Genomic DNA, 65,136 nt, shown 5'->3' on the forward strand with positions numbered 1-65,136 from the left:
AAGTGAGTCAGTCAGTCAGTGAGACTGAGTGGGAGAGTCAGTCAGTGAGAGAGTGGGAGAGTCAGTCAGTGAGAGTCTGTCAGTGAGAGGGAGTCAGTGAGAGGGAGTCAGTGAGAGAGTCAGAGAGAGTCTGTCAGTGAGAGTCTGTAAGTGAGAGTGAGTTAGTCAGAGTGAGACAGTCAGTGAGACAGTCAGAGTGAGTCAGTCAGTGAGAGAGAGAGTGGGAGAGTCAGTCAGTGAGAGTGAGTCAGAGAGAGTGATCATAGAGTGAGTCAGAGTCAGAGAGAGTGAGTCAGTGAGAGTCTGTCAGTAAGAGTCTGTCAGTGAGAATGAGTGAGTAGGTCAGACAGTGAGCGAGAGTGGGAGAGTCAATCAGTGATAGTGAGTGAATCAGTCAGTGGGAGAGTCAGTCAGTCAGTGAGAGTGAGTGGGAGAGTCTGTCAGTGAGAGTCTGTCAGTGAGAGTGAGTCAGTCAGTGAGAGTCTGTTAGTGAGAGAGAGGGTGTTAGTGAGAGTGAATCAGTCAGTCAGTGAGAGAGAGTGGAAGCCAGTGAAAGTCTGTCAGTGAGAGTGAGTGAGTCAGTCAGTCAGTGAGAGAGTGGGATAGTCAGTCAGTGAAAGAGTCACCCAGTGAGAGTCTGTCAGTGAAAGTGGGCCAGTGAGAGTGAGTCAGTGAGTGAGTCAGAGAGAGTCTGTCAGTGAGAGTCTGTCAGAGAGTCTGTCAGTGAGAGTCTGTCAGTGAGAGTGAGTTAGTCAGAGTGAGTCAGTCAGTGAGAGAGAGTGGGAGAGTCATTCAGTGAGAGTTTGTCAGTGATAGTCTGTCAGTGAGAGTGAGTCAGTGAGAGTGAGTCAGTGAGAGTGAGTCAGAGAGAGTGAGTCAGAGAGAGTGAGTCAGAGTCAGAGAGAGGGAGTCAGTGAGAGTCAGTAAGAGTCTGTCAGTGAGAATGAGTGAGTCAGTCAGTCAGTGAAAGAGAGTGGGAGAGTCAGTCAGTGAGAGTGAGTGAATCAGTCAGTGGGAGAGTCAGTCAGTCAGTGAGAGAGTGGGAGAGTTTGTGAGTGAGAGTCTGTTAGTCAGAGAGAGAATCTGTTAGTGAAAGTGAGTCAGTCAGTCAGTGAGAGAGAGTGAGAGTCAATGAAAGTCTGTCAGTGAGACAGTGAGAGTGAGTCAATCAGTGGGAGTGAGTCTGTCAGTGAGTGAGAGTGAGTCAGTCAGTCAGTCAGTGAGAGAGAGTGAGTGTCAGTGAAAGTCTGTCAGTGAGAGTGAGTGAGTCAGTGATAGTGAGTAAATCAGTGGGAGTGAGTCTGTCAGTGAGTGAGAGTGAGTCAGTCAGTCAGTGAGAGAGAGAGAGTGTCAGTGAAAGTCTGTCAGTGAGAGTGAGTTAGTCAGTGAGAGTGAGTAAATCAGTGAGAGTGAGTCTGTCAGTGAGTGAGAGTGAGTCTGTTAGTCAGTGAGAGTGAGTCTGTCAGTCAGTGAAATTGAGTGAGTCAGTCAGTGAGAGAGAGTGGGAGAGTCTGTCAGTGAGAGTCTGTCAGTCAGTGAGAGTGAGTCAGTCAGTTAGTGGAGAGATTATGTCATTCAGTGAGTGAGTGAGTGATTCAGTCAGTGACAGAGAGTGGGTGAGTCTGTCAGTGAGAGTCTGTCAGTGAGAGTGAGTCAGTGAGAGTAAGTCAGTGAGATTCAGTCAGTCCGTCAGTCAGTGAGAGAGTGTGAGGATCAGTCAGTGAGAGAGTCTGTCAGTGTGAGTGAGTCAATCAATGAGAGTCTGTTAGTGAGAGTGAGTCAGTCAGTCAGTGAGAGTGAGTCTGTCAGTCAGTGAGAGTGAGTCTGTCAGTTAGTGAGAGTGGGCGAGTCAGTCAGTGAGAGAGAGAGTGGAAGAGTCTGTCAGTCAGTGAGAGTCTGTCAGTGAGAGTCTGTCAGTGAGAGTGAGTGAGTCAGTCAGTCAGTGAGAGAGTGGGAGAGTCAGTCAGTGAGAGAGTCTGTCAGTGAAAGTGAGTCAATCAGTGAGAGTCTGTTAGTGAGAGTCAGTCAGTCAGTGAGAGAGTTAGTCAGTGAGAGAGTGAGAGAGTGTCAGTGAGAGTGAGTCAGTGAGAGTGACTAAGTGAGAGTCAGTGAGAGTGAGTGAGTCAGTGAGACTAAGTGATCAGTCAGTCAGTGAGATTGAGTGAGTCAGTCCGTCAGTGAGTGAGAGAGAGTCAGTGAGTGAGAGTCTGTCAGTGAGAGTGAGTCAGTGAGAGTGTCAGAGAGAGCCTGTCAGTGAGAGTCAGTCAGTGAGAGTCTGTCAGTGGGAGTGAGTCAGTGAGAGTGAGTCAGAGAGATTGAGTCAGTGAGAGTCTGTCAGTAAGAGTCTATCAATGAGAGTGAGTGAGTGAGTGAGTGAGTAAGTCAGTCAGTCAGTGAGAGAGAGTGGGAGATTGAGTCAGTGAGAGTGAGTGAATCAATCAGTGAGAGAGAGTGGGAGGGTCAGTCAGTCAGTGAGAGAGAGTGTGAGAGTCTGTCAGTGAGAGTCTGTCAGTCAGTGAGAGTGAGTCAGTCAGTTAGAGGAGATATTATGTCATTCAGTGAGTGAGTGAGTGAGTCAGTCAGTGACAGAGAGTGGGTGAGTCTGTCAGTGAGAGTCTGTCAGTGAGAGTGAGTCAGTCAGTAAGAGTCAGTCAGTGAGATTCAGTCAGTCTGTCAGTCAGTGAGAGAGTGGGAGGATCAGTCAGTGAGAGAGTCTGTCAGTGTGAGTGAGTCAATCAATGAGAGTCTGTTAGTGAGAGTGAGTCAGTCAGTCAGTGAGAGTGAGTCTGTCAGTCAGTGAGAGTGAGTCTGTCAGTCAGTGAGAGTGGGCGAGTCAGTCAGTGAGAGAGAGTGGGAGAGTCTGTCAGTGAGAGTCAGTGAGTGAGTCAGTGAGTGAGTCTGTCAGTTAGTGGAGAGATTTATGTCAGTGAGTGAGTGAGTGAGTCCGTGAGTCAGTCAGTGAGAGAGAGTGGGTGAGTCTGTCAGTCAGTGAGTCTGTCAGTGAGAGTCTGTCAGTGAGAGTGAGTGAGTCAGTCAGTCAGTGAGAGAGTGGGAGAGTCAGTCAGTGAGAGAGTCTGTCAGTGAAAGTGAGTCAATCAGTGAGAGTCTGTTAGTGAGAGTGAGTCAGTCAGTCAGTGAGAGAGTCAGTCAGTGAGAGAGTGAGAGAGTGTCAGTGAGAGTGAGTCAGTGAGAGTGACTAAGTGAGAGTCAGTGAGAGTGAGTGAGTCAGTGAGACTAAGTGAGTCAGTCAGTCAGTGAGACTGAGTGAGTCAGTCAGTGAGAGAGAGAGAGTGGGAGAGTCAGTGAGTGAGAGTCTGTCAGTGAGAGTGAGTCAGTGAGAGTGTCAGAGAGAGTCTGTCAGTGAGAGTCAGTCAGTGAGAGTCTGTCAGTGGGAGTGAGTCAGTGAGAGTGAGTCAGAGAGATTGAGTCAGTGAGAGTCTGTCAGTAAGAGTCTATCAATGAGAGTGAGTGAGTGAGTGAGTCAGTCAGTCAGTCAGTCAGTCAGTGAGAGAGAGTGGGAGATTGAGTCAGTGAGAGTGAGTGAATCAATCAGTGAGAGAGAGTGGGAGGGTCAGTCAGTCAGTGAGAGAGAGTGTGAGAGTCTGTCAGTGAGAGTCTGTCAGTGAGAGTCTGTCAGTGAGAGTGAGTCAGTCAGTGAGAGTCTGTCAGTGAGAGTCAGTCAGTGAGAGAGTGGGAGAGTCAGTCAGTGAGACAGTCTGTCAGTGAGAGTGAGTTAGTCAGTGAGAGTCTGTTAGTGAGAGAGAGTCTGTTAGTGAGAGTGAGTCAGTCAGTCAGTGAGAGTGAGAGTCTGTGAAAGTCTGTCAGTGAGAGTGAGTGAGTCAGTGAGAGTGAGTCAATCAGTGAGAGTGAGTCTGTCAGTGAGTGAGAGTGAGTCTGTAAGTCAGTGAAAGTGAGTGAGTCAGTCAGTGAGAGAGAGTGGGAGAGTCTGTCAGTGAGAGTCTGTCAGTCAGTCAGTGAGTCAGTGAGATTGAGTCAGTCAGTTAGTGGAGAGATTCTGTCATTCAGTGAGTGAGTGAGTGAGTCAGTCAGTGAGAGAGAGTGGGTGAGTCTGTCAGTGAGAGTCTGTCAGTGAGTCAGGAGAGTGGGAGAGTCTGTCAGTGAGAGTCTGTCAGTCAGTCAGTGAGTCAGTGAGAGTGAGTCAGTCAGTTAGTGGAGAGATTATGTCATTCAGTGAGTGAGCGAGTGAGTCAGTCAGTGAGAGAGAGTGGATGAGTCTGTCAGTGAGAGTCTGTCAGTGAGAGTGAGTCAGTCAGTGAAAGTCTGTCAGTGAGATTGAGTCAGTCAGTCAGTCAGTGAGAGAGTGGGAGGATCAGTCAGTGAGAGAGTCTGTCAGTGAGAGTGAGTCAATCAATGGGAGTCTGTTAGTGAGAGTGAGTCAGTCAGTCAGTGAGAGTGAGTCTGTCAGTCAGTGAGAGAGTGAGAGAGTGTCAGTGAGAGTGAGTCAATGAGAGTGAGTGAGTCAGTGAGACTAAGTGAGTCAGTCAGTCAGTGAGAGAGTGGGAGGATCAGTCAGTAAGAGAGTCAGTCAGTGAGAGTGAGTCAATCAATGAGAGTCTGTAAGTGAGAGTGAGTCAGTCAGTCAGTGAGAGTGAGTCTGTCAGTCAGTGAGAGTGAGTCTGTCAGTCAGTGAGAGTGGGCGAGTCAGTCAGTGAGAGAGAGTGGGAGAGTCTGTCAGTGAGAGTCAGTGAGTGAGTCAGTGAGTGAGTCTGTCAGTTAGTGGAGAGATTATGTCAGTGAGTGAGTGAGTCAGTGAGTGAGTCAGTCAGTCAGTCAGTGAGAGAGAGTGGGTGAGTCTGTCAGTCAGTGAGAGTCTGTCAGTGAGAGTCTGTCAGTGAGAGTGAGTCAGTCACTGAGAGTCTGTCAGTGAGAATGAGTCAGTCAGTCAGTCAGTGAGAGAGTGGGAGGATCAGTCAGTGAGAGAGTCTGTCAGTGAGTCAGGAGAGTGGGAGAGTCTGTCAGTGAGAGTCTGTTAGTGAGAGTCTGTCAGTCAGTCAGTGAGTCAGTGAGAGTGAGTCAGTCAGTTAGTGGAGAGATTATGTCATTCAGTGAGTGAGCGAGTGAGTCAGTCAGTGAGAGAGTGGGAGAGTCAGTCAGTGAGAGAGTCTGTCAGTGAAAGCGAGTCAATCAGTGAGAGTCTGTTAGTGAGAGTGAGTCAGTCAGTCAGTGAGAGAGTCAGTCAGTGAGAGAGTGAGAGAGTGTCAGTGAGAGTGAGTCAGTGAGAGTGACTAAGTGAGAGTGAGTCAGTGAGAGTGAGTGAGTCAGTGAGACTAAGTGAGTCAGTCAGTCAGTGAGACTGAGTGAGTCAGTCAGTCAGTGAGTGAGAGAGAGTGGGAGAGTCTGTCCGTAAGAGTCTATCAGTGAGAGTTTGTCAGTGAGAGTGAGTGAGTCAGTCAGTGAGAGAGTTTTGATAGTCAGTTAGTGTGAGAGTGGGAGAGTCTGTCAGTGAGAGTCTGTCAGTGAGAGTCAGTCAGTGAGAGTGAGTGTCTGTCAGTGAGAGTCTGTCAGTAAGAGTGAGTCACTGAGAGTGAGTCAGTGAGTCTGTCAGTGAGAGTGATTCAGTCAGTGAGAGAGTCAGTCAGTGAGAGTCTGTCAGTGAGAGTGAGTTAGTGAGAGTGAGTCAGTGAGTGAGTCAGAGAGAATCTGTCAGTGAGAGTCTGTGAGTGAGAGTCTGTCAGTGAGAGTCTGTCAGTGAGAGTGAGTCAGTCAGTGAAAGTCTGTCAGTGAGATTGAGTCAGTCCGTCAGTCAGTGAGAGAGTGGGAGGATCAGTCAGTAAGAGAGTCAGTCAGTGAGAGTGAGTCAATCAATGAGAGTCTGTTAGTGAGAGTGAGTCAGTCAGTCAGTGAGAGTGAGTCTGTCAGTCAGTGAGAGAGTGAGAGAGTGTCAGTGAGAGTGAGTCAGTGAGAGTGAGTCAGTCAGTGAGACTAAGCGAGTCAGTCAGTCAGTGAGACTGAGTGAGTCAGTCAGTCAGTGAGTGAGAGAGTGGGAGAGTCAGTGATTGAGAGTGAGTGGGAGAGTCTGTCAGTAAGAGTCTATCATTGAGAGATTGTCAGTGAGAGTGAGTGAGTCAGTCAGTCAGTGAGAATCAGTCAGTGAGAGTGAGAGTCTGTCAGTGAGAGTGAGTGTCTCTCAGTGAGTCTGTCAGTGAGAGTGAGTCAGTCAGTGAGAGAGTCAGCCAGTGAGAGTCTGTCAGTGAAAGTGGGCCAGTGAGAGTGAGTCAGTGAGTGAGTCAGAGAGAGTCTGTCAGTGAGAGTCTGTCAGTGAGAGTATGTCAGTGAGAGTCTGTCAGTGAGAGTGAGTTAGTCAGAGTGAGTCAGTCAGTGAGAGAGAGTGGGAGAGTCAGTCAGTGAGAGTTTGTCAGTGATAGTCTGTCAGTGAGAGGGAGTCAGTGAGAGTGAGTCAGAGAGAGTGAGTCAGAGAGAGTGAGTCAGAGTCAGAGAGAGTGAGTCAGTGAGAGTCTGTCAGTAAGAGTCTGTCAGTGAGAATGAGTGAGTCAGTCAGTCAGTGAAAGAGAGTGGGAGAGTAAGTCAGTGAGAGTGAGTGAATCAGTCAGTGGGAGAGCCAGTCAGTCAGTGAGAGAGAGTGGGAGAGTTTGTCAGTGAGAATCTGTTAGTCAGAGAGAGAATCTGTTAGTGAGAGTGAGTCAATCAGTGGGATTGAGTCTGTCAGTGAGTGAGAGTGAGCCAGTCAGTCAGTGAGAGTGAGTATGTTAGTCAGTGAGAGTGAGTCTGTCAGTCAGTCAGTGAAATTGAGTGAGTCAGTCAGTGAGAGAGAGTGGGAGAGTCTGTCAGTGAGAGTCTGTCAGTCAGTGAGAGTGAGTCAGTCAGTTAGTGGAGAGATTATGTCATTCAGTGAGTGAGTGAGTGAGTCAGTCAGTCATTGACAGAGAGTGGGTGAGTCTGTCAGTGAGAGTCTGTCAGTGAGAGTGAGTCAGTCAGTGAGAGTCAGTCAGTGAGATTCAGTCAGTCTGTCAGTCAGTGAGAGAGTGGGAGGATCAGTCAGTGAAAGAATCTGTCAGTGTGAGTGAGTCAATCAATGAGAGTCTGTAAGTGAGAGTGAGTCAGTCAGTCAGTGAGAGTGAGTCTGTCAGTCAGTGAGAGTGAGTCTGTCAGTCAGTGAGAGTGGGCGAGTCAGTCAGTGAGAGAGAGTGGGAGAGTCTGTCAGTGAGAGTCAGTGAGTGAGTCAGTGAGTGAGTCTGTCAGTTAGTGGAGAGATTATGTCAGTGAGTGAGTGAGTCAGTGAGTGAGTCAGTCAGTCAGTCAGTGAGAGAGAGTGGGTGAGTCTGTCAGTCAGTGAGAGTCTGTCAGTGAGAGTCTGTCAGTGAGAGTGAGTCAGTCACTGAGAGTCTGTCAGTGAGAATGAGTCAGTCAGTCAGTCAGTGAGAGAGTGGGAGGATCAGTCAGTGAGAGAGTCTGTCAGTGAGTCAGGAGAGTGGGAGAGTCTGTCAGTGAGAGTCTGTCAGTGAGAGTCTGTCAGTCAGTCAGTGAGTCAGTGAGAGTGAGTCAGTCAGTTAGTGGAGAGATTATGTCATTCAGTGAGTGAGCGAGTGAGTCAGTCAGTGAGAGAGAGTGGGTGAGTCTGTCAGTGAGAGTCTGTCAGTGAGAGTGAGTCAGTCAGTGAAAGTCTGTCAGTGAGATTGAGTCAGTCCGTCAGTCAGTGAGAGAGTGGGAGGATCAGTCAGTAAGAGAGTCAGTCAGTGAGAGTGAGTCAATCAATGAGAGTCTGTTAGTGAGAGTGAGTCAGTCAGTCAGTGAGAGTGAGTCTGTCAGTCAGTGAGAGAGTGAGAGAGTGTCAGTGAGAGTGAGTCAGTGAGAGTGAGTCAGTCAGTGAGACTAAGCGAGTCAGTCAGTCAGTGAGACTGAGTGAGTCAGTCAGTCAGTGAGTGAGAGAGTGGGAGAGTCAGTGATTGAGAGTGAGTGGGAGAGTCTGTCAGTAAGAGTCTATCATTGAGAGATTGTCAGTGAGAGTGAGTGAGTGAGTCAGTCAGTGAGAGTCAGTCAGTGAGAGTGAGAGTCTGTCAGTGAGAGTGAGTGTCTGTCAGTGAGTCTGTCAGTGAGAGTGAGTCAGTCAGTGAGAGAGTCAGCCAGTGAGAGTCTGTCAGTGAAAGTGGGCCAGTGAGAGTGAGTCAGTGAGTGAGTCAGAGAGTCTGTCAGTGAGAGTCTGTCAGTGAGAGTATGTCAGTGAGAGTCTGTCAGTGAGAGTGAGTTAGTCAGAGTGAGTCAGTCAGTGAGAGAGAGTGGGAGAGTCAGTCAGTGAGAGTTTGTCAGTGATAGTCTGTCAGTGAGAGTGAGTCAGTGAGAGTGAGTCAGAGAGAGTGAGTCAGAGAGAGTGAGTCAGTGAGAATCTGTCAGTAAGAGTCTGTCAGTGAGAATGAGTGAGTCAGTCAGTCAGTGAAAGAGAGTGGGAGAGTAAGTCAGTGAGAGTGAGTGAATCAGTCAGTGGGAGAGTCAGTCAGTCAGTGAGAGAGAGTGGGAGAGTTTGTCAGTGAGAGTCTGTTAGTCAGAGAGAGAATCTGTTAGTGAGAGTGAGTCAATCAGTGGGATTGAGTCTGTCAGTGAGTGAGAGTGAGCCAGTCAGTCAGTGAGAGTGAGTATGTTAGTCAGTGAGAGTGAGTCAGTCAGTGAGAGAGAGTGGGAGAGTCTGTCAGTGAGAGTCTGTCAGTCAGTGAGAGTGAGTCAGTCAGTTAGTGGAGAGATTATGTCATTCAGTGAGTGAGTGAGTGAGTCAGTCAGTCAGTGACAGAGAGTGGGTGAGTCTGTCAGTGAGAGTCTGTCAGTGAGAGTGAGTCAGTCAGTGAGAGTCAGTCAGTGAGATTCAGTCAGTCAGTGAGAGAGTGGGAGGATCAGTCAGTGAAAGAATCTGTCAGTGTGAGTGAGTCAATCAATGAGAGTCTGTAAGTGAGAGTGAGTCAGTCAGTCAGTGAGAGTGAGTCTGTCAGTCAGTGAGAGTGAGTCTGTCAGTCAGTGAGAGTGGGCGAGTCAGTCAGTGAGAGAGAGTGGGAGAGTCTGTCAGTGAGAGTCAGTGAGTGAGTCAGTGAGTGAGTCTGTCAGTTAGTGGAGAGATTATGTCAGTCAGTGAGTGAGTCAGTGAGTGAGTCAGTCAGTCAGTCAGTGAGAGAGAGTGGGTGAGTCTGTCAGTCAGTGAGCGTCTGTCAGTGAGAGTCTGTCAGTGAGAGTGAGTGAGTCAGTCAGTCAGTGAGAGAGTGGGAGAGTCAGTCAGTGAGAGAGTCTGTCAGTGAAAGCGAGTCAATCAGTGAGAGTCTGTTAGTGAGAGTGAGTCAGTCAGTCAGTGAGAGAGTCAGTCAGTGAGAGAGTGAGAGAGTGTCAGTGAGAGTGAGTCAGTGAGAGTGACTAAGTGAGAGTGAGTCAGTGAGAGTAAGTGAGTGAGTCAGTCAGTGAGACTGAGTGAGTCAGTCAGTCAGTGAGTGAGAGAGAGTGGGAGAGTCAGTGAGTGAGAGTGAGTGGGAGAGTCTGTCAGTAAGAGTCTATCAGTGAGAGTTTGTCAGTGAGAGTGAGTGAGTCAGTCAGTGAGAGAGTTTTGATAGTCAGTTAGTGTGAGAGTGGGAGAGTCTGTCAGTGAGAGTCTGTCAGTGAGAGTCAGTCAGTGAGAGTGAGTGTCTGTCAGTGAGAGTCTGTCAGTAAGAGTGAGTCACTGAGAGTGAGTCAGTGAGTCTGTCACTGAGAGTGATTCAGTCAGTGAGAGAGTCAGTCAGTGAGAGTCTGTCAGTGAGAGTGAGTTAGTGAGAGTGAGTCAGTGAGTGAGTCAGAGAGAGTCTGTCAGTGAGAGTCTGTGAGTGAGAGTATGTCAGTGAGAGTCTGTCAGTGAGAGTGAGTCAGTCAGAGTGAGTCAGTCAGTGAGAGAGAGTGGGAGAGTCAGTCAGTGAGAGTTTGTCAGTGATAGTCTGTCAGTGAGAGTGAGTCAGTGAGAGTGAGTCAGAGAGAGCAATAATAGAGTGAGTCAGAGTCAGAGAGAGTGAGTCAGTGAGAGTCTGTCAGTTAGAGTCTGTCAGTGAGAATGAGTGAGTAGGTCAGACAGTGAGCGAGAGTGGGAGAGTCAGTCAGTGAGAGTGAGTGAATCAGTCAGTGGGAGAGTCAGTCAGTCAGTGAGAGTGAGTGGGAGAGTCTGTCAGTGAGAGTCTGTCAGTGAGAGTGAGTCAGTCAGTGAGAGTCTGTTAGTGAGAGAGAGGGTGTTAGTGAGAATGAATCAGTCAGTCAGTGAGAGAGAGTGAGAGTCAGTGAAAGTCTTTCAGTGAGAGTGAGTGAGTCAGTCAGTCAGTGAGAGTGAGTCAGTCAGTGAGAGTCTGTTAGTGAGAGAGAGTCTGTTAGTGAGAGTGAGTGAGTCAGTCAGTGAGAGAGAGTGAGAGTCAGTGAAAGTCTGTCAGTGAGAGTGAGTGAGTTAGTGAGAGTCAGTCAGTCAGTGAGAGTGAGTCTATGAGTGAGTGAGAGTGAGTCAGTCAGTCAGTGAGACTGAGTCTGTCAGTCAGTGAGAGAGAGTCTGTCAGTCAGTGAGAGTCAGTCAGTCAGTCAGTGAGAGAGAGTGGGAGAGTCTGTCAGTGAGAGTATGTCAGTGAGAGTGTGTCAGTCGGAGTGAGTCAGTCAGTCAGTGAGAGTGAGTCTGTCAGTCAGTGAGAGAGAGTCTGTCAGTCAGTGAGAGTCTGTCAGTCAGTCAGTGAGAGAGAGTGGGAGAGTCTGTCAGTGAGAGTCTGTCAGTGAGAGTGAGTCAGTAAGAGTGAGTCAGTGAGAGAGAGTCAGTCATTGAGAGAGTCAGTCAGTGAGAGAGAGAGAGTGGGAGAGTCTATCAGTGAGAGTGAGTGAGTGAATCAGTCAGTGGGAGAGTCAGTCAGTCAGTGAGAGAGAGTGGGAGAGTCTGTCATTGAGAGTCTGTCAGTGAGAGCGAGGCAGTGAGAGTCTGTCAGTAAGAGTCTGACAATGAGAGTGAGTGAGTGAGTCAGTCAGTTAGTCAGTGAGAGGGAGTGGGAGAGGGAGTCAGTGAGAGTGAGTGAATCAATCAATGAGAGAGAGTGGCAGGGTCAGTCAGTCAGTGAGAGAGAGTGTGAGAGTCAGTCATTGAGAGTCTGTCAGTGATAGTGAGCGAGTCAGTCAGTCAGTGAGAGAGTGCGAGAGTCAGTCAGTGAGAGTCTGTCATTGAGAGTGTGTCAGTCAGACAGTGAGAGAGAGTGAGAGTCAGTGAAAGTCTATCAGTGAGAGTGAGTGAGTCAGTGTGGGTGAGTCAATCAGTGAGAGTGAGTCTGTCAGAGAGTGAGTCAGTCAGTGAGAGTGAGTTTGTCAGTCAGTGAGAGTGAGTCTGTCAGTCAGTGAGAGTGAGTGAGTCAGTCAGTCAGTGAGAGAGTGGGAGAGTCAGTCAGTGAGAGTCTGTCAGTGAGAGTGGGTCAGTGAGAGTGAGTCAATGAGAGGGAGTCAGTGAGAGAGTCAGAGAGAGTCTGTCAGTGAGACTCTGTAAGTGAGAGTTTGTTTGTCAGAGTGTGACAGTCAGTGAGACAGTCAGAGTGAGTCAGTCAGTGAGAGAGTCAATCAGTGAGAGAGAGTGGGAGAGTCATTCAGTGACAGTCTGTCAGTGAGAGCGAGTCAGTGAGAGTGAATCAGAGAGAGTGAGTCAGTGAGAGTGAGTGAGTCAGTGAGACTAAGTGAGTCAGTCAGTCAGTGAGACTGAGTGGGAGAGTCAGTCAGTGAGAGAGATGGAGAGTCAGTCAGTGAGAGTCTGTCAGTGAGAGTCAGTCAGTGAGAGCGAGTCAGTGAGAGTGAATCAGAGAGAGTGAGTCAGTGAGAGTGAGTGAGTCAGTGAGACTAAGTGAGTCAGACAGTCAGTGAGACTGAGTGGGAGAGTCAGTCAGTGAGAGAGTGGGAGAGTCAGTCAGTGAGAGTCTGTCAATGAGAGTCTGTCAGTGAGAGGGTGTCATTGAGAGGGAGTCAGTGAGAGAGTCAGAGAGAGTCTGTCAGTGAGAGTCTGTAAGTGAGAGTGAGTTAGTCAGAGTGAGACAGTCAGTGAGACAGTCAGAGTGAGTCAGTCAGTGAGAGAGTCAATCAGTGAGAGAGAGTGGGAGAGTCTGTCAGTGAGAGTCTGTCAGTGAGAGCGAGTCCGTGAGAGTGAATCAGAGAGAGTGAGTCAGTGAGAGTCTGTCAGTGAGAGTCTGTCAGTGAGAGTCTGTCAGTGAGAGTGGGTCAGTGAGAGTGAGTCAATGAGTCTGTCAGTGAGAGTGAGTCATTCAGTGAGAAAGAGTGGGAGAATCAGTCAGTGAGAGAGTGGGGGAGTCAGTGAGAGTCTGTCAGTGAGAGTCTGTCAGTGAGAGTCTGTCAGTGAGAGGGAGTCAGTGAGAGAGTCAGAGAGAGTCTGTCAGTGAGAGTCTGTAAGTGAGAGTGAGTTAGTCAGAGTGAGACAGTCAGTGAGACAGTCAGAGTGAGTCAGTCAGTGAGAGAGTCAGTCAGTGAGAGAGAGTCAGTCAGTGAGAGTCTGTCAGTGAGAGTCTGTCAGTGAGAGGGAGTCAATGAGTCTGTCAGTGAGAGTGAGTCATTCAGTGAGAAAGAGTGGGAGAATCAGTCAGTGAGAGAGTGGGGGAGTCAGTGAGAGTCTGTCAGTGAGAGTCTGTCAGTGAGAGTCTGTCAGTGAGAGGGAGTCAGTGAGAGAGTCAGAGAGAGTCTGTCAGTGAGAGCCTGTAAGTGAGAGTGAGTTAGTCAGAGTGAGACAGTCAGTGAGACAGTCAGAGTGAGTCAGTCAGTGAGAGAGTCAATCAGTGAGAGAGAGTGGGAGAGTCAGTCAGTGAGAGTCTGTCAGTGAGAGCGAGTCAGTGAAAGTGAATCAGAGAGAGTGAGTCAGTGAGAGTCTGTAAGTGAGAGTCTGTCAGTGAGAGTATGTCAGTGAGAGTCTGTCAGTGAGAGTCTGTCAGTGAGAGTGAGTGAGTGAGTGAGTCACTCAGTGAAAGAGAGTGGGAGAGTCAGTCAGTGAGACTGTGTGAATCAATCAGTGAGAGAGAGTGGGAGAGTCAGTCAGTCAGTGAAAGAGAGAGTGGGAGAGTCTGTCAGTGAGAGTCTGTCAGTGAGAGTGAGTAAGTGAGTGAGTGAGTGAGTCACTCAGTGAAAGAGAGTGGGAGAGTCAGTCAGTGCGAGTCTGTCAGTGAGAGCGAGTCAGTGAGAGTGAATCAGAGAGAGTGAGTCAGTGAGAGTCTGTCAGTGAGAGTCTGTCAGTGAGAGTCTGTCAGTGAGAGTGGGTCAGTGAGAGTGAGTCAATGAGTCTGTCAGTGAGAGTGAGTCAGTCAGTGAGAAAGAGTGGGAGAGTCAGTCAGTGAGAGAGTGGGAGAGTCAGTGAGAGTCTGTCAGTGAGAGTCTTTCAGTGAGAGGGAGTCAGTGAGAGGGAGTCAGTGAGAGAGTCAGAGAGAGTCTGTCAGTGAGAGTCTGTAAGTGAGAGTGAGTTAGTCAGAGTGAGACAGTCAGTGAGACAGTCAGAGTGAGTCAGTCAGTGAGAGAGTCAATCAGTGAGAGAGAGTCAGTCAGTGAGAGTCTGTCAGTGAGAGTCTGTCAGTGAGAGGGAGTCAGTGAGAGGGAGTCAGTGAGAGAGTCTGTCAGTGAGAGCCTGTAAGTGAGAGTGAGTTAGTCAGAGTGAGACAGTCAGTGAGACAGTCAGAGTGAGTCAGTCAGTGAGAGAGTCAATCAGTGAGAGAGAGTGGGAGAGTCAGTCAGTGAGAGTCTGTCAGTGAGAGCGAGTCAGTGAAAGTGAATCAGAGAGAGTGAGTCAGTGAGAGTCTGTAAGTGAGAGTCTGTCAGTGAGAGTCTGTCAGTGAGAGTCTGTCAGTGAGAGTCTGTCAGTGAGAGTGAGTGAGTGAGTGAGTCACTCAGTGAAAGAGAGTGGGAGAGTCAGTCAGTGAGACTGTGTGAATCAATCAGTGAGAGAGAGTGGGAGAGTCAGTCAGTCAGTGAAAGAGAGAGTGGGAGAGTCTGTCAGTGAGAGTCTGTCAGTGAGAGTGAGTAAGTGAGTGAGTGAGTGAGTCACTCAGTGAAAGAGAGTGGGAGAGTCAGTCAGTGCGAGTCTGTCAGTGAGAGCGAGTCAGTGAGAGTGAATCAGAGAGAGTGAGTCAGTGAGAGTCTGTCAGTGAGAGTCTGTCAGTGAGAGTCTGTCAGTGAGAGTGGGTCAGTGAGAGTGAGTCAATGAGTCTGTCAGTGAGAGTGAGTCAGTCAGTGAGAAAGAGTGGGAGAGTCAGTCAGTGAGAGAGTGGGAGAGTCAGTGAGAGTCTGTCAGTGAGAGTCTGTCAGTGAGAGGGAGTCAGTGAGAGGGAGTCAGTGAGAGAGTCAGAGAGAGTCTGTCAGTGAGAGTCTGTAAGTGAGAGTGAGTTAGTCAGAGTGAGACAGTCAGTGAGACAGTCAGAGTGAGTCAGTCAGTGAGAGAGTCAATCAGTGAGAGAGAGTGGGAGAGTCATTCAGTGAGAGTCTGTCAGTGAGAACGAGTCAGTGAGAGTGAATCAGAGAGAGTGAGTCAGTGAGAGTGAGTGAGTCAGTGAGACTAAGTGAGTCAGTCAGTCAGTGAGACTGAGTGGGAGAGTCAGTCAGTGAGAGAGTGGGAGAGTCAGTCAGTGAGAGTCTGTCAGTGAGAGTCTGTCAGTGAGAGGGAGTCAGTGAGAGGGAGTCAGTGAGAGAGTCAGAGAGAGTCTGTCAGTGAGAGTCTGTAAGTGAGAGTGAGTTAGTCAGAGTGAGACAGTCAGTGAGACAGTCAGAGTGAGTCAGTCAGTGAGAGAGTCAATCAGTGAGAGAGAGTCAGTCAGTGAGAGTCTGTCAGTGAGAGTCTGTCAGTGAGAGGGAGTCAGTGAGAGGGAGTCAGTGAGAGAGTCAGAGAGAGTCTGTCAGTGAGAGCCTGTAAGTGAGAGTGAGTTAGTCAGAGTGAGACAGTCAGTGAGACAGTCAGAGTGAGTCAGTCAGTGAGAGAGTCAATCAGTGAGAGAGAGTGGGAGAGTCAGTCAGTGAGAGTCTGTCAGTGAGAGTGAGTGAGTGAGTGAGTCACTCAGTGAAAGAGAGTGGGAGAGTCAGTCAGTGAGACTGTGTGAATCAATCAGTGAGAGAGAGTGGGAGAGTCAGTCAGTCAGTGAAAGAGAGAGTGGGAGAGTCTGTCAGTGAGAGTCTGTCAGTGAGAGTGAGTAAGTGAGTGAGTGAGTGAGTCACTCAGTGAAAGAGAGTGGGAGAGTCAGTCAGTGCGAGTCTGTCAGTGAGAGCGAGTCAGTGAGAGTGAATCAGAGAGAGTGAGTCAGTGAGAGTCTGTCAGTGAGAGTCTGTCAGTGAGAGTCTGTCAGTGAGAGTGGGTCAGTGAGAGTGAGTCAATGAGTCTATCAGTGAGAGTGAGTCAGTCAGTGAGAAAGAGTGGGAGAGTCAGTCAGTGAGAGAGTGGGAGAGTCAGTGAGAGTCTGTCAGTGAGAGTCTGTCAGTGAGAGGGAGTCAGTGAGAGGGAGTCAGTGAGAGAGTCAGAGAGAGTCTGTCAGTGAGAGTCTGTAAGTGAGAGTGAGTTAGTCAGAGTGAGACAGTCAGTGAGACAGTCAGAGTGAGTCAGTCAGTGAGAGAGTCAATCAGTGAGAGAGAGTCAGTCAGTGAGAGTCTGTCAGTGAGAGTCTGTCAGTGAGAGGGAGTCAGTGAGAGGGAGTCAGTGAGAGAGTCAGAGAGAGTCTGTCAGTGAGAGCCTGTAAGTGAGAGTGAGTTAGTCAGAGTGAGACAGTCAGTGAGACAGTCAGAGTGAGTCAGTCAGTGAGAGAGTCAATCAGTGAGAGAGAGTGGGAGAGTCAGTCAGTGAGAGTCTGTCAGTGAGAGCGAGTCAGTGAAAGTGAATCAGAGAGAGTGAGTCAGTGAGAGTCTGTAAGTGAGAGTCTGTCAGTGAGAGTCTGTCAGTGAGAGTCTGTCAGTGAGAGTCTGTCAGTGAGAGTGAGTGAGTGAGTGAGTCACTCAGTGAAAGAGAGTGGGAGAGTCAGTCAGTGAGACTGTGTGAATCAATCAGTGAGAGAGAGTGGGAGAGTCAGTCAGTCAGTGAAAGAGAGAGTGGGAGAGTCTGTCAGTGAGAGTCTGTCAGTGAGAGTGAGTAAGTGAGTGAGTGCGTGAGTCACTCAGTGAAAGAGAGTGGGAGAGTCAGTCAGTGCGAGTCTGTCAGTGAGAGCGAGTCAGTGAGAGTGAATCAGAGAGAGTGAGTCAGTGAGAGTCTGTCAGTGAGAGTCTGTCAGTGAGAGTCTGTCAGTGAGAGTGGGTCAGTGAGAGTGAGTCAATGAGTCTGTCAGTGAGAGTGAGTCAGTCAGTGAGAAAGAGTGGGAAAGTCAGTCAGTGAGAGAGTGGGAGAGTCAGTGAGAGTCTGTCAGTGAGAGTCTGTCAGTGAGAGGGAGTCAGTGAGAGGGAGTCAGTGAGAGAGTCAGAGAGAGTCTGTCAGTGAGAGTCTGTAAGTGAGAGTGAGTTAGTCAGAGTGAGACAGTCAGTGAGACAGTCAGAGTGAGTCAGTCAGTGAGAGAGTCAATCAGTGAGAGAGAGTGGGAGAGTCAGTCAGTGAGAGTCTGTCAGTGAGAACGAGTCAGTGAGAGTGAATCAGAGAGAGTGAGTCAGTGAGAGTGAGTGAGTCAGTGAGACTAAGTGAGTCAGTCAGTCAGTGAGACTGAGTGGGAGAGTCAGTCAGTGAGAGAGTGGGAGAGTCAGTCAGTGAGAGTCTGTCAGTGAGAGGGAGTCAGTGAGAGGGAGTCAGTGAGAGAGTCAGAGAGAGTCTGTCAGTGAGAGTCTGTAAGTGAGAGTGAGTTAGTCAGAGTGAGACAGTCAGTGAGACAGTCAGAGTGAGTCAGTCAGTGAGAGAGAGAGTGGGAGAGTCAGTCAGTGAGAGTGAGTCAGAGAGAGTGATCATAGAGTGAGTCAGAGTCAGAGAGAGTGAGTAAGTGAGAGTCTGTCAGTAAGAGTCTGTCAGTGAGAATGAGTGAGTAGGTCAGACAGTGAGCGAGAGTGGGAGAGTCAATCAGTGATAGTGAGTGAATCAGTCAGTGGGAGAGTCAGTCAGTCAGTGAGAGTGAGTGGGAGAGTCTGTCAGTGAGAGTCTGTCAGTGAGAGTGAGTCAGTCAGTGAGAGTCTGTTAGTGAGAGAGAGGGTGTTAGTGAGAGTGAATCAGTCAGTCAGTGAGAGAGAGTGGAAGTCAGTGAAAGTCTGTCAGTGAGAGTGAGTGAGTCAGTCAGTCAGTGAGAGAGTGGGATAGTCAGTCAGTGAAAGAGTCACCCAGTGAGAGTCTGTCAGTGAAAGTGGGCCAGTGAGAGTGAGTCAGTGAGTGAGTCAGAGAGAGTCTGTCAGTGAGAGTCTGTCAGAGAGTCTGTCAGTGAGAGTCTGTCAGTGAGAGTGAGTTAGTCAGAGTGAGTCAGTCAGTGAGAGAGAGTGGGAGAGTCATTCAGTGAGAGTTTGTCAGTGATAGACTGTCAGTGAGAGTGAGTCAGTGAGAGTGAGTCAGAGAGAGTGAGTCAGAGAGAGTGAGTCAGAGTCAGAGAGAGGGAGTCAGTGAGAGTCTGTCAGTAAGAGTCTGTCAGTGAGAATGAGTGAGTCAGTCAGTCAGTGAAAGAGAGTGGGAGAGTCAGTCAGTGAGAGTGAGTGAATCAGTCAGTGGGAGAGTCAGTCAGTCAGTGAGAGAGTGGGAGAGTTTGTGAGTGAGAGTCTGTTAGTCAGAGAGAGAATCTGTTAGTGAGAGTGAGTCAGTCAGTCAGTGAGAGAGAGTGAGAGTCAATGAAAGTCTGTCAGTGAGACAGTGAGAGTGAGTCAATCAGTGGGAGTGAGTCTGTCAGTGAGTGAGAGTGAGTCAGTCAGTCAGTCAGTGAGAGAGAGTGAGTGTCAGTGAAAGTCTGTCAGTGAGAGTGAGTGAGTCAGTGATAGTGAGTAAATCAGTGGGAGTGAGTCTGTCAGTGAGTGAGAGTGAGTCAGTCAGTCAGTGAGAGAGAGAGAGTGTCAGTGAGAGTCTGTAAGTGAGAGTGAGTTAGTCAGAGTGAGACAGTCAGTGAGACAGTCAGAGTGAGTCAGTCAGTGAGAGAGTCAATCAGTGAGAGAGAGTCAGTCAGTGAGAGTCTGTCAGTGAGAGTCTGTCAGTGAGAGTGAGTGAGTGAGTGAGTCACTCAGTGAAAGAGAGTGGGAGAGTCAGTCAGTGAGACTGTGTGAATCAATCAGTGAGAGAGAGTGGGAGAGTCAGTCAGTCAGTGAAAGAGAGAGTGGGAGAGTCTGTCAGTGAGAGTCTGTCAGTGAGAGTGAGTAAGTGAGTGAGTGAGTGAGTCACTCAGTGAAAGAGAGTGGGAGAGTCAGTCAGTGCGAGTCTGTCAGTGAGAGCGAGTCAGTGAGAGTGAATCAGAGAGAGTGAGTCAGTGAGAGTCTGTCAGTGAGAGTCTGTCAGTGAGAGTCTGTCAGTGAGAGTGGGTCAGTGAGAGTGAGTCAATGAGTCTATCAGTGAGAGTGAGTCAGTCAGTGAGAAAGAGTGGGAGAGTCAGTCAGTGAGAGAGTGGGAGAGTCAGTGAGAGTCTGTCAGTGAGAGTCTGTCAGTGAGAGGGAGTCAGTGAGAGGGAGTCAGTAAGAGAGTCAGAGAGAGTCTGTCAGTGAGAGTCTGTAAGTGAGAGTGAGTTAGTCAGAGTGAGACAGTCAGTGAGACAGTCAGAGTGAGTCAGTCAGTGAGAGAGTCAATCAGTGAGAGAGAGTCAGTCAGTGAGAGTCTGTCAGTGAGAGTCTGTCAGTGAGAGGGAGTCAGTGAGAGAGTCAGAGAGAGTCTGTCAGTGAGAGCCTGTAAGTGAGAGTGAGTTAGTCAGAGTGAGACAGTCAGTGAGACAGTCAGAGTGAGTCAGTCAGTGAGAGAGTCAATCAGTGAGAGAGAGTGGGAGAGTCAGTCAGTGAGAGTCTGTCAGTGAGAGCGAGTCAGTGAAAGTGAATCAGAGAGAGTGAGTCAGTGAGAGTCTGTAAGTGAGAGTCTGTCAGTGAGAGTCTGTCAGTGAAAGTCTGTCAGTGAGAGTCTGTCAGTGAGAGTGAGTGAGTGAGTGAGTCACTCAGTGAAAGAGAGTGGGAGAGTCAGTCAGTGAGACTGTGTGAATCAATCAGTGAGAGAGAGTGGGAGAGTCAGTCAGTCAGTGAAAGAGAGAGTGGGAGAGTCTGTCAGTGAGAGTCTGTCAGTGAGAGTGAGTAAGTGAGTGAGTGAGTGAGTCACTCAGTGAAAGAGAGTGGGAGAGTCAGTCAGTGCGAGTCTGTCAGTGAGAGCGAGTCAGTGAGAGTGAATCAGAGAGAGTGAGTCAGTGAGAGTCTGTCAGTGAGAGTCTGTCAGTGAGAGTCTGTCAGTGAGAGTGGGTCAGTGAGAGTGAGTCAATGAGTCTGTCAGTGAGAGTGAGTCAGTCAGTGAGAAAGAGTGGGAAAGTCAGTCAGTGAGAGAGTGGGAGAGTCAGTGAGAGTCTGTCAGTGAGAGTCTGTCAGTGAGAGGGAGTCAGTGAGAGGGAGTCAGTGAGAGAGTCAGAGAGAGTCTGTCAGTGAGAGTCTGTAAGTGAGAGTGAGTTAGTCAGAGTGAGACAGTCAGTGAGACAGTCAGTGTGAGTCAGTCAGTGAGAGAGTCAATCAGTGAGAGAGAGTGGGAGAGTCAGTCAGTGAGAGTCTGTCAGTGAGAACGAGTCAGTGAGAGTGAATCAGAGAGAGTGAGTCAGTGAGAGTGAGTGAGTCAGTGAGACTAAGTGAGACAGTCAGTCAGTGAGACTGAGTGGGAGAGTCAGTCAGTGAGAGAGTGGGAGAGTCAGTCAGTGAGAGTCTGTCAGTGAGAGGGAGTCAGTGAGAGGGAGTCAGTGAGAGAGTCAGAGAGAGTCTGTCAGTGAGAGTCTGTAAGTGAGAGTGAGTTAGTCAGAGTGAGACAGTCAGTGAGACAGTCAGAGTGAGTCAGTCAGTGAGAGAGAGAGTGGGAGAGTCAGTCAGTGAGAGTGAGTCAGAGAGAGTGATCATAGAGTGAGTCAGAGTCAGAGAGAGTGAGTAAGTGAGAGTCTGTCAGTAAGAGTCTGTCAGTGAGAATGAGTGAGTAGGTCAGACAGTGAGCGAGAGTGGGAGAGTCAATCAGTGATAGTGAGTGAATCAGTCAGTGGGAGAGTCAGTCAGTCAGTGAGAGTGAGTGGGAGAGTCTGTCAGTGAGAGTCTGTCAGTGAGAGTGAGTCAGTCAGTGAGAGTCTGTTAGTGAGAGAGAGGGTGTTAGTGAGAGTGAATCAGTCAGTCAGTGAGAGAGAGTGGAAGTCAGTGAAAGTCTGTCAGTGAGAGTGAGTGAGTCAGTCAGTCAGTGAGAGAGTGGGATAGTCAGTCAGTGAAAGAGTCACCCAGTGAGAGTCTGTCAGTGAAAGTGGGCCAGTGAGAGTGAGTCAGTGAGTGAGTCAGAGAGAGTCTGTCAGTGAGAGTCTGTCAGAGAGTCTGTCAGTGAGAGTCTGTCAGTGAGAGTGAGTTAGTCAGAGTGAGTCAGTCAGTGAGAGAGAGTGGGAGAGTCATTCAGTGAGAGTTTGTCAGTGATAGTCTGTCAGTGAGAGTGAGTCAGTGAGAGTGAGTCAGAGAGAGTGAGTCAGAGAGAGTGAGTCAGAGTCAGAGAGAGGGAGTCAGTGAGAGTCTGTCAGTAAGAGTCTGTCAGTGAGAATGAGTGAGTCAGTCAGTCAGTGAAAGAGAGTGGGAGAGTCAGTCAGTGAGAGTGAGTGAATCAGTCAGTGGGAGAGTCAGTCAGTCAGTGAGAGAGTGGGAGAGTTTGTGAGTGAGAGTCTGTTAGTCAGAGAGAGAATCTGTTAGTGAGAGTGAGTCAGTCAGTCAGTGAGAGAGAGTGAGAGTCAATGAAAGTCTGTCAGTGAGACAGTGAGAGTGAGTCAATCAGTGGGAGTGAGTCTGTCAGTGAGTGAGAGTGAGTCAGTCAGTCAGTCAGTGAGAGAGAGTGAGTGTCAGTGAAAGTCTGTCAGTGAGAGTGAGTGAGTCAGTGATAGTGAGTAAATCAGTGGGAGTGAGTCTGTCAGTGAGTGAGAGTGAGTCAGTCAGTCAGTGAGAGAGAGAGAGTGTCAGTGAAAGTCTGTCAGTGAGAGTGAGTTAGTCAGTGAGAGTGAGTAAATCAGTGAGAGTGAGTCTGTCAGTGAGTGAGAGTGAGTCTGTTAGTCAGTGAGAGTGAGTCTGTCAGTCAGTGAAATTGAGTGAGTCAGTCAGTGAGAGAGAGTGGGAGAGTCTGTCAGTGAGAGTCTGTCAGTCAGTGAGAGTGAGTCAGTCAGTTAGTGGAGAGATTATGTCATTCAGTGAGTGAGTGAGTGATTCAGTCAGTGACAGAGAGTGGGTGAGTCTGTCAGTGAGAGTCTGTCAGTGAGAGTGAGTCAGTGAGAGTAAGTCAGTGAGATTCAGTCAGTCCGTCAGTCAGTGAGAGAGTGTGAGGATCAGTCAGTGAGAGAATCTGTCAGTGTGAGTGAGTCAATCAATGAGAGTCTGTTAGTGAGAGTGAGTCAGTCAGTCAGTGAGAGTGAGTCTGTCAGTCAGTGAGAGTGAGTCTGTCAGTTAGTGAGAGTGGGCGAGTCAGTCAGTGAGAGAGAGAGTGGAAGAGTCTGTCAGTCAGTGAGAGTCTGTCAGTGAGAGTCTGTCAGTGAGAGTGAGTGAGTCAGTCAGTCAGTGAGAGAGTGGGAGAGTCAGTCAGTGAGAGAGTCTGTCAGTGAAAGTGAGTCAATCAGTGAGAGTCTGTTAGTGAGAGTCAGTCAGTCAGTGAGAGAGTTAGTCAGTGAGAGAGTGAGAGAGTGTCAGTGAGAGTGAGTCAGTGAGAGTGACTAAGTGAGAGTCAGTGAGAGTGAGTGAGTCAGTGAGACTAAGTGATCAGTCAGTCAGTGAGATTGAGTGAGTCAGTCCGTCAGTGAGTGAGAGAGAGTCAGTGAGTGAGAGTCTGTCAGTGAGAGTGAGTCAGTGAGAGTGTCAGAGAGAGCCTGTCAGTGAGAGTCAGTCAGTGAGAGTCTGTCAGTGGGAGTGAGTCAGTGAGAGTGAGTCAGAGAGATTGAGTCAGTGAGAGTCTGTCAGTAAGAGTCTATCAATGAGAGTGAGTGAGTGAGTGAGTGAGTGAGTGAGTAAGTCAGTCAGTCAGTGAGAGAGAGTGGGAGATTGAGTCAGTGAGAGTGAGTGAATCAATCAGTGAGAGAGAGTGGGAGGGTCAGTCAGTCAGTGAGAGAGAGTGTGAGAGTCTGTCAGTGAGAGTCTGTCAGTCAGTGAGAGTGAGTCAGTCAGTTAGAGGAGAGATTATGTCATTCAGTGAGTGAGTGAGTGAGTCAGTCAGTGACAGAGAGTGGGTGAGTCTGTCAGTGAGAGTCTGTCAGTGAGAGTGAGTCAGTCAGTAAGAGTCAGTCAGTGAGATTCAGTCAGTCTGTCAGTCAGTGAGAGAGTGGGAGGATCAGTCAGTGAGAGAGTCTGTCAGTGTGAGTGAGTCAATCAATGAGAGTCTGTTAGTGAGAGTGAGTCAGTCAGTCAGTGAGAGTGAGTCTGTCAGTCAGTGAGAGTGAGTCTGTCAGTCAGTGAGAGTGGGCGAGTCAGTCAGTGAGAGAGAGTGGGAGAGTCTGTCAGTGAGAGTCAGTGAGTGAGTCAGTGAGTGAGTCTGTCAGTTAGTGGAGAGATTTATGTCAGTGAGTGAGTGAGTGAGTCCGTGAGTCAGTCAGTGAGAGAGAGTGGGTGAGTCTGTCAGTCAGTGAGAGTCTGTCAGTGAGAGTCTGTCAGTGAGAGTGAGTGAGTCAGTCAGTCAGTGAGAGAGTGGGAGAGTTAGTCAGTGAGAGAGTCTGTCAGTGAAAGTGAGTCAATCAGTGAGAGTCTGTTAGTGAGAGTGAGTCAGTCAGTCAGTGAGAGAGTCAGTCAGTGAGAGAGTGAGAGAGTGTCAGTGAGAGTGAGTCAGTGAGAGTGACTAAGTGAGAGTCAGTGAGAGTGAGTGAGTCAGTGAGACGAAGTGAGTCAGTCAGTCAGTGAGACTGAGTGAGTCAGTCAGTGAGAGAGAGAGAGTGGGAGAGTCAGTGAGTGAGAGTCTGTCAGTGAGAGTGAGTCAGTGAGAGTGTCAGAGAGAGTCTGTCAGTGAGAGTCAGTCAGTGAGAGTCTGTCAGTGGGAGTGAGTCAGTGAGAGTGAGTCAGAGAGATTGAGTCAGTGAGAGTCTGTCAGTAAGAGTCTATCAATGAGAGTGAGTGAGTGAGTGAGTGAGTCAGTCAGTCAGTCAGTGAGAGAGAGTGGGAGATTGAGTCAGTGAGAGTGAGTGAATCAATCAGTGAGAGAGAGTGGGAGGGTCAGTCAGTCAGTGAGAGAGAGTGTGAGAGTCTGTCAGTGAGAGTCTGTCAGTGAGAGTCTGTCAGTGAGAGTGAGTCAGTCAGTGAGAGTCTGTCAGTGAGAGTCAGTCAGTGAGAGAGTGGGAGAGTCAGTCAGTGAGACAGTCTGTCAGTGAGAGTGAGTTAGTCAGTGAGAGTCTGTTAGTGAGAGAGAGTCTGTTAGTGAGAGTGAGTCAGTCAGTCAGTGAGAGTGAGAGTCTGTGAAAGTCTGTCAGTGAGAGTGAGTGAGTCAGTGAGAGTGAGTCAATCAGTGAGAGTGAGTCTGTCAGTGAGTGAGAGTGAGTCTGTCAGTCAGTGAAAGTGAGTGAGTCAGTCAGTGAGAGAGAGTGGGAGAGTCTGTCAGTGAGAGTCTGTCAGTCAGTCAGTGAGTCAGTGAGATTGAGTCAGTCAGTTAGTGGAGAGATTCTGTCATTCAGTGAGTGAGTGAGTGAGTCAGTCAGTGAGAGAGAGTGGGTGAGTCTGTCAGTGAGAGTCTGTCAGTGAGTCAGGAGAGTGGGAGAGTCTGTCAGTGAGAGTCTGTCAGTCAGTCAGTGAGTCAGTGAGAGTGAGTCAGTCAGTTAGTGGAGAGATTATGTCATTCAGTGAGTGAGCGAGTGAGTCAGTCAGTGAGAGAGAGTGGATGAGTCTGTCAGTGAGAGTCTGTCAGTGAGAGTGAGTCAGTCAGTGAAAGTCTGTCAGTGAGATTGAGTCAGTCAGTCAGTCAGTGAGAGAGTGGGAGGATCAGTCAGTGAGAGAGTCTGTCAGTGAGAGTGAGTCAATCAATGGGAGTCTGTTAGTGAGAGTGAGTCAGTCAGTCAGTGAGAGTGAGTCTGTCAGTCAGTGAGAGAGTGAGAGAGTGTCAGTGAGAGTGAGTCAATGAGAGTGAGTGAGTCAGTGAGACTAAGTGAGTCAGTCAGTCAGTGAGACTGAGTGAGTCAGTCAGTCAGTGAGTGAGAGAGTGGGACAGTCAGTGATTGAGAGTGAGTGGGAGAGTCTGTCAGTAAGAGTCTATCATTGAGAAATTGTCAGTGAGAGTGAGTGAGTGAGTCAGTCAGTGAGAGTCAGTCAGTGAGAGTGAGTGTCTGTCAGTGAGAGTGAGTGTCTGTCAGTGAGTCTGTCAGTGAGAGTGAGTCAGTCAGTGAGAGAGTCAGCACAGTGAGAGTCTGTCAGTGAAAGTGGGCAAGTGAGAGTGAGTCAGTGAGTGAGTCAGAGAGAGTCTGTCAGTAAGAGTCTGTCAGTGAGAGTATGTCAGTGAGAGTCTGTCAGTGAGAGTGAGTTAGTCAGAGTGAGTCAGAGAGAGTGAGTCAGAGAGAGTGAGTCAGAGTCAGAGAGAGTGAGTCAGTGAGAGTCTGTCAGTAAGAGTCTGTCAGTGAGAATGAGTGAGTAAGTCAGTCAGTGAAAGAGAGTGGGAGAGTCAGTCAGTGAGAGTAAGTGAATCAGTCAGAGGGAGAGTCAGTCAGTCAGTGAGAGAGAGTGGGAGAGTTTGTCAGTGAGAGTCTGTTAGTCAGAGAGAGAATCTGTTAGTGAGAGTGAGTCAGTCAGTCAGTGAGAGAGAGTGAGTGTCAATGAAAGTCTGTCAGTGAGACAGTGAGAGTGAGTCAATCAGTGGGAGTGAGTCTGTCAGTGAGTGAGAGTGAGCCAGTCAGTCAGTGAGAGTGAGTCTGTTAGTCAGTGAGAGTGAGTCTGTCAGTCAGTGAAATTGAGTGAGTCAGTCAGTGAGAGAGAGTGGGAGAGTCTGTCAGTGAGAGTCTGTCAGTCAGTGAGAGTGAGTCAGTCAGTTAGAGGAGAGATTATGTCATTCAGTGAGTGAGTGAGTCAGTCAGTCAGTCAGTGACAGAGAGTGGGTAAGTCTGTCAGTGAGAGTCTGTCAGTGAGAGTAAGTCAGTCAGTAAGAGTCAGTCAGTGAGATTCAGTCAGTCCGTCAGTCAGTGAGAGAGTGGGAGGATCAGTCAGTGAGAGAGTCTGTCAGTGTGAGTGAGTCAATCAATGAGAGTCTGTTAGTGAGAGTGAGTCAGTCAGTCAGTGAGAGTGAGTCTGTCAGTCAGTGAGAGTGAGTCTGTCAGTCAGTGAGAGTGGGCGAGTCAGTCAGTGAGAGAGAGTGGGAGAGTCTGTCAGTGAGAGTCAGTGAGTGAGTCAGTGAGTGAGTCTGTCAGTTAGTGGAGAGATTATGTCAGTGAGTGAGTGAGTGAGTCAGTAAATCAGTCAGTCAGTGAGAGAGAGTGGGTGAGTCTGTCAGTCAGTGAGAGTCTGTCAGTGAGAGTCTGTCAGTGAGAGTGAGTGAGTCAGTCAGTCAGTGAGAGAGTGGGAGAGTCAGTCAGTGAGAGAGTCTGTCAGTAAAAGTAAGTCAATCAGTGAGAGTCTGTTAGTGAGAGTGAGTCAGTCAGTCAGTGAGAGAGTCAGTCAGTGAGAGAGTGAGAGAGTGTCAGTGAGAGTGAGTCAGTGAGAGTGACTAAGTGAGAGTCAGTGAGAGTGAGTGAGACTAAGTGAGTCAGTCAGTCAGTGAGACTGAGTGAGTGAGTCAGTCAGTGAGTGAGAGAGAGTGGGAGAGTCAGTGAGTGAGAGTCTGTCAGTGAGAGTGAGTCAGTGAGAGTGTCAGAGAGAGTCTGTCAGTGAGAGTCAGTCAGTGAGAGTCTGTCAGTGTGATTGAGTCAGTGAGAGTGAGTCAGAGAGATTGAGTCAGTGAGAGTCTGTCAGTAAGAGTCTATCAATGAGAGTGAGTGAGTGAGTGAGTGAGTCAGTCAGTCAGTCAGTGAGAGAGAGTAAGAGATTGAGTCAGTGAGAGTGAGTGAATCAATCAGTGAGAGAGAGTGGGAGGGTCAGTCAGTCAGTGAGAGAGAGTGTGAGAGTCTGTCAGTGAGAGTCTGTCAGTGAGAGTCTGTCAGTGAGAGTGAGTCAGTCAGTGAGAGTCTGTCAGTGAGAGTCAGTCAGTCAGTGAGAGAGTGGGAGAGTCAGTCAGTGAGACAGTCTGTCAGTGAGAGTGAGTTAGTCAGTGACAGTCTGTTAGTGAGAGAGAGTCTGTTAGTGAGAGTGAGTCAGTCAGTCAGTGAGAGTGAGAGTCAGTGAAAGTCTGTCAGTGAGAGTGAGTGAGTCAGTGAGAGTGAGTCAATCAGTGAGAGTGAGTCTGTCAGTGAGTGAGAGTGAGTCTGTCAGTCAGTGAAAGTGAGTGAGTCAGTCAGTGAGAGAGAGTGAGAGAGTCTGTCAGTGAGAGTCTGTCAGTCAGTCAGTGAGTCAGTGAGATTGAGTCAGTCAGTTAGTGGAGAGATTCTGTCATTCAGTGAGTGAGTGAGTGAGTCAGTCAGTGAGAGAGAGTGGGTGAGTCTGTCAGTGAGAGTCTGTCAGTGAGAGTGAGTCAGTCACTGAGAGTCTGTCAGTGGTATTGAGTCAGTCAGTCAGTCAGTGAGAGAGTGGGAGGATCAGTCAGTGAGAGAGTCTGTCAGTGAGAGTGAGTCAATCAATGAAAGTCTGTTAGTGAGAGTGTGTCAGTCAGTGAGAGTGAGTCTGTCAGTCAGTGAGAGTGAGCGAGTCAGTCAGTGAGAGAGAGTGGGTGAGTCAGTCAGTGAGAGTGTGTGTCAGTGAGAGTGAGTGAGTCAGTCAGTGAGAGTCTGTTAGTGAGAGAGAGTCTGTTAGTGAGATTGAGTCAGTCAGTCAGTGAGAGAGAGAGTCAGTGAAAGTCTGTCACTGAGAGTGAGTCAGTGACAGTGAGTCAGTCAGTTAGAGTGAGTCTGTCAGTGAGTGAGAGTGAGTCAGTCAGTGAGTGAGAGTGAGTCAGTAAGTGAGAGTGAGTTCATCAGTCAGTGAGAGTAAGTGAGTCAGTCAGTGAGAGAGAGTGGGAGAGTCTTTCAGTGAGATTCTGTCAGTCAGTCAGTGAGTCAGTGAGAGTGAGCCAGTTAGTCAGTGAGAGAGATTCTGTCAGTGAGTGAGTGATTGAGTCAGAGTGAGAGTGGGAGAGTCTGTCAGTGAAAGTCTGTCAGTGAGAGTCAGTCAGTGAGAGTCAGTCAGTGAGAGTCTGTCAGTGAGAGTCTGTCAGTGAGAGTGAGCCAGTGAGAGTGAGTCAGAGAGAGTGAGTCAGTGAGAGTCTGTCAGTAAGAGTCTGTCAATGAGAGTGAGTGAGTGAGTGAGTGAGTGAGTGAGTGAGTGAGTCAGTCAGTGAGAGAGAGTGGGAGATTTAGTCAGTGAGAGTGAGTAAATCAATCAGTGAGAGAGGGTGGGAGGGTCAGTCAGTCAGTGAGAGAGAGTGTGAGAGTCTGTCAGTGAGAGTCTGTCAGTGAGAGTCTGTCAGTGAGAGTGAGTCAGTCAGTGAGAGTCTGTCAGTGAGGGTGAGTCAGTCAGTCAGTCAGTGAGAGAGCAGGAGAGTCAGTCAGTGAGACAGTCTGTCAGTGAGAGTGAGTCAGTCAGTGAGAGTCTGCTAGTGAGAGAGAGTCTGTTGGTAAGAGTGAGTCAGTCAGTCAGTGAGAGAGAGTGAGTGTCAGTGAAAGTCTGTCAGTGAGAGTGAGTGAGTCAGTGAGAGTGAGTCAATCAGTGTGAGTGAGTCTGTCAGTGAGTGAGAGTGAGTCTGTTAGTCAGTGAGAGTGAGTCTGTCAGTCAGTGAAAGTGAGTGAGTCAGTCAGTGAGAGAGAGTGGGAGAGTCTGTCAGTGAGAGTCTGTCAGTCAGTCAGTTAGTCAGCGAGAGTGAGTCAGTCAGTTAGTGGAGAGATTCTGTCATTCAGTGAGTGAGTCAGTCAGTCAGTCAGTGAGAGAGAGTGGGTGAGTCTGTCAGTGAGAGTCTGTCAGTGAGAGTGAGTCAGTCACTGAGAGTCTGTTAGTGAGAATGAGTCAGTCAGTCAGTCAGTCAGTGAGAGAGAGTGGGTGAGTCTGTCAGTCAGTGAGAGTCTGTCAGTGAGAGTCTGTCAGTGAGAGTCAGTCAGTCAGTCAGTGAGAGAGAGTGGGAGAGTCTGTCAGTGAGAGTATGTCAGTGAGAGTGTGTCAGTCGGAGTGAGTCAGTCAGTCAGTGAGAGTGAGTCTGTCAGTCAGTGAGAGAGAGTCTGTCAGTCAGTGAGAGTCTGTCAGTCAGTCAGTGAGAGAGAGTGGGAGAGTCTGTCAGTGAGAGTCTGTCAGTGAGAGTGAGTCAGTAAGAGTGAGTCAGTGAGAGAGAGTCAGTCATTGAGAGAGTCAGTCAGTGAGAGAGAGAGAGTGGGAGAGTCTATCAGTGAGAGTGAGTGAGTGAATCAGTCAGTGGGAGAGTCAGTCAGTCAGTGAGAGAGAGTGGGAGAGTCTGTCATTGAGAGTCTGTCAGTGAGAGCGAGGCAGTGAGAGTCTGTCAGTAAGAGTCTGACAATGAGAGTGAGTGAGTGAGTCAGTCAGTTAGTCAGTGAGAGGGAGTGGGAGAGGGAGTCAGTGAGAGTGAGTGAATCAATCAATGAGAGAGAGTGGCAGGGTCAGTCAGTCAGTGAGAGAGAGTGTGAGAGTCAGTCATTGAGAGTCTGTCAGTGATAGTGAGCGAGTCAGTCAGTCAGTGAGAGAGTGCGAGAGTCAGTCAGTGAGAGTCTGTCATTGAGAGTGTGTCAGTCAGACAGTGAGAGAGAGTGAGAGTCAGTGAAAGTCTATCAGTGAGAGTGAGTGAGTCAGTGTGGGTGAGTCAATCAGTGAGAGTGAGTCTGTCAGAGAGTGAGTCAGTCAGTGAGAGTGAGTTTGTCAGTCAGTGAGAGTGAGTCTGTCAGTCAGTGAGAGTGAGTGAGTCAGTCAGTCAGTGAGAGAGTGGGAGAGTCAGTCAGTGAGAGTCTGTCAGTGAGAGTGGGTCAGTGAGAGTGAGTCAATGAGTCTGTCAGTGAGAGTGAGTCAGTCAGTGAGAAAGAGTGGGAGAGTCAGTCAGTGAGAGAGTGGGAGAGTCAGTCAGTGAGAGTCTGTCAGTGAGAGTCTGTCTGTGAGAGGGAGTCAGTGAGAGGGAGTCAGTGAGAGAGTCAGAGAGAGTCTGTCAGTGAGACTCTGTAAGTGAGAGTTTGTTTGTCAGAGTGTGACAGTCAGTGAGACAGTCAGAGTGAGTCAGTCAGTGAGAGAGTCAATCAGTGAGAGAGAGTGGGAGAGTCATTCAGTGACAGTCTGTCAGTGAGAGCGAGTCAGTGAGAGTGAATCAGAGAGAGTGAGTCAGTGAGAGTGAGTGAGTCAGTGAGACTAAGTGAGTCAGTCAGTCAGTGAGACTGAGTGGGAGAGTCAGTCAGTGAGAGAGATGGAGAGTCAGTCAGTGAGAGTCTGTCAGTGAGAGTCAGTCAGTGAGAGCGAGTCAGTGAGAGTGAATCAGAGAGAGTGAGTCAGTGAGAGTGAGTGAGTCAGTGAGACTAAGTGAGTCAGACAGTCAGTGAGACTGAGTGGGAGAGTCAGTCAGTGAGAGAGTGGGAGAGTCAGTCAGTGAGAGTCTGTCAATGAGAGTCTGTCAGTGAGAGGGTGTCATTGAGAGGGAGTCAGTGAGAGAGTCAGAGAGAGTCTGTCAGTGAGAGTCTGTAAGTGAGAGTGAGTCCGTGAGAGTGAATCAGAGAGAGTGAGTCAGTGAGAGTCTGTCAGTGAGAGTCTGTCAGTGAGAGTCTGTCAGTGAGAGTGGGTCAGTGAGAGTGAGTCAATGAGTCTGTCAGTGAGAGTGAGTCATTCAGTGAGAAAGAGTGGGAGAATCAGTCAGTGAGAGAGTGGGGGAGTCAGTGAGAGTCTGTCAGTGAGAGTCTGTCAGTGAGAGTCTGTCAGTGAGAGGGAGTCAGTGAGAGAGTCAGAGAGAGTCTGTCAGTGAGAGTCTGTAAGTGAGAGTGAGTTAGTCAGAGTGAGACAGTCAGTGAGACAGTCAGAGTGAGTCAGTCAGTGAGAGAGTCAGTCAGTGAGAGAGAGTCAGTCAGTGAGAGTCTGTCAGTGAGAGTCTGTCAGTGAGAGGGAGTCAATGAGTCTGTCAGTGAGAGTGAGTCATTCAGTGAGAAAGAGTGGGAGAATCAGTCAGTGAGAGAGTGGGGGAGTCAGTGAGAGTCTGTCAGTGAGAGTCTGTCAGTGAGAGTCTGTCAGTGAGAGGGAGTCAGTGAGAGAGTCAGAGAGAGTCTGTCAGTGAGAGCCTGTAAGTGAGAGTGAGTTAGTCAGAGTGAGACAGTCAGTGAGACAGTCAGAGTGAGTCAGTCAGTGAGAGAGTCAATCAGTGAGAGAGAGTGGGAGAGTCAGTCAGTGAGAGTCTGTCAGTGAGAGCGAGTCAGTGAAAGTGAATCAGAGAGAGTGAGTCAGTGAGAGTCTGTAAGTGAGAGTCTGTCAGTGAGAGTATGTCAGTGAGAGTCTGTCAGTGAGAGTCTGTCAGTGAGAGTGAATGAGTGAGTGAGTCACTCAGTGAAAGAGAGTGGGAGAGTCAGTCAGTGAGACTGTGTGAATCAATCAGTGAGAGAGAGTGGGAGAGTCAGTCAGTCAGTGAAAGAGAGAGTGGGAGAGTCTGTCAGTGAGAGTCTGTCAGTGAGAGTGAGTAAGTGAGTGAGTGAGTGAGTCACTCAGTGAAAGAGAGTGGGAGAGTCAGTCAGTGCGAGTCTGTCAGTGAGAGCGAGTCAGTGAGAGTGAATCAGAGAGAGTGAGTCAGTGAGAGTCTGTCAGTGAGAGTCTGTCAGTGAGAGTCTGTCAGTGAGAGTGGGTCAGTGAGAGTGAGTCAATGAGTCTGTCAGTGAGAGTGAGTCAGTCAGTGAGAAAGAGTGGGAGAGTCAGTCAGTGAGAGAGTGGGAGAGTCAGTGAGAGTCTGTCAGTGAGAGTCTTTCAGTGAGAGGGAGTCAGTGAGAGGGAGTCAGTGAGAGAGTCAGAGAGAGTCTGTCAGTGAGAGTCTGTAAGTGAGAGTGAGTTAGTCAGAGTGAGACAGTCAGTGAGACAGTCAGAGTGAGTCAGTCAGTGAGAGAGTCAATCAGTGAGAGAGAGTCAGTCAGTGAGAGTCTGTCAGTGAGAGTCTGTCAGTGAGAGGGAGTCAGTGAGAGGGAGTCAGTGAGAGAGTCTGTCAGTGAGAGCCTGTAAGTGAGAGTGAGTTAGTCAGAGTGAGACAGTCAGTGAGACAGTCAGAGTGAGTCAGTCAGTGAGAGAGTCAATCAGTGAGAGAGAGTGGGAGAGTCAGTCAGTGAGAGTCTGTCAGTGAGAGCGAGTCAGTGAAAGTGAATCAGAGAGAGTGAGTCAGTGAGAGTCTGTAAGTGAGAGTCTGTCAGTGAGAGTCTGTCAGTGAGAGTCTGTCAGTGAGAGTCTGTCAGTGAGAGTGAGTGAGTGAGTGAGTCACTCAGTGAAAGAGAGTGGGAGAGTCAGTCAGTGAGACTGTGTGAATCAATCAGTGAGAGAGAGTGGGAGAGTCAGTCAGTCAGTGAAAGAGAGAGTGGGAGAGTCTGTCAGTGAGAGTCTGTCAGTGAGAGTGAGTAAGTGAGTGAGTGAGTGAGTCACTCAGTGAAAGAGAGTGGGAGAGTCAGTCAGTGCGAGTCTGTCAGTGAGAGCGAGTCAGTGAGAGTGAATCAGAGAGAGTGAGTCAGTGAGAGTCTGTCAGTGAGAGTCTGTCAGTGAGAGTCTGTCAGTGAGAGTGGGTCAGTGAGAGTGAGTCAATGAGTCTGTCAGTGAGAGTGAGTCAGTCAGTGAGAAAGAGTGGGAGAGTCAGTCAGTGAGAGAGTGGGAGAGTCAGTGAGAGTCTGTCAGTGAGAGTCTGTCAGTGAGAGGGAGTCAGTGAGAGGGAGTCAGTGAGAGAGTCAGAGAGAGTCTGTCAGTGAGAGTCTGTAAGTGAGAGTGAGTTAGTCAGAGTGAGACAGTCAGTGAGACAGTCAGAGTGAGTCAGTCAGTGAGAGAGTCAATCAGTGAGAGAGAGTGGGAGAGTCATTCAGTGAGAGTCTGTCAGTGAGAACGAGTCAGTGAGAGTGAATCAGAGAGAGTGAGTCAGTGAGAGTGAGTGAGTCAGTGAGACTAAGTGAGTCAGTCAGTCAGTGAGACTGAGTGGGAGAGTCAGTCAGTGAGAGAGTGGGAGAGTCAGTCAGTGAGAGTCTGTCAGTGAGAGTCTGTCAGTGAGAGGGAGTCAGTGAGAGGGAGTCAGTGAGAGAGTCAGAGAGAGTCTGTCAGTGAGAGTCTGTAAGTGAGAGTGAGTTAGTCAGAGTGAGACAGTCAGTGAGACAGTCAGAGTGAGTCAGTCAGTGAGAGAGTCAATCAGTGAGAGAGAGTCAGTCAGTGAGAGTCTGTCAGTGAGAGTCTGTCAGTGAGAGGGAGTCAGTGAGAGGGAGTCAGTGAGAGAGTCAGAGAGAGTCTGTCAGTGAGAGCCTGTAAGTGAGAGTGAGTTAGTCAGAGTGAGACAGTCAGTGAGACAGTCAGAGTGAGTCAGTCAGTGAGAGAGTCAATCAGTGAGAGAGAGTGGGAGAGTCAGTCAGTGAGAGTCTGTCAGTGAGAGTGAGTGAGTGAGTGAGTCACTCAGTGAAAGAGAGTGGGAGAGTCAGTCAGTGAGACTGTGTGAATCAATCAGTGAGAGAGAGTGGGAGAGTCAGTCAGTCAGTGAAAGAGAGAGTGGGAGAGTCTGTCAGTGAGAGTCTGTCAGTGAGAGTGAGTAAGTGAGTGAGTGAGTGAGTCACTCAGTGAAAGAGAGTGGGAGAGTCAGTCAGTGCGAGTCTGTCAGTGAGAGCGAGTCAGTGAGAGTGAATCAGAGAGAGTGAGTCAGTGAGAGTCTGTCAGTGAGAGTCTGTCAGTGAGAGTCTGTCAGTGAGAGTGGGTCAGTGAGAGTGAGTCAATGAGTCTATCAGTGAGAGTGAGTCAGTCAGTGAGAAAGAGTGGGAGAGTCAGTCAGTGAGAGAGTGGGAGAGTCAGTGAGAGTCTGTCAGTGAGAGTCTGTCAGTGAGAGGGAGTCAGTGAGAGGGAGTCAGTGAGAGAGTCAGAGAGAGTCTGTCAGTGAGAGTCTGTAAGTGAGAGTGAGTTAGTCAGAGTGAGACAGTCAGTGAGACAGTCAGAGTGAGTCAGTCAGTGAGAGAGTCAATCAGTGAGAGAGAGTCAGTCAGTGAGAGTCTGTCAGTGAGAGTCTGTCAGTGAGAGGGAGTCAGTGAGAGGGAGTCAGTGAGAGAGTCAGAGAGAGTCTGTCAGTGAGAGCCTGTAAGTGAGAGTGAGTTAGTCAGAGTGAGACAGTCAGTGAGACAGTCAGAGTGAGTCAGTCAGTGAGAGAGTCAATCAGTGAGAGAGAGTGGGAGAGTCAGTCAGTGAGAGTCTGTCAGTGAGAGCGAGTCAGTGAAAGTGAATCAGAGAGAGTGAGTCAGTGAGAGTCTGTAAGTGAGAGTCTGTCAGTGAGAGTCTGTCAGTGAGAGTCTGTCAGTGAGAGTCTGTCAGTGAGAGTGAGTGAGTGAGTGAGTCACTCAGTGAAAGAGAGTGGGAGAGTCAGTCAGTGAGACTGTGTGAATCAATCAGTGAGAGAGAGTGGGAGAGTCAGTCAGTCAGTGAAAGAGAGAGTGGGAGAGTCTGTCAGTGAGAGTCTGTCAGTGAGAGTGAGTAAGTGAGTGAGTGAGTGAGTCACTCAGTGAAAGAGAGTGGGAGAGTCAGTCAGTGCGAGTCTGTCAGTGAGAGCGAGTCAGTGAGAGTGAATCAGAGAGAGTGAGTCAGTGAGAGTCTGTCAGTGAGAGTCTGTCAGTGAGAGTCTGTCAGTGAGAGTGGGTCAGTGAGAGTGAGTCAATGAGTCTGTCAGTGAGAGTGAGTCAGTCAGTGAGAAAGAGTGGGAAAGTCAGTCAGTGAGAGAGTGGGAGAGTCAGTGAGAGTCTGTCAGTGAGAGTCTGTCAGTGAGAGGGAGTCAGTGAGAGGGAGTCAGTGAGAGAGTCAGAGAGAGTCTGTCAGTGAGAGTCTGTAAGTGAGAGTGAGTTAGTCAGAGTGAGACAGTCAGTGAGACAGTCAGAGTGAGTCAGTCAGTGAGAGAGTCAATCAGTGAGAGAGAGTGGGAGAGTCAGTCAGTGAGAGTCTGTCAGTGAGAACGAGTCAGTGAGAGTGAATCAGAGAGAGTGAGTCAGTGAGAGTGAGTGAGTCAGTGAGACTAAGTGAGTCAGTCAGTCAGTGAGACTGAGTGGGAGAGTCAGTCAGTGAGAGAGTGGGAGAGTCAGTCAGTGAGAGTCTGTCAGTGAGAGGGAGTCAGTGAGAGGGAGTCAGTGAGAGAGTCAGAGAGAGTCTGTCAGTGAGAGTCTGTAAGTGAGAGTGAGTTAGTCAGAGTGAGACAGTCAGTGAGACAGTCAGAGTGAGTCAGTCAGTGAGAGAGAGAGTGGGAGAGTCAGTCAGTGAGAGTGAGTCAGAGAGAGTGATCATAGAGTGAGTCAGAGTCAGAGAGAGTGAGTAAGTGAGAGTCTGTCAGTAAGAGTCTGTCAGTGAGAATGAGTGAGTAGGTCAGACAGTGAGCGAGAGTGGGAGAGTCAATCAGTGATAGTGAGTGAATCAGTCAGTGGGAGAGTCAGTCAGTCAGTGAGAGTGAGTGGGAGAGTCTGTCAGTGAGAGTCTGTCAGTGAGAGTGAGTCAGTCAGTGAGAGTCTGTTAGTGAGAGAGAGGGTGTTAGTGAGAGTGAATCAGTCAGTCAGTGAGAGAGAGTGGAAGTCAGTGAAAGTCTGTCAGTGAGAGTGAGTGAGTCAGTCAGTCAGTGAGAGAGTGGGATAGTCAGTCAGTGAAAGAGTCACCCAGTGAGAGTCTGTCAGTGAAAGTGGGCCAGTGAGAGTGAGTCAGTGAGTGAGTCAGAGAGAGTCTGTCAGTGAGAGTCTGTCAGAGAGTCTGTCAGTGAGAGTCTGTCAGTGAGAGTGAGTTAGTCAGAGTGAGTCAGTCAGTGAGAGAGAGTGGGAGAGTCATTCAGTGAGAGTTTGTCAGTGATAGTCTGTCAGTGAGAGTGAGTCAGTGAGAGTGAGTCAGAGAGAGTGAGTCAGAGAGAGTGAGTCAGAGTCAGAGAGAGGGAGTCAGTGAGAGTCTGTCAGTAAGAGTCTGTCAGTGAGAATGAGTGAGTCAGTCAGTCAGTGAAAGAGAGTGGGAGAGTCAGTCAGTGAGAGTGAGTGAATCAGTCAGTGGGAGAGTCAGTCAGTCAGTGAGAGAGTGGGAGAGTTTGTGAGTGAGAGTCTGTTAGTCAGAGAGAGAATCTGTTAGTGAGAGTGAGTCAGTCAGTCAGTGAGAGAGAGTGAGAGTCAATGAAAGTCTGTCAGTGAGACAGTGAGAGTGAGTCAATCAGTGGGAGTGAGTCTGTCAGTGAGTGAGAGTGAGTCAGTCAGTCAGTCAGTGAGAGAGAGTGAGTGTCAGTGAAAGTCTGTCAGTGAGAGTGAGTGAGTCAGTGATAGTGAGTAAATCAGTGGGAGTGAGTCTGTCAGTGAGTGAGAGTGAGTCAGTCAGTCAGTGAGAGAGAGAGAGTGTCAGTGAGAGTCTGTAAGTGAGAGTGAGTTAGTCAGAGTGAGACAGTCAGTGAGACAGTCAGAGTGAGTCAGTCAGTGAGAGAGTCAATCAGTGAGAGAGAGTCAGTCAGTGAGAGTCTGTCAGTGAGAGTCTGTCAGTGAGAGGGAGTCAGTGAGAGGGAGTCAGTGAGAGAGTCAGAGAGAGTCTGTCAGTGAGAGCCTGTAAGTGAGAGTGAGTTAGTCAGAGTGAGACAGTCAGTGAGACAGTCAGAGTGAGTCAGTCAGTGAGAGAGTCAATCAGTGAGAGAGAGTGGGAGAGTCAGTCAGTGAGAGTCTGTCAGTGAGAGTGAGTGAGTGAGTGAGTCACTCAGTGAAAGAGAGTGGGAGAGTCAGTCAGTCAGTGAAAGAGAGAGTGGGAGAGTCTGTCAGTGAGAGTCTGTCAGTGAGAGTGAGTAAGTGAGTGAGTGAGTGAGTCACTCAGTGAAAGAGAGTGGGAGAGTCAGTCAGTGCGAGTCTGTCAGTGAGAGCGAGTCAGTGAGAGTGAATCAGAGAGAGTGAGTCAGTGAGAGTCTGTCAGTGAGAGTCTGTCAGTGAGAGTCTGTCAGTGAGAGTGGGTCAGTGAGAGTGAGTCAATGAGTCTATCAGTGAGAGTGAGTCAGTCAGTGAGAAAGAGTGGGAGAGTCAGTCAGTGAGAGAGTGGGAGAGTCAGTGAGAGTCTGTCAGTGAGAGTCTGTCAGTGAGAGGGAGTCAGTGAGAGGGAGTCAGTGAGAGAGTCAGAGAGAGTCTGTCAGTGAGAGTCTGTAAGTGAGAGTGAGTTAGTCAGAGTGAGACAGTCAGTGAGACAGTCAGAGTGAGTCAGTCAGTGAGAGAGTCAATCAGTGAGAGAGAGTCAGTCAGTGAGAGTCTGTCAGTGAGAGTCTGTCAGTGAGAGGGAGTCAGTGAGAGGGAGTCAGTGAGAGAGTCAGAGAGAGTCTGTCAGTGAGAGCCTGTAAGTGAGAGTGAGTTAGTCAGAGTGAGACAGTCAGTGAGACAGTCAGAGTGAGTCAGTCAGTGAGAGAGTCAATCAGTGAGAGAGAGTGGGAGAGTCAGTCAGTGAGAGTCTGTCAGTGAGAGCGAGTCAGTGAAAGTGAATCAGAGAGAGTGAGTCAGTGAGAGTCTGTAAGTGAGAGTCTGTCAGTGAGAGTCTGTCAGTGAGAGTCTGTCAGTGAGAGTCTGTCAGTGAGAGTGAGTGAGTGAGTGAGTCACTCAGTGAAAGAGAGTGGGAGAGTCAGTCAGTGAGACTGTGTGAATCAATCAGTGAGAGAGAGTGGGAGAGTCAGTCAGTCAGTGAAAGAGAGAGTGGGAGAGTCTATCAGTGAGAGTCTGTCAGTGAGAGTGAGTAAGTGAGTGAGTGAGTGAGTCACTCAGTGAAAGAGAGTGGGAGAGTCAGTCAGTGCGAGTCTGTCAGTGAGAGCGAGTCAGTGAGAGTGAATCAGAGAGAGTGAGTCAGTGAGAGTCTGTCAGTGAGAGTCTGTCAGTGAGAGTCTGTCAGTGAGAGTGGGTCAGTGAGAGTGAGTCAATGAGTCTGTCAGTGAGAGTGAGTCAGTCAGTGAGAAAGAGTGGGAAAGTCAGTCAGTGAGAGAGTGGGAGAGTCAGTGAGAGTCTGTCAGTGAGAGTCTGTCAGTGAGAGGGAGTCAGTGAGAGGGAGTCAGTGAGAGAGTCAGAGAGAGTCTGTCAGTGAGAGTCTGTAAGTGAGAGTGAGTTAGTCAGAGTGAGACAGTCAGTGAGACAGTCAGAGTGAGTCAGTCAGTGAGAGAGTCAATCAGTGAGAGAGAGTGGGAGAGTCAGTCAGTGAGAGTCTGTCAGTGAGAACGAGTCAGTGAGAGTGAATCAGAGAGAGTGAGTCAGTGAGAGTGAGTGAGTCAGTGAGACTAAGTGAGACAGTCAGTCAGTGAGACTGAGTGGGAGAGTCAGTCAGTGAGAGAGTGGGAGAGTCAGTCAGTGAGAGTCTGTCAGTGAGAGGGAGTCAGTGAGAGGGAGTCAGTGAGAGAGTCAGAGAGAGTCTGTCAGTGAGAGTCTGTAAGTGAGAGTGAGTTAGTCAGAGTGAGACAGTCAGTGAGACAGTCAGAGTGAGTCAGTCAGTGAGAGAGAGAGTGGGAGAGTCAGTCAGTGAGAGTGAGTCAGAGAGAGTGATCATAGAGTGAGTCAGAGTCAGAGAGAGTGAGTAAGTGAGAGTCTGTCAGTAAGAGTCTGTCAGTGAGAATGAGTGAGTAGGTCAGACAGTGAGCGAGAGTGGGAGAGTCAATCAGTGATAGTGAGTGAATCAGTCAGTGGGAGAGTCAGTCAGTCAGTGAGAGTGAGTGGGAGAGTCTGTCAGTGAGAGTCTGTCAGTGAGAGTGAGTCAGTCAGTGAGAGTCTGTTAGTGAGAGAGAGGGTGTTAGTGAGAGTGAATCAGTCAGTCAGTGAGAGAGAGTGGAAGTCAGTGAAAGTCTGTCAGTGAGAGTGAGTGAGTCAGTCAGTCAGTGAGAGAGTGGGATAGTCAGTCAGTGAAAGAGTCACCCAGTGAGAGTCTGTCAGTGAAAGTGGGCCAGTGAGAGTGAGTCAGTGAGTGAGTCAGAGAGAGTCTGTCAGTGAGAGTCTGTCAGAGAGTCTGTCAGTGAGAGTCTGTCAGTGAGAGTGAGTTAGTCAGAGTGAGTCAGTCAGTGAGAGAGAGTGGGAGAGTCATTCAGTGAGAGTTTGTCAGTGATAGTCTGTCAGTGAGAGTGAGTCAGTGAGAGTGAGTCAGAGAGAGTGAGTCAGAGAGAGTGAGTCAGAGTCAGAGAGAGGGAGTCAGTGAGAGTCTGTCAGTAAGAGTCTGTCAGTGAGAATGAGTGAGTCAGTCAGTCAGTGAAAGAGAGTGGGAGAGTCAGTCAGTGAGAGTGAGTGAATCAGTCAGTGGGAGAGTCAGTCAGTCAGTGAGAGAGTGGGAGAGTTTGTGAGTGAGAGTCTGTTAGTCAGAGAGAGAATCTGTTAGTGAGAGTGAGTCAGTCAGTCAGTGAGAGAGAGTGAGAGTCAATGAAAGTCTGTCAGTGAGACAGTGAGAGTGAGTCAATCAGTGGGAGTGAGTCTGTCAGTGAGTGAGAGTGAGTCAGTCAGTCAGTCAGTGAGAGAGAGTGAGTGTCAGTGAAAGTCTGTCAGTGAGAGTGAGTGAGTCAGTGATAGTGAGTAAATCAGTGGGAGTGAGTCTGTCAGTGAGTGAGAGTGAGTCAGTCAGTCAGTGAGAGAGAGAGAGTGTCAGTGAAAGTCTGTCAGTGAGAGTGAGTTAGTCAGTGAGAGTGAGTAAATCAGTGAGAGTGAGTCTGTCAGTGAGTGAGAGTGAGTCTGTAAGTCAGTGAGAGTGAGTCTGTCAGTCAGTGAAATTGAGTGAGTCAGTCAGTGAGAGAGAGTGGGAGAGTCTGTCAGTGAGAGTCTGTCAGTCAGTGAGAGTGAGTCAGTCAGTTAGTGGAGAGATTATGTCATTCAGTGAGTGAGTGAGAGATTCAGTCAGTGACAGAGAGTGGGTGAGTCTGTCAGTGAGAGTCTGTCAGTGAGAGTGAGTCAGTGAGAGTAAGTCAGTGAGATTCAGTCAGTCCGTCAGTCAGTGAGAGAGTGTGAGGATCAGTCAGTGAGAGAGTCTGTCAGTGTGAGTGAGTCAATCAATGAGAGTCTGTTAGTGAGAGTGAGTCAGTCAGTCAGTGAGAGTGAGTCTGTCAGTCAGTGAGAGTGAGTCTGTCAGTTAGTGAGAGTGGGCGAGTCAGTCAGTGAGAGAGAGAGTGGAAGAGTCTGTCAGTCAGTGAGAGTCTGTCAGTGAGAGTCTGTCAGTGAGAGTGAGTGAGTCAGTCAGTCAGTGAGAGAGTGGGAGAGTCAGTCAGTGAGAGAGTCTGTCAGTGAAAGTGAGTCAATCAGTGAGAGTCTGTTAGTGAGAGTCAGTCAGTCAGTGAGAGAGTTAGTCAGTGAGAGAGTGAGAGAGTGTCAGTGAGAGTGAGTCAGTGAGAGTGACTAAGTGAGAGTCAGTGAGAGTGAGTGAGTCAGTGAGACTAAGTGATCAGTCAGTCAGTGAGATTGAGTGAGTCAGTCCGTCAGTGAGTGAGAGAGAGTCAGTGAGTGAGAGTCTGTCAGTGAGAGTGAGTCAGTGAGAGTGTCAGAGAGAGCCTGTCAGTGAGAGTCAGTCAGTGAGAGTCTGTCAGTGGGAGTGAGTCAGTGAGAGTGAGTCAGAGAGATTGAGTCAGTGAGAGTCTGTCAGTAAGAGTCTATCAATGAGAGTGAGTGAGTGAGTGAGTGAGTGAGTGAGTAAGTCAGTCAGTCAGTGAGAGAGAGTGGGAGATTGAGTCAGTGAGAGTGAGTGAATCAATCAGTGAGAGAGAGTGGGAGGGTCAGTCAGTCAGTGAGAGAGAGTGTGAGAGTCTGTCAGTGAGAGTCTGTCAGTCAGTGAGAGTGAGTCAGTCAGTTAGAGGAGAGATTATGTCATTCAGTGAGTGAGTGAGTGAGTCAGTCAGTGACAGAGAGTGGGTGAGTCTGTCAGTGAGAGTCTGTCAGTGAGAGTGAGTCAGTCAGTAAGAGTCAGTCAGTGAGATTCAGTCAGTCTGTCAGTCAGTGAGAGAGTGGGAGGATCAGTCAGTGAGAGAGTCTGTCAGTGTGAGTGAGTCAATCAATGAGAGTCTGTTAGTGAGAGTGAGTCAGTCAGTCAGTGAGAGTGAGTCTGTCAGTCAGTGAGAGTGAGTCTGTCAGTCAGTGAGAGTGGGCAAGTCAGTCAGTGAGAGAGAGTGGGAGAGTCTGTCAGTGAGAGTCAGTGAGTGAGTCAGTGAGTGAGTCTGTCAGTTAGTGGAGAGATTTATGTCAGTGAGTGAGTGAGTGAGTCCGTGAGTCAGTCAGTGAGAGAGAGTGGGTGAGTCTGTCAGTCAGTGAGAGTCTGTCAGTGAGAGTCTGTCAGTGAGAGTGAGTGAGTCAGTCAGTCAGTGAGAGAGTGGGAGAGTTAGTCAGTGAGAGAGTCTGTCAGTGAAAGTGAGTCAATCAGTGAGAGTCTGTTAGTGAGAGTGAGTCAGTCAGTCAGTGAGAGAGTCAGTCAGTGAGAGAGTGAGAGAGTGTCAGTGAGAGTGAGTCAGTGAGAGTGACTAAGTGAGAGTCAGTGAGAGTGAGTGAGTCAGTGAGACTAAGTGAGTCAGTCAGTCAGTGAGACTGAGTGAGTCAGTCAGTGAGAGAGAGAGAGTGGGAGAGTCAGTGAGTGAGAGTCTGTCAGTGAGAGTGAGTCAGTGAGAGTGTCAGAGAGAGTCTGTCAGTGAGAGTCAGTCAGTGAGAGTCTGTCAGTGGGAGTGAGTCAGTGAGAGTGAGTCAGAGAGATTGAGTCAGTGAGAGTCTGTCAGTAAGAGTCTATCAATGAGAGTGAGTGAGTGAGTGAGTGAGTGAGTCAGTCAGTCAGTCAGTGAGAGAGAGTGGGAGATTGAGTCAGTGAGAGTGAGTGAATCAATCAGTGAGAGAGAGTGGGAGGGTCAGTCAGTCAGTGAGAGAGTGTGAGAGTCTGTCAGTGAGAGTCTGTCAGTGAGAGTCTGTCAGTGAGAGTGAGTCAGTCAGTGAGAGTCTGTCAGTGAGAGTCAGTCAGTGAGAGAGTGGGAGAGTCAGTCAGTGAGACAGTCTGTCAGTGAGAGTGAGTTAGTCAGTGAGAGTCTGTTAGTGAGAGAGAGTCTGTTAGTGAGAGTGAGTCAGTCAGTCAGTGAGAGTGAGAGTCTGTGAAAGTCTGTCAGTGAGAGTGAGTGAGTCAGTGAGAGTGAGTCAATCAGTGAGAGTGAGTCTGTCAGTGAGTGAGAGTGAGTCTGTCAGTCAGTGAAAGTGAGTGAGTCAGTCAGTGAGAGAGAGTGGGAGAGTCTGTCAGTGAGAGTCTGTCAGTCAGTCAGTGAGTCAGTGAGATTGAGTCAGTCAGTTAGTGGAGAGATTCTGTCATTCAGTGAGTGAGTGAGTCAGTCAGTCAGTGAGAGAGAGTGGGTGAGTCTGTCAGTGAGAGTCTGTCAGTGAGTCAGGAGAGTGGGAGAGTCTGTCAGTGAGAGTCTGTCAGTCAGTCAGTGAGTCAGTGAGAGTGAGTCAGTCAGTTAGTGGAGAGATTATGTCATTCAGTGAGTGAGCGAGTGAGTCAGTCAGTGAGAGAGAGTGGATGAGTCTGTCAGTGAGAGTCTGTCAGTGAGAGTGAGTCAGTCAGTGAAAGTCTGTCAGTGAGATTGAGTCAGTCAGTCAGTCAGTGAGAGAGTGGGAGGATCAGTCAGTGAGAGAGTCTGTCAGTGAGAGTGAGTCAATCAATGGGAGTCTGTTAGTGAGAGTGAGTCAGTCAGTCAGTGAGAGTGAGTCTGTCAGTCAGTGAGAGAGTGAGAGAGTGTCAGTGAGAGTGAGTCAATGAGAGTGAGTGAGTCAGTGAGACTAAGTGAGTCAGTCAGTCAGTGAGACTGAGTGAGTCAGTCAGTCAGTGAGTGAGAGAGTGGGACAGTCAGTGATTGAGAGTGAGTGGGAGAGTCTGTCAGTAAGAGTCTATCATTGAGAAATTGTCAGTGAGAGTGAGTGAGTGAGTCAGTCAGTGAGAGTCAGTCAGTGAGAGTGAGTGTCTGTCAGTGAGAGTGAGTGTCTGTCAGTGAGTCTGTCAGTGAGAGTGAGTCAGTCAGTGAGAGAGTCAGCACAGTGAGAGTCTGTCAGTGAAAGTGGGCAAGTGAGAGTGAGTCAGTGAGTGAGTCAGAGAGAGTCTGTCAGTAAGAGTCTGTCAGTGAGAGTATGTCAGTGAGAGTCTGTCAGTGAGAGTGAGTTAGTCAGAGTGAGTCAGAGAGAGTGAGTCAGAGAGAGTGAGTCAGAGTCAGAGAGAGTGAGTCAGTGAGAGTCTGTCAGTAAGAGTCTGTCAGTGAGAATGAGTGAGTAAGTCAGTCAGTGAAAGAGAGTGGGAGAGTCAGTCAGTGAGAGTAAGTGAATCAGTCAGAGGGAGAGTCAGTCAGTCAGTGAGAGAGAGTGGGAGAGTTTGTCAGTGAGAGTCTGTTAGTCAGAGAGAGAATCTGTTAGTGAGAGTGAGTCAGTCAGTCAGTGAGAGAGAGTGAGTGTCAATGAAAGTCTGTCAGTGAGACAGTGAGAGTGAGTCAATCAGTGGGAGTGAGTCTGTCAGTGAGTGAGAGTGAGCCAGTCAGTCAGTGAGAGTGAGTCTGTTAGTCAGTGAGAGTGAGTCTGTCAGTCAGTGAAATTGAGTGAGTCAGTCAGTGAGAGAGAGTGGGAGAGTCTGTCAGTGAGAGTCTGTCAGTCAGTGAGAGTGAGTCAGTCAGTTAGAGGAGAGATTATGTCATTCAGTGAGTGAGTGAGTCAGTCAGTCAGTCAGTGACAGAGAGTGGGTAAGTCTGTCAGTGAGAGTCTGTCAGTGAGAGTAAGTCAGTCAGTAAGAGTCAGTCAGTGAGATTCAGTCAGTCCGTCAGTCAGTGAGAGAGTGGGAGGATCAGTCAGTGAGAGAGTCTGTCAGTGTGAGTGAGTCAATCAATGAGAGTCTGTTAGTGAGAGCGAGTCAGTCAGTCAGTGAGAGTGAGTCTGTCAGTCAGTGAGAGTGAGTCTGTCAGTCAGTGAGAGTGGGCGAGTCAGTCAGTGAGAGAGAGTGGGAGAGTCTGTCAGTGAGAGTCAGTGAGTGAGTCAGTGAGTGAGTCTGTCAGTTAGTGGAGAGATTATGTTAGTGAGTGAGTGAGTGAGTCAGTAAATCAGTCAGTCAGTGAGAGAGAGTGGGTGAGTCTGTCAGTCAGTGAGAGTCTGTCAGTGAGAGTCTGTCAGTGAGAGTGAGTGAGTCAGTCAGTCAGTGAGAGAGTGGGAGAGTCAGTCAGTGAGAGAGTCTGTCAGTAAAAGTGAGTCAATCAGTGAGAGTCTGTTAGTGAGAGTGAGTCAGTCAGTCAGTGAGAGAGTCAGTCAGTGAGAGAGTGAGAGAGTGTCAGTGAGAGTGAGTCAGTGAGAGTGACTAAGTGAGAGTCAGTGAGAGTGAGTGAGACTAAGTGAGTCAGTCAGTCAGTGAGACTGAGTGAGTGAGTCAGTCAGTGAGTGAGAGAGAGTGGGAGAGTCAGTGAGTGAGAGTCTGTCAGTGAGAGTGAGTCAGTGAGAGTGTCAGAGAGAGTCTGTCAGTGAGAGTCAGTCAGTGAGAGTCTGTCAGTGTGATTGAGTCAGTGAGAGTGAGTCAGAGAGATTGAGTCAGTGAGAGTCTGTCAGTAAGAGTCTATCAATGAGAGTGAGTGAGTGAGTGAGTGAGTCAGTCAGTCAGTCAGTGAGAGAGAGTAAGAGATTGAGTCAGTGAGAGTGAGTGAATCAATCAGTGAGAGAGAGTGGGAGGGTCAGTCAGTCAGTGAGAGAGAGTGTGAGAGTCTGTCAGTGAGAGTCTGTCAGTGAGAGTCTGTCAGTGAGAGTGAGTCAGTCAGTGAGAGTCTGTCAGTGAGAGTCAGTCAGTCAGTGAGAGAGTGGGAGAGTCAGTCAGTGAGACAGTCTGTCAGTGAGAGTGAGTTAGTCAGTGACAGTCTGTTAGTGAGAGAGAGTCTGTTAGTGAGAGTGAGTCAGTCAGTCAGTGAGAGTGAGAGTCAGTGAAAGTCTGTCAGTGAGAGTGAGTGAGTCAGTGAGAGTGAGTCAATCAGTGAGAGTGAGTCTGTCAGTGAGTGAGAGTGAGTCTGTCAGTCAGTGAAAGTGAGTGAGTCAGTCAGTGAGAGAGAGTGAGAGAGTCTGTCAGTGAGAGTCTGTCAGTCAGTCAGTGAGTCAGTGAGATTGAGTCAGTCAGTTAGTGGAGAGATTCTGTCATTCAGTGAGTGAGTGAGTGAGTCAGTCAGTGAGAGAGAGTGGGTGAGTCTGTCAGTGAGAGTCTGTCAGTGAGAGTGAGTCAGTCACTGAGAGTCTGTCAGTGGTATTGAGTCAGTCAGTCAGTCAGTGAGAGAGTGGGAGGATCAGTCAGTGAGAGAGTCTGTCAGTGAGAGTGAGTCAATCAATGAAAGTCTGTTAGTGAGAGTGTGTCAGTCAGTGAGAGTGAGTCTGTCAGTCAGTGAGAGTGAGCGAGTCAGTCAGTGAGAGAGAGTGGGTGAGTCAGTCAGTGAGAGTGTGTGTCAGTGAGAGTGAGTGAGTCAGTCAGTGAGAGTCTGTTAGTGAGAGAGAGTCTGTTAGTGAGATTGAGTCAGTCAGTCAGTGAGAGAGAGAGTCAGTGAAAGTCTGTCACTGAGAGTGAGTCAGTGACAGTGAGTCAGTCAGTTAGAGTGAGTCTGTCAGTGAGTGAGAGTGAGTCAGTCAGTCAGTGAGAGTGAGTCAGTAAGTGAGAGTGAGTTCATCAGTCAGTGAGAGTAAGTGAGTCAGTCAGTGAGAGAGAGTGGGAGAGTCTGTCAGTGAGAGTCTGTCAGTCAGTCAGTGAGTCAGTGAGAGTGAGCCAGTTAGTCAGTGAGAGAGATTCTGTCAGTGAGTGAGTGATTGAGTCAGAGTGAGAGTGGGAGAGTCTGTCAGTGAAAGTCTGTCAGTGAGAGTGAGTCAGTGAGAGTCAGTCAGTGAGAGTCTGTCAGTGAGAGTCTGTCAGTGAGAGTGAGCCAGTGAGAGTGAGTCAGAGAGAGTGAGTCAGTGAGAGTCTGTCAGTAAGAGTCTGTCAATGAGAGTGAGTGAGTGAGTGAGTGAGTGAGTGAGTCAGTCAGTCAGTGAGAGAGAGTGGGAGATTTAGTCAGTGAGAGTGAGTGAATCAATCAGTGAGAGAGGGTGGGAGGGTCAGTCAGTCAGTGAGAGAGAGTGTGAGAGTCTGTCAGTGAGAGTCTGTCAGTGAGAGTCTGTCAGTGAGAGTGAGTCAGTCAGTGAGAGTCTGTCAGTGAGAGTGAGTCAGTCAGTCAGTCAGTGAGAGAGCAGGAGAGTCAGTCAGTGAGACAGTCTGTCAGTGAGAGTGAGTCAGTCAGTGAGAGTCTGCTAGTGAGAGAGAGTCTGTTGGTAAGAGTGAGTCAGTCAGTCAGTGAGAGAGAGTGAGTGTCAGTGAAAGTCTGTCAGTGAGAGTGAGTGAGTCAGTGAGAGTGAGTCAATCAGTGTGAGTGAGTCTGTCAGTGAGTGAGAGTGAGTCTGTTAGTCAGTGAGAGTGAGTCTGTCAGTCAGTGAAAGTGAGTGAGTCAGTCAGTGAGAGAGAGTGGGAGAGTCTGTCAGTGAGAGTCTGTCAGTCAGTCAGTTAGTCAGCGAGAGTGAGTCAGTCAGTTAGTGGAGAGATTCTGTCATTCAGTGAGTGAGTCAGTCAGTCAGTCAGTGAGAGAGAGTGGGTGAGTCTGTCAGTGAGAGTCTGTCAGTGAGAGTGAGTCAGTCACTGAGAGTCTGTTAGTGAGAATGAGTCAGTCAGTCAGTCAGTCAGTGAGAGAGTGGGAGGATCAGTCAGTGAGAGAGTCTGTCAGTGAGTCAGGAGAGTGGGAGAGTCTGTCAGTGAGAGTCTGTCAGTCAGTCAGTGAGTCAGTGAGAGTGAGTCAGTCAGTTAGTGGAGAGATTATGTCATTCAGTGAGTGAGCGAGTGAGTCAGTCAGTGAGAGAGAGTGGGTGAGTCTGTCAGTGAGAGTCTGTCAGTGAGAGTGAGTCAGTCAGTGAAAGTCTGTCAGTGAGATTGAGTCAGTCCGTCAGTCAGTGAGAGAGTGGGAGGATCAGTCAGTAAGAGAGTCAGTCAGTGAGAGTGAGTCAATCAATGAGAGTCTGTTAGTGAGAGTGAGTCAGTCAGTCAGTGAGAGTGAGTCTGTCAGTCAGTGAGAGAGTGAGAGAGTGTCAGTGAGAGTGAGTCAGTGAGAGTGAGTCAGTCAGTGAGACTAAGCGAGTCAGTCAGTCAGTGAGACTGAGTGAGTCAGTCAGTCAGTGAGTGAGAGAGTGGGAGAGTCAGTGATTGAGAGTGAGTGGGAGAGTCTGTCAGTAAGAGTCTATCATTGAGAGATTGTCAGTGAGAGTGAGTGAGTGAGTCAGTCAGTGAGAGTCAGTCAGTGAGAGTGAGAGTCTGTCAGTGAGAGTGAGTGTCTGTCAGTGAGTCTGTCAGTGAGAGTGAGTCAGTCAGTGAGAGAGTCAGCCAGTGGGAGTCTGTCAGTGAAAGTGGGCCAGTGAGAGTGAGTCAGTGAGTGAGTCAGAGAGTCTGTCAGTGAGAGTCTGTCAGTGAGAGTATGTCAGTGAGAGTCTGTCAGTGAGAGTGAGTTAGTCAAAGTGAGTCAGTCAGTGAGAGAGAGTGGGAGAGTCAGTCAGTGAGAGTTTGTCAGTGATAGTCTGTCAGTGAGAGTGAGTCAGTGAGAGTGAGTCAGAGAGAGTGAGTCAGAGAGAGTGAGTCAGTGAGAATCTGTCAGTAAGAGTCTGTCAGTGAGAATGAGTGAGTCAGTCAGTCAGTGAAAGAGAGTGGGAGAGTAAGTCAGTGAGAGTGAGTGAATCAGTCAGTGGGAGAGTCAGTCAGTCAGTGAGAGAGAGTGGGAGAGTTTGTCAGTGAGAGTCTGTTAGTCAGAGAGAGAATCTGTTAGTGAGAGTGAGTCAATCAGTGGGATTGAGTCTGTCAGTGAGTGAGAGTGAGCCAGTCAGTCAGTGAGAGTGAGTATGTTAGTCAGTGAGAGTGAGTCTGTCAGTCAGTGAAATTGAGTGAGTCAGTCAGTGAGAGAGAGTGGGAGAGTCTGTCAGTGAGAGTCTGTCAGTCAGTGAGAGTAAGTCAGTCAGTTAGTGGAGAGATTATGTCATTCAGTGAGTGAGTGAGTGAGTCAGTCAGTCAGTGGCAGAGAGTGGGTGAGTCTGTCAGTGAGAGTCTGTCAGTGAGAGTGAGTCAGTCAGTGAGAGTCAGTCAGTGAGATTCAGTCAGTCAGTGAGAGAGTGGGAGGATCAGTCAGTGAAAGAATCTGTCAGTGTGAGTGAGTCAATCAATGAGAGTCTGTAAGTGAGAGTGAGTCAGTCAGTCAGTGAGAGTGAGTCTGTCAGTCAGTGAGAGTGAGTCTGTCAGTCAGTGAGAGTGGGCGAGTCAGTCAGTGAGAGAGAGTGGGAGAGTCTGTCAGTGAGAGTCAGTGAGTGAGTCAGTGAGTGAGTCTGTCAGTTAGTGGAGAGATTATGTCAGTCAGTGAGTGAGTCAGTGGGTGAGTCAGTCAGTCAGTCAGTGAGAGAGAGTGGGTGAGTCTGTCAGTCAGTGAGAGTCTGTCAGTGAGAGTCTGTCAGTGAGAGTGAGTGAGTCAGTCAGTCAGTGAGAGAGTGGGAGAGTCAGTCAGTGAGAGAGTCTGTCAGTGAAAGCGAGTCAATCAGTGAGAGTCTGTTAGTGAGAGTGAGTCAGTCAGTCAGTGAGAGAGTCAGTCAGTGAGAGAGTGAGAGAGTGTCAGTGAGAGTGAATCAGTGAGAGTGACTAAGTGAGAGTGAGTCAGTGAGAGTGAGTGAGTCAGTGAGACTAAGTGAGTGAGTCAGTCAGTGAGACTGAGTGAGTCAGTCAGTCAGTGAGTGAGAGAGAGTGGGAGAGTCAGTGAGTGAGAGTGAGTGGGAGAGTCTGTCAGTAAGAGTCTATCAGTGAGAGTTTGTCAGTGAGAGTGAGTGAGTCAGTCAGTGAGAGAGTTTTGATAGTCAGTTAGTGTGAGAGTGGGAGAGTCTGTCAGTGAGAGTCAGTCAGTGAGAGTGAGTGTCTGTCAGTGAGAGTCTGTCAGTAAGAGTGAGTCACTGAGAGTGAGTCAGTGAGTCTGTCAGTGAGAGTGATTCAGTCAGTGAGAGAGTCAGTCAGTGAGAGTCTGTCAGTGAGAGTGAGTTAGTGAGAGTGAGTCAGTGAGTGAGTCAGAGAGAGTCTGTCAGTGAGAGTCTGTGAGTGAGAGTATGTCAGTGAGAGTCTGTCAGTGAGAGTGAGTCAGTCAGAGTGAGTCAGTCAGTGAGAGAGAGTGGGAGAGTCAGTCAGTGAGAGTTTGTCAGTGATAGTCTGTCAGTGAGAGTGAGTCAGTGAGAGTGAGTCAGAGAGAGCAATAATAGAGTGAGTCAGAGTCAGAGAGAGTGAGTCAGTGAGAGTCTGTCAGTTAGAGTCTGTCAGTGAGAATGAGTGAGTAGGTCAGACAGTGAGCGAGAGTGGGAGAGTCAGTCAGTGAGAGTGAGTGAATCAGTCAGTGGGAGAGTCAGTCAGTCAGTGAGAGTGAGTGGGAGAGTCTGTCAGTGAGAGTCTGTCAGTGAGAGTGAGTCAGTCAGTGAGAGTCTGTTAGCGAGAGAGAGGGTGTTAGTGAGAATGAATCAGTCAGTCAGTGAGAGAGAGTGAGAGTCAGTGAAAGTCTTTCAGTGAGAGTGAGTGAGTCAGTCAGTCAGTGAGAGTGAGTCAGTCAGTGAGAGTCTGTTAGTGAGAGAGAGTCTGTTAGTGAGAGTGAGTGAGTCAGTCAGTGAGAGAGAGTGAGAGTCAGTGAAAGTCTGTCAGTGAGAGTGAGTGAGTTAGTGAGAGTCAGTCAGTCAGTGAGAGTGAGTCTATGAGTGAGTGAGAGTGAGTCAGTCAGTCAGTGAGACTGAGTCTGTCAGTCAGTGAGAGAGAGTCTGTCAGTCAGTGAGAGTCAGTCAGTCAGTCAGTGAGAGAGAGTGGGAGAGTCTGTCAGTGAGAGTATGTCAGTGAGAGTGTGTCAGTCGGAGTGAGTCAGTCAGTCAGTGAGAGTGAGTCTGTCAGTCAGTGAGAGAGAGTCTGTCAGTCAGTGAGAGTCTGTCAGTCAGTCAGTGAGAGAGAGTGGGAGAGTCTGTCAGTGAGAGTCTGTCAGTGAGAGTGAGTCAGTAAGAGTGAGTCAGTGTGAGAGAGTCAGTCATTGAGAGAGTCAGTCAGTGAGAGAGAGAGAGTGGGAGAGTCTATCAGTGAGAGTGAGTGAGTGAATCAGTCAGTGGGAGAGTCAGTCAGTCAGTGAGAGAGAGTGGGAGAGTCTGTCATTGAGAGTCTGTCAGTGAGAGCGAGGCAGTGAGAGTCTGTCAGTAAGAGTCTGTCAGTGAGAATGAGTGAGTCAGTCAGTCAGTGAAAGAGAGTGGGAGAGTAAGTCAGTGAGAGTGAGTCAGAGAGAGCGATCATAGAGTGAGTCAGAGTCAGAGAGAGTGAGTCAGTGAGAGTCTGTCAGTAAGAGTCTGTCAGTGAGAATGAGTGAGTAGGTCAGACAGTGAGCGAGAGTGGGAGAGTCAGTCAGTGATAGTGAGTGAATCAGTCAGTGGGAGAGTCAGTCAGTCAGTGAGAGTGAGTGGGAGAGTCTGTCAGTGAGAGTCTGTCAGTGAGAGTGAGTCAGTCAGTGAGAGTCTGTTAGTGAGAGAGAGGGTGTTAGTGAGAGTGAATCAGTCAGTCAGTGAGAGAGAGTGAGAGTCAGTGAAAGTCTGTCAGTGAGAGAGAGTGAGTCAGTCAGTCAGTGAGAGAGTGGGATAGTCAGTCAGTGAAAGAGTCACCCAGTGAGAGTCTGTCAGTGAAAGTGGGCCAGTGAGAGTGAGTCAGTGAGTGAGTCAGAGAGAGTCTGTCAGTGAGAGTCTGTCAGTGAGAGTATGTCAGTGAGAGTCTGTCAGTGAGAGTGAGTTAGTCAGAGTGAGTCAGTCAGTGAGAGAGAGTGGGAGAGTCATTCAGTGAGAGTTTGTCAGTGATAGTCTGTCAGTGAGAGTGAGTCAGTGAGAGTGAGTCAGAGAGAGTCAGTCAGAGAGAGTGAGTCAGTGAGAGTCTGTCAGTGAGAGTGAGTGTGTCAGTCAGTGAGAGAGAGTGGGAGAGTCAGTCAGTGAGAGAGAGTGGGAGAGTCAGTCAGTGAGAGTCTGTCAGTGAGAGTCTGTTAGTGAGAGTGACTCAGAGAGAGAGAGTCAGAGAGAGTGAGTCAGAGAGAGTGAGTCAGTGAGAGTCTGTCAGTGAGAGTGAGTGAGTCAGTCAGTGAGAGAGAGTGGGAAAGTCAGTCAGTGAGAGAGTGGGAGAGTCAGTCAGTGAGAGTCTGTCATTGAGAGTCTGTCAGTGAGAGTGAGTCAGTCAGAGTGAGTCAGTCAGTGAGAGAGTCAGTCAGTGAGAGAGAGTGGGAGAGTCAGTCAGTGAGAGTCTGTCAGTGACAGTCTGTCAGTGAGAGTGAGAGTGAGTCAGAGAGAGTGAGTCAGAGAGAGTGAGTCAGAGTCAGAGAGAGTGAGTCAGTGAGAGTCTGTCAGTAAGAGTCTGTCAGTGAGAGTGAGTGAGTCAGTCAGTCAGTGAGAGAGTGGGATAGTCAGTCAGTGAAAGAGTCACCCAGTGAGAGTCTGTCAGTGAAAGTGGGCCAGTGAGAGTGAGTCAGTGAGTGAGTCAGAGAGAGTCTGTCAGTGAGAGTCTGTCAGTGAGAGTATGTCAGTGAGAGTCTGTCAGTGAGAGTGAGTAAGTCAGAGTGAGTCAGTCAGTGAGAGAGAGTGGGAGAGTCATTCAGTGAGAGTTTGTCAGTGATAGTCTGTCAGTGAGAGTGAGTCAGTGAGAGTGAGTCAGAGAGAGTGAGTCAGAGAGAGTGAGTCAGAGTCAGAGAGAGGGAGTCAGTGAGAGTCTGTCAGTAAGAGTCTGTCAGTGAGAATGAGTGAGTCAGTCAGTCAGTGAAAGAGAGTGGGAGAGTCAGTCAGTGAGAGTGAGTGAATCAGTCAGTGGGAGAGTCAGTCAGTCAGTGAGAGAGTGGGAGAGTTTGTGAGTGAGAGTCTGTTAGTCAGAGAGAGAATCTGTTAGTGCGAGTGAGTCAGTCAGTCAGTGAGAGAGAGTGAGAGTCAATGAAAGTCTGTCAGTGAGACAGTGAGAGTGAGTCAATCAGTGGGAGTGAGTCTGTCAGTGAGTGAGAGTGTGTCAGTCAGTCAGTGAGAGAGAGTGAGTGTCAGTGAAAGTCTGTCAGTGAGAGTGAGTGAGTCAGTGATAGTGAGTAAATCAGTGGGCGTGAGTCTGTCAGTGAGTGAGAGTGAGTCAGTCAGTCAGTGAGAGAGAGTGAGTGTCAGTGAAAGTCTGTCAGTGAGAGTGAGTTAGTCAGTGAGAGTGAGTAAATCAGTGAGAGTGAGTCTGTCAGTGAGTGAGAGTGAGTCTGTTAGTCAGTGAGAGTGAGTCTGTCAGTCAGTGAAATTGAGTGAGTCAGTCAGTGAGAGAGAGTGGGAGAGTCTGTCAGTGAGAATCTGTCAGTCAGTGAGAGTGAGTCAGTCAGTTAGTGGAGAGATTATGTCATTCAGTGAGTGAGTGAGTGAGTGATTCAGTCAGTGACAGAGAGTGGGTGAGTCTGTCAGTGAGAGTCTGTCAGTGAGAGTGAGTCAGTGAGAGTGAGTCAGTGAGATTCAGTCAGTCCGTCAGTCAGTGAGAGAGTGTGAGGATCAGTCAGTGAGAGAGTCTGTCAGTGGGAGTGAGTCAATCAATGAGAGTCTGTTAGTGAGAGTGAGTCAGTCAGTCAGTGAGAATGAGTCTGTCAGTCAGTGAGAGTGAGTCTGTCAGTTAGTGAGAGTGGCCGAGTCAGTCAGTGAGAGAGAGTGGAAGAGTCTGTCAGTGAGAGTCAGTGAGTGAGTCAGTGAGTGAGTCTGTCAGTTAGTGGAGAGATTATGTCAGTGAGTGAGTGAGTGAGTGAGTCAGTCAGTCAGTGAGAGAGAGTGGGTGAGTCTGTCAGTCAGTGAGAGTCTGTCAGTGAGAGTCTGTCAGTGAGAGTGAGTGAGTCAGTCAGTCAGTGAGAGAGTGGGAGAGTCAGTCAGTGAGAGAGTCTGTCAGTGAAAGTGAGTCAATCAGTGAGAGTCTGTTAGTGAGAGTCAGTCAGTCAGTGAGAGAGTTAGTCAGTGAGAGAGTGAGAGAGTGTCAGTGAGAGTGAGTCAGTGAGAGTGACTAAGTGAGAGTCAGTGAGAGTGAGTGAGTCAGTGAGACTAAGTGAGTCAGTCAGTGAGACTGAGTGAGTCAGTCCGTCAGTGAGTGAAAGAGAGTGGGAGAGTCAGTGAGTGAGAGTGTCAGAGAGAGCCTGTCAGTGAGAGTCAGTCAGTGAGAGTCTGTCAGTGGGAGTGAGTCAGTGAGAGTGAGTCAGAGAGATTGAGTCAGTGAGAGTCTGTCAGTAAGAGTCTATCAATGAGAGTGAGTGAGTGAGTGAGTCAATCAGTCAGTCAGTCAGTCAGTCAGTGAGAGAGAGTGGGAGATTGAGTCAGTGAGAGTGAGTGAATCAATCAGTGAGAGAGAGTGGGAGGGTCAGTCAGTCAGTGAGAGAGAGTGTGAGAGTCTGTCAGTGAGAGTCTGTCAGTGAGAGTCTGTCAGTGAGAGTCTGTCAGTGAGAGTGAGTCAGTCAGTGAGAGTCTGTCAGTGAGAGTCAGTCAGTCAGTGAGAGAGCGGGAGAGTCAGTCAGTGAGACAGTCTGTCAGTGAGAGTGAGTCAGTCAGTGAGAGTCTGTTAGTGAGAGAGAGTCTGTTAGTGAGAGTGAGTCAGACAGTCAGTGAGAGTGAGAGTCAGTGAAAGTCTGTCAGTGAGAGTGAGTGAGTCAGTGAGAGTGAGTCAATCAGTGAGAGTGAGTCTGTCAGTGAGTGAGAGTGAGTCTGTCAGTCAAAGAAAGTGAGTGAGTCAGTCAGTGAGAGAGAGTGGGAGAGTCTATCAGTGAGAGTCTGTCAGTCAGTCAGTCAGTCAGCAAGAGTGAGTCAGTCAGTTAGTGGAGAGATTCTGTCATTCAGTGAGTGAGTCAGTCAGTCAGTCAGTGAGAGAGAGTGGGTGAGTCTGTCAGTGAGAGTCTGTCAGTGAGAGTGAGTCAGTCACTGAGAGTCTGTCAGTGGGAATGAGTCAGTCAGTCAGTCAGTGAGAGAGTGGGTGGATCAGTCAGTGAGAGAGTCTGTCAGTGAGCCAGGAGAGTGGGAGAGTCTGTCAGTGAGAGTCTGTCAGTCAGTCAGTGAGTCAGTGAGAGTGAGTCAGTCAGTTAGTGGAGAGATTATATCATTCAGTGAGTGAGCGAGTGAGTCAGTCAGTGAGTGAGAGTGGGTGAGTCAGTCAGTGAGAGAGAGTGTGAGAGTCTGTCAGTGAGAGTCTGTCAGTGAGAGTCTGTCAGTGAGAGTCTGTCAGTGAGAGTCTGTCAGTGAGAGTGAGTCTGACAGTGAGAGTCTGTCAGTGAGAGTGAGTCAGTCAGTGAGAGTCTGTCAGTGAGAGTGAGTCAGTCAGTCAGTCAGTGAGAGAGCAGGAGAGTCAGTCAGTGAGACAGTCTGTCAGTGAGAGTGAGTCAGTCAGTGAGAGTCTGCTAGTGAGAGAGAGTCTGTTAGCAAGAGTGAGTCAGTCAGTCAGTGAGAGAGAGTGAGTGTCAGTGAAAGTCTGTCAGTGAGAGTGAGTGAGTCAGTGAGAGTGAGTCAATCAGTGAGAGTGAGTCTGTCAGTGAGTGAGAGTGAGTCTGTTAGTCAGTGAGAGTGAGTCTGTCAGTCAGTGAAAGTGAGTGAGTCAGTCAGTGAGAGAGAGTGGGAGAGTCTGTCAGTGAGAGTCTGTCAGTCAGTCAGTCAGGCAGCGAGAGTGAGTCAGTCAGTTAGTGGAGAGATTCTGTCATTCAGTGAGTGAGTGAGTCAGTCAGTCAGTGAGAGAGAGTGGGTGAGTCTGTCAGTGAGAGTCTGTCAGTGAGAGTGAGTCAGTCACTGAGAGTCTGTCAGTGGGAATGAGTCAGTCAGTCAGTCAGTGAGAGAGTGGGAGGATCAGTCAGTGAGAGAGTCTGTCAGTGAGTCAGGAGAGTGGGAGAGTCTGTCAGTGAGAGTCTGTCAGTCAGTCAGTGAGTCAGTGAGAGTGAGTCAGTCAGTTAGTGGAGAGATTATGTCATTCAGTGAGTGAGCGAGTGAGTCAGTCAGTGAGAGAGAGTGGGTGAGTCTGTCAGTGAGAGTCTGTCAGTGAGAGTGAGTCAGTCAGTGAAAGTCTGTCAGTGAGATTGAGTCAGTCCGTCAGTCAGTGAGAGAGTGGAGGATCAGTCAGTAAGAGAGTCAGTCAGTGAGAGTGAGTCAATCAATGAGAGTCTGTTAGTGAGAGTGAGTCAGTCAGTCAGTGAGAGTGAGTCTGTCAGTCAGTGAGAGAGTGAGAGAGTGTCAGTGAGAGTGAGTCAGTGAGAGTGAGTCAGTCAGTGAGACTAAGCGAGTCAGTCAGTCAGTGAGACTGAGTGAGTCAGTCAGTCAGTGAGTGAGAGAGTGGGAGAGTCAGTGATTGAGAGTGAGTGGGAGAGTCTGTCAGTAAGAGTCTATCATTGAGAGATTGTCAGTGAGAGTGAGTGAGTGAGTCAGTCAGTGAGAGTCAGTCAGTGAGAGTGAGAGTCTGTCAGTGAGAGTGAGTGTCTGTCAGTGAGTCTGTCAGTGAGAGTGAGTCAGTCAGTGAGAGAGTCAGCCAGTGAGAGTCTGTCAGTGAAAGTGGGCCAGTGAGAGTGAGTCAGTGAGTGAGTCAGAGAGTCTGTCAGTGAGAGTCTGTCAGTGAGAGTATGTCAGTGAGAGTCTGTCAGTGAGAGTGAGTTAGTCAGAGTGAGTCAGTCAGTGAGAGAGAGTGGGAGAGTCAGTCAGTGAGAGTTTGTCAGTGATAGTCTGTCAGTGAGAGTGAGTCAGTGAGAGTGAGTCAGAGAGAGTGAGTCAGAGAGAGTGAGTCAGTGAGAATCTGTCAGTAAGAGTCTGTCAGTGAGAATGAGTGAGTCAGTCAGTCAGTGAAAGAGAGTGGGAGAGTAAGTCAGTGAGAGTGAGTGAATCAGTCAGTGGGAGAGTCAGTCAGTCAGTGAGAGAGAGTGGGAGAGTTTGTCAGTGAGAGTCTGTTAGTCAGAGAGAGAATCTGTTAGTGAGAGTGAGTCAATCAGTGGGATTGAGTCTGTCAGTGAGTGAGAGTGAGCCAGTCAGTCAGTGAGAGTGAGTATGTTAGTCAGTGAGAGTGAGTCTGTCAGTCAGTGAAATTGAGTGAGTCAGTCAGTGAGAGAGAGTGGGAGAGTCTGTCAGTGAGAGTCTGTCAGTCAGTGAGAGTGAGTCAGTCAGTTAGTGGAGAGATTATGTCATTCAGTGAGTGAGTGAGTCAGTCAGTCAGTCAGTGACAGAGAGTGGGTGAGTCTGTCAGTGAGAGTCTGTCAGTGAGAGTGAGTCAGTCAGTGAGAGTCAGTCAGTGAGATTCAGTCAGTCAGTGAGAGAGTGGGAGGATCAGTCAGTGAAAGAATCTGTCAGTGTGAGTGAGTCAATCAATGAGAGTCTGTAAGTGAGAGTGAGTCAGTCAGTCAGTGAGAGTGAGTCTGTCAGTCAGTGAGAGTGAGTCTGTCAGTCAGTGAGAGTGGGCGAGTCAGTCAGTGAGAGAGAGTGGGAGAGTCTGTCAGTGAGAGTCAGTGAGTGAGTCAGTGAGTGAGTCTGTCAGTTAGTGGAGAGATTATGTCAGTCAGTGAGTGAGTCAGTGAGTGAGTCAGTCAGTCAGTCAGTGAGAGAGAGTGGGTGAGTCTGTCAGTCAGTGAGAGTCTGTCAGTGAGAGTCTGTCAGTGAGAGTGAGTGAGTCAGTCAGTCAGTGAGAGAGTGGGAGAGTCAGTCAGTGAGAGAGTCTGTCAGTGAAAGCGAGTCAATCAGTGAGAGTCTGTTAGTGAGAGTGAGTCAGTCAGTCAGTGAGAGAGTCAGTCAGTGAGAGAGTGAGAGAGTGTCAGTGAGAGTGAATCAGTGAGAGTGACTAAGTGAGAGTGAGTCAGTGAGAGTGAGTGAGTCAGTGAGACTAAGTGAGTGAGTCAGTCAGTGAGACTGAGTGAGTCAGTCAGTCAGTGAGTGAGAGAGAGTGGGAGAGTCAGTGAGTGAGAGTGAGTGGGAGAGTCTGTCAGTAAGAGTCTATCAGTGAGAGTTTGTCAGTGAGAGTGAGTGAGTCAGTCAGTGAGAGAGTTTTGATAGTCAGTTAGTGTGAGAGTGGGAGAGTCTGTCAGTGAGAGTCTGTCAGTGAGAGTCAGTCAGTGAGAGTGAGTGTCTGTCAGTGAGAGTCTGTCAGTAAGAGTGAGTCACTGAGAGTGAGTCAGTGAGTCTGTCAGTGAGAGTGATTCAGTCAGTGAGAGAGTCAGTCAGTGAGAGTCTGTCAGTGAGAGTGAGTTAGTGAGAGTGAGTCAGTGAGTGAGTCAGAGAGAGTCTGTCAGTGAGAGTCTGTGAGTGAGAGTATGTCAGTGAGAGTCTGTCAGTGAGAGTGAGTCAGTCAGAGTGAGTCAGTCAGTGAGAGAGAGTGGGAGAGTCAGTCAGTGAGAGTTTGTCAGTGATAGTCTGTCAGTGAGAGTGAGTCAGTGAGAGTGAGTCAGAGAGAGCAATAATAGAGTGAGTCAGAGTCAGAGAGAGTGAGTCAGTGACAGTCTGTCAGTTAGAGTCTGTCAGTGAGAATGAGTGAGTAGGTCAGACAGTGAGCGAGAGTGGGAGAGTCAGTCAGTGAGAGTGAGTGAATCAGTCAGTGGGAGAGTCAGTCAGTCAGTGAGAGTGAGTGGGAGAGTCTGTCAGTGAGAGTCTGTCAGTGAGAGTGAGTCAGTCAGTGAGAGTCTGTTAGCGAGAGAGAGGGTGTTAGTGAGAATGAATCAGTCAGTCAGTGAGAGAGAGTGAGAGTCAGTGAAAGTCTTTCAGTGAGAGTGAGTGAGTCAGTCAGTCAGTGAGAGTGAGTCAGTCAGTGAGAGTCTGTTAGTGAGAGAGAGTCTGTTAGTGAGAGTGAGTGAGTCAGTCAGTGAGAGAGAGTGAGAGTCAGTGAAAGTCTGTCAGTGAGAGTGAGTGAGTTAGTGAGAGTCAGTCAGTCAGTGAGAGTGAGTCTATGAGTGAGTGAGAGTGAGTCAGTCAGTCAGTGAGACTGAGTCTGTCAGTCAGTGAGAGAGAGTCTGTCAGTCAGTGAGAGTCAGTCAGTCAGTCAGTGAGAGAGAGTCTGTCAGTGAGAGTATGTCAGTGAGAGTGTGTCAGTCGGAGTGAGTCAGTCAGTCAGTGAGAGTGAGTCTGTCAGTCAGTGAGAGAGAGTCTGTCAGTCAGTGAGAGTCTGTCAGTCAGTCAGTGAGAGAGAGTGGGAGAGTCTGTCAGTGAGAGTCTGTCAGTGAGAGTGAGTCAGTAAGAGTGAGTCAGTGTGAGAGAGTCAGTCATTGAGAGAGTCAGTCAGTGAGAGAGAGAGAGTGGGAGAGTCTATCAGTGAGAGTGAGTGAGTGAATCAGTCAGTGGGAGAGTCAGTCAGTCAGTGAGAGAGAGTGGGAGAGTCTGTCATTGAGAGTCTGTCAGTGAGAGCGAGGCAGTGAGAGGCTGTCAGTAAGAGTCTGACAATGAGAGTGAGTGAGTGAGTCAGTCAGTTAGTCAGTGAGAGGGAGTGGGAGAGGGAGTCAGTGAGAGTGAGTGAATCAATCAATGAGAGAGAGTGGCAGGGTCAGTCAGTCAGTGAGAGAGAGTGTGAGAGTCAGTCATTGAGAGTCTGTCAGTGATAGTGAGCGAGTCAGTCAGTCAGTGAGAGAGTGCGAGAGTCAGTCAGTGAGAGTCTGTCATTGAGAGTGTGTCAGTCAGACAGTGAGAGAGAGTGAGAATCAGTGAAAGTCTATCAGTGAGAGTGAGTGAGTCAGTGTGGGTGAGTCAATCAGTGAGAGTGAGTCTGTCAGAGAGTGAGTCAGTCAGTGAGAGTGAGTTTGTCAGTCAGTGAGAGTGAGTCTGTCAGTCAGTGAGAGTGAGTGAGTCAGTCAGTCAGTGAGAGAGTGGGAGAGTCAGTCAGTGAGAGTCTGTCAGTGAGAGTGGGTCAGTGAGAGTGAGTCAATGAGTCTGTCAGTGAGAGTGAGTCAGTCAGTGAGAAAGAGTGGGAGAGTCAATCAGTGAGAGAGTGGGAGAGTCAGTCAGTGAGAGTCTGTCAGTGAGAGTCTGTCTGTGAGAGGGAGTCAGTGAGAGGGAGTCAGTGAGAGAGTCAGAGAGAGTCTGTCAGTGAGACTCTGTAAGTGAGAGTTTGTTTGTCAGAGTGTGACAGTCAGTGAGACAGTCAGAGTGAGTCAGTCAGTGAGAGAGTCAATCAGTGAGAGAGAGTGGGAGAGTCATTCAGTGACAGTCTGTCAGTGAGAGCGAGTCAGTGAGAGTGAATCAGAGAGAGTGAGTCAGTGAGAGTGAGTGAGTCAGTGAGACTAAGTGAGTCAGTCAGTCAGTGAGACTGAGTGGGAGAGTCAGTCAGTGAGAGAGATGGAGAGTCAGTCAGTGAGAGTCTGTCAGTGAGAGTCAGTCAGTGAGAGCGAGTCAGTGAGAGTGAATCAGAGAGAGTGAGTCAGTGAGAGTGAGTGAGTCAGTGAGACTAAGTGAGTCAGACAGTCAGTGAGACTGAGTGGGAGAGTCAGTCAGTGAGAGAGTGGGAGAGTCAGTCAGTGAGAGTCTGTCAATGAGAGTCTGTCAGTGAGAGGGTGTCATTGAGAGGGAGTCAGTGAGAGAGTCAGAGAGAGTCTGTCAGTGAGAGTCTGTAAGTGAGAGTGAGTTAGTCAGAGTGAGACAGTCAGTGAGACAGTCAGAGTGAGTCAGTCAGTGAGAGAGTCAATCAGTGAGAGAGAGTGGGAGAGTCTGTCAGTGAGAGTCTGTCAGTGAGAGCGAGTCCGTGAGAGTGAATCAGAGAGAGTGAGTCAGTGAGAGTCTGTCAGTGAGAGTCTGTCAGTGAGAGTCTGTCAGTGAGAGTGGGTCAGTGAGAGTGAGTCAATGAGTCTGTCAGTGAGAGTGAGTCAGTCAGTGTGAAAGAGTGGGAGAATCAGTCAGTGAGAGAGTGGGGGAGTCAGTGAGAGTCTGTCAGTGAGAGTCTGTCAGTGAGAGTCTGTCAGTGAGAGGGAGTCAGTGAGAGAGTCAGAGAGAGTCTGTCAGTGAGAGTCTGTAAGTGAGAGTGAGTTAGTCAGAGTGAGACAGTCAGTGAGACAGTCAGAGTGAGTCAGTCAGTGAGAGAGTCAGTCAGTGAGAGGGAGTCAGTCAGTGAGAGTCTGTCAGTGAGAGTCTGTCAGTGAGAGGGAGTCAGTGAGAGGGAGTCAGTGAGAGAGTCAGAGAGAGTCTGTCAGTGAGAGCCTGTAAGTGAGAGTGAGTTAGTCAGAGTGAGACAGTCAGTGAGACAGTCAGAGTGAGTCAGTCAGTGAGAGAGTCAATCAGTGAGAGAGAGTGGGAGAGTCAGTCAGTGAGAGTCTGTCAGTGAGAGCGAGTCAGTGAAAGTGAATCAGAGAGAGTGAGTCAGTGAGAGTCTGTAAGTGAGAGTCTGTCAGTGAGAGTATGTCAGTGAGAGTCTGTCAGTGAGAGTCTGTCAGTGAGAGTGAGTGAGTGAGTGAGTCACTCAGTGAAAGAGAGTGGGGGAGTCAGTCAGTGAGACTGTGTGAATCAATCAGTGAGAGAGAGTGGGAGAGTCAGTCAGTCAGTGAAAGAGAGAGTGGGAGAGTCTGTCAGTGAGAGTCTGTCAGTGAGAGTGAGTAAGTGAGTGAGTGAGTGAGTCACTCAGTGAAAGAGAGTGGGAGAGTCAGTCAGTGCGAGTCTGTCAGTGAGAGCGAGTCAGTGAGAGTGAATCAGAGAGAGTGAGTCAGTGAGAGTCTGTCAGTGAGAGTCTGTCAGTGAGAGTCTGTCAGTGAGAGTGGGTCAGTGAGAGTGAGTCAATGAGTCTGTCAGTGAGAGTGAGTCAGTCAGTGAGAAAGAGTGGGAGAGTCAGTCAGTGAGAGAGTGGGAGAGTCAGTGAGAGTCTGTCAGTGAGAGTCTGTCAGTGAGAGGGAGTCAGTGAGAGGGAGTCAGTGAGAGAGTCAGAGAGAGTCTGTCAGTGAGAGTCTGTAAGTGAGAGTGAGTTAGTCAGAGTGAGACAGTCAGTGAGACAGTCAGAGTGAGTCAGTCAGTGAGAGAGTCAATCAGTGAGAGAGAGTGGGAGAGTCAGTCAGTGAGAGTCTGTCAGTGAGAACGAGTCAGTGAGAGTGAATCAGAGAGAGTGAGTCAGTGAGAGTGAGTGAGTCAGTGAGACTAAGTGAGTCAGTCAGTCAGTGAGACTGAGTGGGAGAGTCAGTCAGTGAGAGAGTGGGAGAGTCAGTCAGTGAGAGTCTGTCAGTGAGAGGGAGTCAGTGAGAGGGAGTCAGTGAGAGAGTCAGAGAGAGTCTGTCAGTGAGAGTCTGTAAGTGAGAGTGAGTTAGTCAGAGTGAGACAGTCAGTGAGACAGTCAGAGTGAGTCAGTCAGTGAGAGAGAGAGTGGGAGAGTCAGTCAGTGAGAGTGAGTCAGAGAGAGCGATCATAGAGTGAGTCAGAGTCAGAGAGAGTGAGTCAGTGAGAGTCTGTCAGTAAGAGTCTGTCAGTGAGAATGAGTGAGTAGGTCAGACAGTGAGCGAGAGTGGGAGAGTCAATCAGTGATAGTGAGTGAATCAGTCAGTGGGAGAGTCAGTCAGTCAGTGAGAGTGAGTGGGAGAGTCTGTCAGTGAGAGTCTGTCAGTGAGAGTGAGTCAGTCAGTGAGAGTCTGTTAGTGAGAGAGAAGGTGTTAGTGAGAGTGAATCAGTCAGTCAGTGAGAGAGAGTGGAAGTCAGTGAAAGTCTGTCAGTGAGAGTGAGTGAGTCAGTCAGTCAGTGAGAGAGTGGGATAGTCAGTCAGTGAAAGAGTCACCCAGTGAGAGTCTGTCAGTGAAAGTGGGCCAGTGAGAGTGAGTCAGTGAGTGAGTCAGTGAGAGTCTGTCAGTGAGAGTGAGTTAGTCAGAGTGAGTCAGTCAGTGAGAGAGAGTGGGAGAGTCATTCAGTGAGAGTTTGTCAGTGATAGTCTGTCAGTGAGAGTGAGTCAGTGAGAGTGAGTCAGAGAGAGTGAGTCAGAGAGAGTGAGTCAGAGTCAGAGAGAGGGAGTCAGTGAGAGTCTGTCAGTAAGAGTCTGTCAGTGAGAATGAGTGAGTCAGTCAGTCAGTGAAAGAGAGTGGGAGAGTCAGTCAGTGAGAGTGAGTGAATCAGTCAGTGGGAGAGTCAGTCAGTCAGTGAGAGAGTGGGAGAGTTTGTGAGTGAGAGTCTGTTAGTCAGAGAGAGAATCTGTTAGTGAGAGTGAGTCAGTCAGTCAGTGAGAGAGAGTGAGAGTCAATGAAAGTCTGTCAGTGAGACAGTGAGAGTGAGTCAATCAGTGGGAGTGAGTCTGTCAGTGAGTGAGAGTGAGTCAGTCAGTCAGTCAGTGAGAGAGAGTGAGTGTCAGTGAAAGTCTGTCAGTGAGAGTGAGTGAGTCAGTGATAGTGAGTAAATCAGTGGGAGTGAGTCTGTCAGTGAGTGAGAGTGAGTCAGTCAGTCAGTGAGAGAGAGTGAGTGTCAGTGAAAGTCTGTCAGTGAGAGTGAGTTAGTCAGTGAGAGTGAGTAAATCAGTGAGAGTGAGTCTGTCAGTGAGTGAGAGTGAGTCTGTTAGTCAGTGAGAGTGAGTCTGTCAGTCAGTGAAATTGAGTGAGTCAGTCAGTGAGAGAGAGTGGGAGAGTCTGTCAGTGAGAGTCTGTCAGTCAGTGAGAGTGAGTCAGTCAGTTAGTGGAGAGATTATGTCATTCAGTGAGTGAGTGAGTGATTCAGTCAGTGACAGAGAGTGGGTGAGTCTGTCAGTGAGAGTCTGTCAGTGAGAGTGAGTCAGTGAGAGTAAGTCAGTGAGATTCAGTCAGTCCGTCAGTCAGTGAGAGAGTGTGAGGATCAGTCAGTGAGAGAGTCTGTCAGTGTGAGTGAGTCAATCAATGAGAGTCTGTTAGTGAGAGTGAGTCAGTCAGTCAGTGAGAGTGAGTCTGTCAGTCAGTGAGAGTGAGTCTGTCAGTTAGTGAGAGTGGGCGAGTCAGTCAGTGAGAGAGAGTGGAAGAGTCTGTCAGTCAGTGAGAGTCTGTCAGTGAGAGTCTGTCAGTGAGAGTGAGTGAGTCAGTCAGTCAGTGAGAGAGTGGGAGAGTCAGTCAGTGAGAGAGTCTGTCAGTGAAAGTGAGTCAATCAGTGAGAGTCTGTTAGTGAGAGTCAGTCAGTCAGTGAGAGAGTTAGTCAGTGAGAGAGTGAGAGAGTGTCAGTGAGAGTGAGTCAGTGAGAGTGACTAAGTGAGAGTCAGTGAGAGTGAGTGAGTCAGTGAGACTAAGTGATCAGTCAGTCAGTGAGATTGAGTGAGTCAGTCCGTCAGTGAGTGAGAGAGAGTCAGTGAGTGAGAGTCTGTCAGTGAGAGTGAGTCAGTGAGAGTGTCAGAGAGAGCCTGTCAGTGAGAGTCAGTCAGTGAGAGTCTGTCAGTGGGAGTGAGTCAGTGAGAGTGAGTCAGAGAGATTGAGTCAGTGAGAGTCTGTCAGTAAGAGTCTATCAATGAGAGTGAGTGAGTGAGTGAGTGAGTGAGTAAGTCAGTCAGTCAGTGAGAGAGAGTGGGAGATTGAGTCAGTGAGAGTGAGTGAATCAATCAGTGAGAGAGAGTGGGAGGGTCAGTCAGTCAGTGAGAGAGAGTGTGAGAGTCTGTCAGTGAGAGTCTGTCAGTCAGTGAGAGTGAGTCAGTCAGTTAGAGGAGAGATTATGTCATTCAGTGAGTGAGCGAGTGAGTCAGTCAGTGACAGAGAGTGGGTGAGTCTGTCAGTGAGAGTCTGTCAGTGAGAGTGAGTCAGTCAGTAAGAGTCAGTCAGTGAGATTCAGTCAGTCTGTCAGTCAGTGAGAGAGTGGGAGGATCAGTCAGTGAGAGAGTCTGTCAGTGTGAGTGAGTCAATCAATGAGAGTCTGTTAGTGAGAGTGAGTCAGTCAGTCAGTGAGAGTGAGTCTGTCAGTCAGTGAGAGTGAGTCTGTCAGTCAGTGAGAGTGGGCGAGTCAGTCAGTGAGAGAGAGTGGGAGAGTCTGTCAGTGAGAGTCAGTGAGTGAGTCAGTGAGTGAGTCTGTCAGTTAGTGGAGAGATTTATGTCAGTGAGTGAGTGAGTGAGTCCGTGAGTCAGTCAGTGAGAGAGAGTGGGTGAGTCTGTCAGTCAGTGAGAGTCTGTCAGTGAGAGTCTGTCAGTGAGAGTGAGTGAGTCAGTCAGTCAGTGAGAGAGTGGGAGAGTCAGTCAGTGAGAGAGTCTGTCAGTGAAAGTGAGTCAATCAGTGAGAGTCTGTTAGTGAGAGTGAGTCAGTCAGTCAGTGAGAGAGTCAGTCAGTGAGAGAGTGAGAGAGTGTCAGTGAGAGTGAGTCAGTGAGAGTGACTAAGTGAGAGTCAGTGAGAGTGAGTGAGTCAGTGAGACTAAGTGAGTCAGTCAGTCAGTGAGACTGAGTGAGTCAGTCAGTGAGAGAGAGAGAGTGGGAGAGTCAGTGAGTGAGAGTCTGTCAGTGAGAGTGAGTCAGTGAGAGTGTCAGAGAGAGTCTGTCAGTGAGAGTCAGTCAGTGAGAGTCTGTCAGTGGGAGTGAGTCAGTGAGAGTGAGTCAGAGAGATTGAGTCAGTGAGAGTCTGTCAGTAAGAGTCTATCAATGAGAGTGAGTGAGTGAGTGAGTGAGTCAGTCAGTCAGTCAGTCAGTGAGAGAGAGTGGGAGATTGAGTCAGTGAGAGTGAGTGAATCAATCAGTGAGAGAGAGTGGGAGGGTCAGTCAGTCAGTGAGAGAAAGTGTGAGAGTCTGTCAGTGAGAGTCTGTCAGTGAGAGTCTGTCAGTGAGAGTGAGTCAGTCAGTGAGAGTCTGTCAGTGAGAGTCAGTCAGTGAGAGAGTGGGAGAGTCAGTCAGTGAGACAGTCTGTCAGTGAGAGTGAGTTAGTCAGTGAGAGTCTGTTAGTGAGAGAGAGTCTGTTAGTGAGAGTGAGTCAGTCAGTCAGTGAGAGTGAGAGTCTGTGAAAGTCTGTCAGTGAGAGTGAGTGAGTCAGTGAGAGTGAGTCAATCAGTGAGAGTGAGTCTGTCAGTGAGTGAGAGTGAGTCTGTCAGTCAGTGAAAGTGAGTGAGTCAGTCAGTGAGAGAGAGTGGGAGAGTCTGTCAGTGAGAGTCTGTCAGTCAGTCAGTGAGTCAGTGAGATTGAGTCAGTCAGTTAGTGGAGAGATTCTGTCATTCAGTGAGTGAGTGAGTGAGTCAGTCAGTGAGAGAGAGTGGGTGAGTCTGTCAGTGAGAGTCTGTCAGTGAGTCAGGAGAGTGGGAGAGTCTGTCAGTGAGAGTCTGTCAGTCAGTCAGTGAGTCAGTGAGAGTGAGTCAGTCAGTTAGTGGAGAGATTATGTCATTCAGTGAGTGAGCGAGTGAGTCAGTCAGTGAGAGAGAGTGGATGAGTCTGTCAGTGAGAGTCTGTCAGTGAGAGTGAGTCAGTCAGTGAAAGTCTGTCAGTGAGATTGAGTCAGTCAGTCAGTCAGTGAGAGAGTGGGAGGATCAGTCAGTGAGAGAGTCTGTCAGTGAGAGTGAGTCAATCAATGGGAGTCTGTTAGTGAGAGTGAGTCAGTCAGTCAGTGAGAGTGAGTCTGTCAGTCAGTGAGAGAGTGAGAGAGTGTCAGTGAGAGAGAGTCAATGAGAGTGAGTGAGTCAGTGAGACTAAGTGAGTCAGTCAGTCAGTGAGACTGAGTGAGTCAGTCAGTCAGTGAGTGAGAGAGTGGGACAGTCAGTGATTGAGAGTGAGTGGGAGAGTCTGTCAGTAAGAGTCTATCATTGAGAAATTGTCAGTGAGAGTGAGTGAGTGAGTCAGTCAGTGAGAGTCAGTCAGTGAGAGTGAGTGTCTGTCAGTAAGAGTGAGTGTCTGTCAGTGAGTCTGTCAGTGAGAGTGAGTCAGTCAGTGAGAGAGTCAGCACAGTGAGAGTCTGTCAGTGAAAGTGGGCAAGTGAGAGTGAGTCAGTGAGTGAGTCAGAGAGAGTCTGTCAGTGAGAGTCTGTCAGTGAGAGTATGTC

This window comes from Triturus cristatus, chromosome 1_1 (genome assembly GCF_964204655.1).
Source record: "Triturus cristatus chromosome 1_1, aTriCri1.1, whole genome shotgun sequence".
Lineage (NCBI taxonomy): Eukaryota > Metazoa > Chordata > Amphibia > Caudata > Salamandridae > Triturus > Triturus cristatus.